Raw genomic sequence first — 60,948 nt, forward strand, 5'->3', positions numbered from 1 at the left:
CATTCAAATGGGCCATTAGGAAAGCTTGAATTTGAGGGGGATTGATACATTGTCAAAGGGGCAATTGGCAGTTGGAGCTGATGTATCTTTTTGCCCCAGGAAAACAGGCGCCAGGAGACCTTTTGTGTGTGTGTGGTTGTGTGTGTCCCCCTCAGGCACGTGGCAAAACATGCCCACAGCACAGATCAGGAATGATAGGCAGACTCAAACTGTGGATAATGGGATACATTTATTCATGTGCTCATGCTATTACAGAACATTGCACTCTGACATCACAGATGATGGCACAGGAGCCATCCTTCAGATTCTCCTTGTCAGAAAAAAATCTGCCAGGGCATTCCTCACAGTCTCCCCTGCTTTCTTCTTCTGTTTCTCTTGAGCCTCTGTGATTGGTGCCAGGGTGGGCAGCACAAAACGGCGCCTATATCGCATGCCCTCATCCAGGACCCTGCCCTTGGTCTCACAGATGTTGTGCAGAATGACACATGATACCAGGATGGGCACCATGTTCTCCTCTGCCACCAGGAGTGGGGCAGTGAGACAGCGCCATCTCGCCTTCAATCTGCCAAACGATCTCTCCACGGCCCCCCTCACGCGATTCAACTTCTTGTTGAAGAGCTTCTGTTTGGGAGTGCGGGGGGTCTTAAACGGTGTCATGAGCCACTTCCGAATGGGGTAGGCACAGTCAGCCAGTATGAGGGGCCCGATCTGCTGGCCTCTGATGTTGATGCTGGGGTTCCCTTGCACATAGATGCCAGCCTCCATGGCCTCGTAGATGAGAGAATTCCGTGCCACCCTGGCATCGTGGGCTGACCCATGCCATCCGAGCTCCACGTCCACGAACCTTCCTGTGTGGTCACATGTCCCTTGCAGGATGACAGAATAGGAGCCCCTTCTGTTGACATAGGCATTCCTCAGCCCCAAGGGTGGTATGATCAGGCAGTGGCACCCGTCCATGAGGCCAACCACTTGTGGGAAGCCGCGGCGACCAAAGGCATCCATAATCTGTGGGGGAAAGGAAGGGAGAGAAAGAGAGGAATTGAGATGACAACTCTTTTACACATGCGCAACTGCACCATAGCAAGAACAGCAAATGTACAGTGAGGGGGTGACACTTGACACAGAATATCACAGAGCTGCCAAAGATGAAAGGGAAGGTGGTCTGGCTGTCCCTACCTCACGTGCGTTCCCCAGGTACACGGTCCGTGACAGCAGCAGCTTCTCCATGGCCAGGGCAAACTCCACCATGATCTCCCCCACGGTGGCAACGCCAGTCCCAAACAGCGCCCCCGTCACAATGTAGCTGGACTTGTGTGCCAGTGAAAAGACACCAATGGCCACTCTCTTCTCCACCGGGGTGGCTTTCCTCATCACTGTGTCTGCCTTCTCCAGTTCTGGGTGCAGGATGCCCACTAGCCTGTGGAAGAGGGCACGGGGCATTCGGAAGAAATGCCTCCATTGCTCATCAGACCATATGGTTGAGACAAAGTTGTCCCACAAGTCTTGGGATGCAGGGACCTTCCAGCATCGGCGGAGGCGTGCCACTCTGGCCAGGGCCATGGCACCGCCAACAGTAGCCTGATGAAGTGCTATGGCAGCCACTGTCGTGCGCTGTTCTGTGTCATCATCATCATCACCGCTGCTGTCATCCAAGTCTACAGCTGTTATGGTGGTGGATGATGGGACCTCCATTGCAGCGGCAATGGAGGCGGAGGGGCCAGAGGGGGCAGAGGGGCCGGAGGGGGCAGAGGAGGCGGAGGAGGCGAAGAAGACGGCGGTGGCACCGGCGACAGCTGTGGCTGTGGATTGCAGCTTCAGGAAGACCACAGGGAACAAAGGAGAGGAGGCATCCATGATGCCAGTGGTGGCACTCGCAATGCGCAAGCGGGCAAGGATGCCAACACCAGCTGATCACCAGCTGGCAGGAGGCCACCTTTGTTCTTGGGCAGGGTGGGGAAAAAAGTTTAAAGGGGCCTGGGCGCTTTAAATGTGCACATGCGCATTCCGCAGCCGGCAAAAGGAAAATTTGCCGGCTGCTGGCAGACTGCCGCAGCTGCGCACTTCTCATGCGGCAAAAGAAAAAAAAAGCCGCGGTTTGAGCCGCCTGTGCGGAAGCTGCCCCTTTCTTTGCCGCGTCCTCTGAGGCGGCGGTATAGAAGCTACGGGTCCGAAACGGACCCAGGTGAGGCGTCTTCACTGCCCCCCGTGTGGAAGCCCCGACACCTGAAGCACGTCCCCGGGGCGGGCGGTCTGGAGGCTCCGTATTCAGCAGAATACACCTCCAAGACGTCTTCTCCTGCCCGTCTGTAGCCCGCCTATGTATATTTTTGGTAGGTTAAAAAAAATGGTCAAAACAACAGGACAAAATGAAAGTTAAAAATGGAAAACAATGACAACTGTCCTCAAATGAGGAGGCAGAGCAATTGCATCTTAAAAGCCTTGTCCAGAAGCACCATTTCTATGCACATTGTTGTCTACAGAGAGGTGACTGTATGTTTCAAAGTCCGCAATGGGCCTTCAGTAGGGTAGTCTAAAAAACTCAAGTTATTCATATATACCTAGGCAGCCTCTAATTTTGTTACACTTTATAACAATATACACCACACAAAATTTCAACATCCTACAAGAAAAGGAAAGCAGTGCTAAATGAATGCTATTTTTCAAAATTTTGCTTAAAATTAACGTTTTTGTTCTATAAAAAGGAAAGTTCTATAAAAAGAAAATGAGAAGAAGCATGATGTCATTTTGCTGAAGAATTGAAGTCAAACTTGGAAATAAAAGTACCAATTGTTGTTCACTGGGATGGCAAGATCTTACCTAATATTCTAGGTTCAGAAAAAGTAGACAGATTACCAGTATTAGTTTCATTTAGTAATGGAGAAAAACTATTTGGAGTCCCAAAACTTGCTTCTGGCACAGGATTCAATGCTGGCAACGCAGTTCATAATTTTCTGAAATCATGGGATCTTGATGATAAAATTATTGGAATGGGTTTTGACATGACAGCAGTTAACACTGGAGCTAAAAATGGAGCATACACCTTATAGAATAAATAAAGAGTTCCTGTGGTTTGCACGTTGCCATCATGTATTGGAAATAATTCTAAGCAAAGTATTTACTCTATGCTTAGGTCCTTCCAGCTCACCTGATATCCCTCTGTTCAAAAATTTTAAGGAAACCTGGAATGCAATAGTTCAAACTGATTATACACCTTTGGATCTTACTGCTGAAGAAGAGGAGTTGAGAAACTCTACCATCAAGATATTGCTTCCACCTCTAGAGAAAAATCATCCCAGAGATGATTATCTAGAGCTAATTGAGGCCCGGTACAGATGTACCCTCAGTGACATCCTTGTCACGTGCTAGGGTTGACTCGGGGCAGAGCACCTACATGCCCCGCAGACCTAGCACATGATGAGGGCATAATAATGGCGGTGCCCTGTATACATGGGCACCACCATTGTTACATAAGTGCCACACAGCGTCCGCACGATGCTTACGTAATGACATTTTTCCGCCGGAGGGAAGCCATGCAGTTTGGTGGCTACGGCTTTCCTCCAGTGGAAAAACAGGTACCAGCAGGCTGCCGTTTTTCGGAGGTCTGTACCACGCATGACTTGACATTGTTGGTGTTGGTAAATCCACGGAAAACTGTTCACTGGAGAGCACCAATTTACCATGCTCATTGGATGGCCAAACTTATTTACACATATAAGTTGTTCATTTTCCAAACTCAGATTGTTTTCCACCTCACCCAAAGGGAAAAATGTAATTTAGAAAGATTTGCCAAGTTTGGGGCACTGTTGTATGTTAAAAACTGGATTGAGGCTGCAATCAGTGCAAATGCTGCCATAAATGACATGGTCTTTTGGAAGGAGGCTAGAACATACAGTATTCTTGACAATGAGATAAGTATCACTATAAGAAAAACTCTACAGCCTCACTTATGGTATATTTCTGATGAGATAATTGGCCTATCCCTATTTTCAGATAAAGTTACTGAAGAAGAAAAACTTTGCATTGTTGAAAATATAACACATGTTCTTCCTCATCGAATGGTAAGAGGAAATCCAGATTTACTTAATGAAGAATGTGAATTATCAGATTTTTTCCAACTTGTCAAAGTTGAAAATAGACCAGACATTCCTCACAAGGCCACCAAGTGATTAGGAGCAAGATCCATAGTATACAGCTGATAAAAAAAAAACCCGTAATACATCTAAAAGTAGTTAATGACATTGCAGACTACAACAAGCTGATCACACATGATGAAGAAGAAAAGCACTTGTTGCTGCAGGTTGTAGAAGCCAACAGAAAACAAGTTCCAACTGAATCAACAAAGAAGGCTCTTGTAGAAATCGTACAACCATCGACCTCAAAGAAGTAAATTTTTAAAAGATTTTCAAGTGTCAGTATCAAATATTACATATATATTTTTGGCTTTAAGATGGTAAATAATTAATTATAAATAAATATTTTTACCTAAATTTGTATTTGCTATTTTTGTTTATCCTATGAAATTTAGTTTAAAAATTACATTTTCCTACTTTTTAACACTTATTGAGCACTGCCTTCTAAATAAGTTATAACCATGAAATTTTGGGAAATTTTTTTACTTTATTATTTGGAACTAAATTAGGGGGTGCCTTGGTCTCTGGCTTCAACATGAGTTTTTACCATTATAAAATGAACCACCCTAGCCTTCAGTGTTGTTCCAAACACATATTTGACCAGCAATGATGACAGAACAAAATAATAATAATATGGTAGCCTCGCATGCTCATAGAAGAGAAGCCTCTCTCCAAGTAAACTGCAGTCACAGAGCTGTCCCTAGCATGAGGCAGAGTGAGGCAGCCACCCAAAGCAGCTGACGTGGGGTAGCCAGAATATGGGACCTTTTTGGGTAGCTATGAGAAGCCAGAATATGGAGCTTGGGTAACTCTACACTCTGAAAAGGAGCTTCAAAAACTTTGAAACATGTATTTTATACATTTTGGATGGCCCAATGAAGGTATTGCTGTCTTGTGGATTTTGGATGTAACTGTACTTTAATATGATTTTATCATATTATGTGGATTTTGGATTTTATTGTACTTTATTTGGGCAATACAGCTTTGTTGTTGTTGTTGTTAACTGTCCTCAAGTCAACTCTGACTCACGGTGACCCTGTGGATGAGACATCTCCAAGACCTTATTATCTTCTACTGCTCAGTTTAGTTCCTGCAGATTGAGGCCGGTGACAACGCTGATTGAATGTATCCATCTGACATGCAGTCTTCCTCTCTTTCTACTTCTACATATGCTAGCATTACTATCTTTTCTAATGAGTTATGCCTTCTCACAATGTGGCCAAATTACAACAGCCTCAGTTTTGTCAACTTGGCTTCTAGGGAGAGTTTAGGCTTGATTCGTTCAAAGATCCATTTGTTTGCCTTTTTGGCTGTTCACGGTATCCTGAGAAATCCTTTCCAGCACCACATCTCAAATGAGTTGATTTTCTTCCTGTCTGCTTTCTTCACTGTCCAGCTTTCACATTTGTACATGGTGATGGGAAATACAATGGCTTGGATGATTCTAACTTCAGTGCTTAGTTGTGCGCATTTACACTTGAGGTTCTTATGCCCATCCCTTTCCTAATCTTCTGATTTCTTGACTGCAGTCTCCATTCTGATCAATATTTACTCCTTGTCCAGGTTGGATTTATGTAGTTCCTCTATGGTCATTATTTTGGTTTCTTTATATTTTCTTTATAGTCACATCATGCAAAGGGATCTTGCAGCACCTTTGAGACTAACTAACAGAAGTTGGTAGCATGAAATTCCTGAGACTTCAGTCTAATTCCTCACACTGGTTTCCTCATACTGATTTTCCAGACTAACACAGCTATGCCTTTGAATTTATGTTCAACGGTAAGCCCGCCTTTCCACTTTCCTAACATCACTTAAAACCTTATCACATGAAAGAGATTGGGAGTTTATCCTGCAAATATCCTGGAAAAATCGCATAATTATGCAAAACAATTTCACACAACATCGCACAAAAAACACCTTTAAAGTGGTCACAAAGAAGCATTAATGTGCATCTTTTTACTTTCGGGATTTCAGCGACAATGCATTTCTGATATCACTTTATCTGTGCTATTGTGTGTGATATTCTGCGTGGAAGGGAGTTGGACTGGATGGCCCTTGTGGTCTCTTCCAACTCTATGATTCTATGATAATCATTAGTGCAATTACTTGCCATTTTTGCTTTATTTGCAGGATGCTTTAAATGTCCTTTAATCTCTCTCCTAATGCCAAAATTAGCCCCAGGAGTTTATCACACAGGACGGGAGGCTCTCAATTTCAAGAGAAGATAGCGAGGTCAATTTGAAAATGCACGCAATTACGTGATTACTTATTACACCTTAAATTCTCTGTAATGGCCTCCCCGAACGCGACCCAGATTCTGTGCAAAGTAAGCCATCACATCAGTCGCTTCTTAATTGTGAATTGGCACCCTTGCGCATGCTCAGTGAGACTCCAGATGACTGGAGCATAGCATATTTAGGCGAGTGAGAGAGAGGAACCAAGGAACCCCACAATTTACAAAAGAGGTTGGGGGGGGAGGAAGAATGGTTGAAAGAACATGCTCTATATTCATGTTAAAATGAGCATATATTCACTCTTGTCATGTTAAAATGTGAATATAATGGTTATCCAATAGCTCTTGGTCCATGCCTCTTAATTAGCAGGCAGCAGCCCGCCCCCCCCCCCCCCCCCCAGCAATGTTGAAAGACAAGCAGAAGCAAAATTGAAGCGGAATTGCTGCATGGCTTCATGGAAAACCCCCCTTCTGTATTGGGGGGGGGGAACTAGGACCAAAAGAGACATGCGCATCACACCAAACAACAGTGCACCGAGTGTGAAGTTGCCTAGGAGTAGGGTTTGTGACTTCGCTAGTTCACCGAATTTACTTAACTGTGGATTGACGTGTAATTGCGTTCGGAGTGCGTTCGGACTGCCAGCGATTGCGTGTGGTAACCTTTTGCTCAATGATGTGGATACGCATGATTGCATTCAGGATGACACTGGGATATACTTCCAATTTCAGTTGTGTGATATCCTGCCCAGTGTGATAAACTCCTCAGCATGCTTTTCCCCTGTGCAAGTCTCCAATATTTTGCGGATAGCCAAAAACAGTTTTGTGAAGTCCCAGCAGACAATGGATTGTTAATTAAACAGACACCCCGAGGCCTTGCCATTCAACAACAGACCAACACACAGATTAGCATGTAAATCACTTCCTCTCAACCAAGGGTCATAGAGTGTATATATATCCCATCCATGCCAGCATTCTCTGAAGATGCCAGTCACAGATGCTGGTGAAACATCAGGAATAAACTCTTTCAAAACACAGCTGCATAGCCTGAAAAACCCACAAAAGACTATAAAAACATTTTTTAAGCAAGATTTTTTTTACATATAACCAAGATTGGTGGTTTTATACGGGGCATGTGTTTTAGCGGTTTCTAACTTTTATGTATGTTTGTCAGGGATGCGGTGGCTTAGCGGTTAAGATGCCAATTCTGATGATTGGAAGATCAAAAGGTTGGCAGTTTGAGGCCTGAGTGCTGCATGATGGGGTGAGCTCCTGTCACTGGTCCCAGCTTCTGCCAGGCTAGCAGTTTGAAAGCATGCAAATGCAAGTAGATAGATAAGCGCCACTTCTCAGTGGGAAGGTAATGGCGTTTGGTGCAGTCATGCTGGCCACATGGCCCCCAGAGCAGCCCTCGGACAACGCTGGCTCTTTGGCTTAGAAACAATGATGAGCACTGCCCCCTACAGTTGGTTACAGCTAGACATATATGTCAAGGGACTACCATGACCTTTTATTTATTTATTTTTACGTTATATTTTATATTGTTTTCAATAGATGGTTTTCATTGTTTTTAATTGTTTTTACTGTGAAGTTGTTGGGTTTTTTTTAAAAAAGAAAAAGATGTTTTTATCTCGTAAGCCGCCTTCTGAGATCCCTTCCTCCTGGGAGAAAGGTGGCGCGGAAATGAAATAAAGAAGAAATAAATATTTCCCATGAAACTATTTTTTCCTGTTGCTAGAAGAGTGTGTTCTCCTTCTGGCAAGAGAAGGGGAGCTCAGGGGGGACCCTGGTCTTTCCCCTGCTGCTATAGAGTTGTGAGAGTTTCCTCTCTTGCTTGGTCAGCCTAGCTGGCCTCTATGCACCCCCTCCAGTCCTCCCTCCCTCCCTCCCTCTGGCTGGCTGTGCTCTTTCCCTCTTCCCAGCCTTTGCGCACCATTTTCTCTCCAGCAGCAGAGGCAGGGAGCAGAGGAGCAAGCCAAGAGCCAGCTGCTTCCCTGCCTCCCGCCCAGTCTCCTCAAATGCCCTCTGCTGCTGCTGCTGCTGCTCTTGCTGCTCTTGCTGCAAGGGCTATGGTTACAGTATCTGTGGCGGCTGCTGTCCTCCTCCTCCTCCTCCTCCGAGGCCTCTCTCAGCTCCACACCCGGCTAGCCACCCCTTCCCTCCTTTCTCCAACTTGGCGCCTGGCCCTGGCCACTAGCCTCCCGCCTTCCCTGCTCTGGATTAGCTGTCTGGAAAGCAAAGGGGGACCGGGCTGGCTGGCCCGGCGTCCTCCTTTTCCAGGACGCGTCCTCCTTTTCAACCCAGGAGGAATCCCCCAAGCGTCCTCCCTTTTGAGCAGGACTAAGAAGCATGCATTTCTATTTTTAGGAGTCTTGTATTAGCTTTTTTATTTAGTCACGCCCTCCATTTTCCCCCCTTGAATGCCCTCCATTTTGCGGTGCCTTGCCCACCTATTTAGGTCTGACCTCTGGTTCAGGGTGACCGGAGGTCCTCCTTTTCCGGGAAGTGTCCTCCATTTCAGCCTCCTGTCCAGGAGGAATTGCAAAAGCGTCCTCCATTTTGAGCAGCGCCTAAGAAGCATGAAATTACATTTCTGTGTGAGTGTTTTGAGATTTTGTTTTTGTCACGTCCTCATTTTTTCTCTCTCGGGCGTCCTCCATTTTGCGGTGGCTTGGCCCCCTTGACCTCAGGATGACCAGCCGTCCTCTTTTTCCAGGACACGTCCTCCATGTCAACCTTCTGCCCAGGAAGAATATCAAAGGTGTCTTCCATTTTGAGAAGAATTAAGAACCACGAAATTACACTTTGGGGACTCTTGCTTTAGCTTTTCTCTGGCCTCGGGGTGACCAGAGGTCCTCCTTTTCCAGGACATGTCCCCCATTTCAACCTAGGAGGAACTAACTCCACAGTGCCCTCCATTTTGAGCAGGAGCATGGGGTTACATTGCTGTGTGAGTGCTTTGAGCTTTTGTTGTGACACGTCCCACATTTTTGAATGGAAGGTCCCCCATTTAGTGGGGCCTGGCCCTCCTCTCTGGGGGCGACCCTGCTGTGGGGGGGATTAGGGAGGGTGAATGACAGCTGAGTTCACCAATGGTTGCCCTCCTTATTTGTGTGCGTCTTCCCAGACTAGTCCTGAGACAAGAGAATGAGGCCAAGTGGAGGAGACAGTGGGGCTGCCCCACCGCCCTCCAGGCATCCCCCACATTATTGCCCCAGAGCCAGAGAGAGCCCCGCTTTGGTCAAGGGCTGCTAGACAAGGCGCCCAAAAGGGGGGCTGCCTTGAAGCGAGGGATTATTGCAGACTAAGCAGTCTGGCTCTGCAGCAGCAAAAGGGGGAGGGGGTGTCTGTATATGTATGTGTGTGTCTGTATATATGTATGTATGTGTATGTGTGTTTGTGTGTATGTCTATATGCATGTGCATATATATATATATGTGTGTGTGTGTGTGTGTGTGTGTGAGGGAAGGACCTTTGGCTTCCCGCCAGCCCCCTTTAGAATTAGCTCATTGTTCCACAGAGCCAGCACAACCAGAGAGAGAGAGAGAGAGAGAGAGCGATTCCTCCTCCTCCTCCTCTTCCCCCCTTCTTTGGCTGCTCCCCCACCCACTTTGCTCCCCCCACCGTCCCCTTTTCCAGAACGAGGTGCAGGCATTCCTCCTCCTCCTCCTCCTCCCCACACCCCTTTCCCCAGCCCTCTTTCTCTCTCTCTCCCTCCCTTCCCCCTTCTATAAATTCCCTTCTGTAGCATGCTGCCCTTTTTAATGCCACATTTGTGTTGCAGAGCATGTAGAAAGGACAGCCAGGGAGAAGGGAGCAGGGGCTTTGTGTCTGTAAGTATACATATACATTTCCCCCTTCCTCCTCCATGCACAGCCATGAAAAATATACATATTGCTCTCTCTCTGTCTAGTCTCTGTTTTGCTTTCCTTTCTTTTGTGTCCTTTGCCTTCCTTACACAGAGAGCTGGATGTGTGTCTTTTGTGTCTTTTTAGTGAGGTCCCTGGGATCCCCTCCCAGTGTCCTTTCATTATTGTTATTCTTTCTCTCCTTCTTTGCTCCATGTTTTCCAAAGAAGGGCTATTATGGGGAAGGAGACAGTGTTGTCGCCTATGTACTTCAACTCTTTGGGGGTTTTCTTTCTGCAGAAAGGGAGGGTTTTTGAAGCTTGGGCTTTTTTTTTAATGGTTGCCTTGTCTTGGGTGTATTTTTAGAAGCAAGCTTTCTTTCTTCCTGCAACAGCTTTCTCCAAAATGTACATAGGCAGCAGTTTTAAGCCCGATGCGAATGTTATTATTGGGGTTTTTTGTCCAGTTATGCAATTTCTGCGCAGACTGGGCAAGCTCTTCTGTTTTAATGTACTATATTTTCATGATTTTTTAAAAATTGCAACTGAAAAAAATATTTTTTTTCCAAACTAATTTGAATCCCTGTAACACTTTCTCGCTCAAACTAAAAAAATATATGGTGAAATAGAAGTTTTGAGCTGTACATTTAAAAGAGAGAGAGAGAGAGAGAATGACTTTGTGGCTATTGAATCAGTCTCTTGCAAGCTGCAAATCAGGGAGATTTTCTTGCAACTGATTGAAACAGGATTCTTGGACAAAATGTGGTTGAAGTTAATATTCTTCTCTGAAAGGAGAGGTGGAAGCTGGTGCTCAGTGCTTGAGAGAGAGAGCTAAGGTTATGCAATGCAGTGCCATTTCCAAAAATATCCCCTCTCCGGACAGTTACGTTGTGAAAGTGTGACTGTAATACTGCTATCTTCAGTGTGTGTGTGTGTGTGTGTTTTGAAGGAAACAGCTGGCAGTGTATCTGAGAACAATAGGCAAGCTATGCAGTTGGCAGGGAATGCACTATTTTTTGTCTTCACTGATTTTTAGAGAGGCTTCAGCATTAGTGTAGTGCACTTTAAAGAGGTGCACTCACTCTGCCCTAAGAATAGCATAAAGGTTTTGCAGGTCCAGGTGTCAGAGGGATTCCTTTGTCCTGTGTTTAAGCCTGTAGACCACTGAAGTGTAAAGAAATGTGATGGGGAAAAGACTTCTGGGTAGATTGATTTGCAAACTTTTGAGCATAACAATTGATTTTCTTGTTTGTTTGGTGTTTTTTGTTGTTGCTGTATGGCAAATCACATTTTTTTTTTGGTTGACATGATGATTTGAGAATTTTCCCTCTTTGTACATTTTAATTCTTTACAGAGTATTCTCTTTGTCCTGCCAGAGAGAAAGTGCACCCCTAAGTCTTAATAGAATCAGAGAATGGTAAGAAATAATTTTAAACATTGTTTTTTTTTAAATAAATAAATAAATAAACTGTTTTGATTTTTTAAAAAGAAACACTACAATTTGGCATGCTTCTTCCAACACATGTTCATAAACATGAACTTTAAAATGTTTTTGGGGGCTTTGCCATGCAATGAATAATGCACTTGAAAAGCCCTTGTGAGCACAATTTTCCATTTTCAGGCATTTTGAATGGAAACCTGAAGTCTCTCTTCCTGAATTAAGGTTTATTCAGAACAGCATGTATTCTTTAATGCACTACATGCACTGCAACATGCGGGGGGGGGGGGGGGGGGGCAAAGCAGTATGCCAACATATTCTTTCTTATGCTTTTCAGAAGTCCCTATGCTGGCTGCAGGATTTGTTTAATATTGCATATTGTTTGTCCTTGCTACATAGCAGCTGAATGCCTAAGTTATTTTGTACTGTTTTATTTTCATATGCATGGGGAGAAAGAATTTTAACTCACAAAGTGAACCAAATGTATTCTTGCCTGATGTCTTTAATTAGGAAGTACAAGAACACTAATAAAAAGCAATTTCAGTGTGTTTCTCTTTTCAGTATTGTGTATGGCATTTGTATCTTTACATCCTTTGTTCATATAAAAGAAGTCTGTCCTTATATCCTCTGAAGTTTCAGATGCCAGGATCCTTAAAAAAAAGATTGAGGGGCGGGGAGAGAAGTGGGTAGTTGATAGGTCATTGCTGAAACAGTTGGAAATCATTCAAAGTGGCTCTTCTGCTATATTCTTTTCATGACTTTTTCATGAACAGTTATTATAAAAAGATGAAACTTTTGAAGTTACTTAAATTACAGAAAGCCTTAGCTTGGCAGAAGTTACAGTACATTTCCATAGACTCAAAATTTGATCTAAAATAAATAGATTTTGGAGAACATAGATATTTGCATGTGGGAAACTATAATGACATTGCAATTCTATACAGTTTTTATCCTTACCTCATTTTTATATATTATATGTGAATTGTTTGTTTTCATTGTGTGACCAGTTGTATTTAAATGCATTTTTTCAAATGTTGTAAAGTGGTATTGAGTACAATGGCAGAAAGTGGGATATGAGTAATAAATCACCTGTAATTAAAGTTTAAGTGCCATTTGAAGCTATTCAACTAGGTGTAGACAATTGCTAAGCAAATATGGCATACATTCTAGATCCATCTTGCCCCCAAACGTCATGAGCCAAATCTGGATTTAGTCATACCCAACATAGTTTTAAAAAGTTACTTTTTGGATGATCATGCTGGCTGCAGAAGTCTGGGAGTTATTATCAGAAAAGGGGACATTTCCAGTCCCTGCAGTTTATAGCAAAATAACTAAAATCGGTATGACATTTTAGCCAAGACTAACAAGTTCTATTGATTTCAGTGTCTATCAGTTTATCCCATCAAGAATGAGTTTTGGCTCAGTTTATCCCAAAATAAGGACAATGATTCTTAAAATAGCAAAAAAATCAACTGTAGGCCACTTCAACTTCTTGTGGAGCAAAACCAACTAGTTATATATCTGCTATTGTATCTGGAGACCCAGAAGAATGATCCTGTGTATTGATTGATGCTACTCAATTTTCTTGCAGATGTAATATGTAGAATTATGTCCCCTAAAATAATAAACAAACAAACAAATCTTGCTTCCTGGTGGTGAACATTGAATAAAGTAGAATTTGCTTCCAAGTTAGGTAGAGTGCACTCCTATACATGTCTAATCAGAAGTAAACTCCATTGAGTTCAGTGGCACTTATTCCCAGGTAAGCGTGCATACGATTGCATCCTAAGTGCTGCTAATGATTGCAAGGTTAATATACACCATTATAAATCACTTCTATACATGAGGCCAGTTTCACAAAGCTCTTTTTTATGTTTCTGTCTCAGTCACTCTTAGTTCTTCACTGCTTCATTCAAATACTGAAGGTGATACAAAAAGCTGAGTAAGCCTCCTAGAGCTCACTTCCATGAGGATCCCACATGTGGTCTGATCAACCACTTCTGAAGTCTATGGAATTTGGGGAGCATGCTCCAATATAGCTGAGGAGCAGTATATCAGTGGGCAAGGTATGCCCTGGTATAGTGTGGCATGTGACTCTTTGTCCAAAGAGCTTATTGAATTCCTGCCCTAACGTTTAAAGTTAGGTTTATAAAAGTTGGTAGTTACTTGTCAGGAGCGTTTTCCCTAAGTAATATTTGGCTTCATTGAAGGACCTCACACTTAAACATTGGTCTGATTATTATTTTTGCCCTCTGACCTAAGTTGAAACAGCAGATGTACTACCTTTGTGCTACTCTGTGTCCTAGATGTCACCTTTGATCTACATCATGACCTCAGACTTCATGTTGGCTGTGTTCTAACTCTTCACTCCTGGCTTTGACCCTCTTCTCCAGTTATACTTTTGCATTGCCCTGTGCTTTGGCTCTGATTCCTGACTTCTTATCTTCTGACACTGCTATTTCTCTGGCTAGTAGTCCCTGACTATGTCCTGTTCCCTAAGTCTGATCTCAGTAAGCATGTTTCTCATCCTGCTGTGGATATGAACTGATTTTTATGCAGCCTGGTGTTTCCCATTATTCTACATAGATTTCCTTAGGGCTGGTTTTGAAGGGACACAAGATCTGTCATTGTGTGTGTATGTTGTGTGCCTTCAAGTCATTTGATTTTCTTGGCAAAATTTATTTAGAGGAGGTTTGCCATTACATTTACCTGAGCCTGAGACCATGTGACTTACCCAGGGTCACCCAGTGGGTTTCATGGCCGAGCTGGGAATCAGACCTCAGTCTTCAGAGTCATAGTCCAACACTCAAATCACTACACCATATTGGCTCCCATGTGTCATTACCAATCATAATAATCTAAACATGGGGGGGGGGATATGCAGTGATCCTCTTCTGTCATATATTCTATCAGGTGGTTTGCCATGGAGCCAAACCTAAATTGAATAGGATATTAACTGAGGCTTGTCATTTGCTCATTCAGGTGCTTTGGTGCTTTTTACACCCTAGGAGACCAGGTGATTTGATGTGTTAATTCACTGCAGCCATTTCCAGGAAGCAAAATGGCTTTTTGCATGGAAACATTTTTGCAAATGGTTTTTGATAGATCCATTTAAATCCAGCACTGCAGGGCTGACTGCACATCAATACATATGTGTTTATGCACATATCCTTTAGGATTTGTGCAGCTAAAATCGCCTCTGTGTTTGGAAGTGGAGGGAACTGAACCTTTTGCCTCTTGTCAACCAGGAGAGTGTGCAGAGGTGCTATGCCCATTCACGTGCACAAAGGTCTTTGGTTCAGAGCAGTGGTTCTTAACCATTTCTTTACCAAGGACCCCTTGTAATATTTTTTGTTTTCACAGACCCCAGAATTTTAAGATTTAAAACCCTAAAGTACATCAAATACTGCAGTTACTATACACCTTGGCTTGGGATGGCTTAGGTTGTCTTTTCCTCCATGTGTGCTCCAGCCACAGGAGAAAGGCAAGGAGGGAAAGTAAGCATAGTAGTGGTGCTGGCACCTGGCAGAGGAGGGAGGGAGGGGGCTCTGCTCCCCACTGCTTGCCCAGGTTGCCCTCTCAGGATCCTTCTCTCTGCTGTGCCTAGCGCCTTGATGTGCACCCCTGTCATGGGAGAAAGAGGCAGGGAGGACAAGTGAGTGACCCCCCCCCCCCCGGTGAGTAGCACTTGACAGAACAGGAAGGGCAGCTGGCTGGAGAAAGCATCTGGGTCGGTGATTGAGCCTCCAAGTCTCCACAGACCCCCTGTGAGGACATTGCGGCCTCTCTAAGGATCCACAGGCCACAGGTTATGAGTTGCTGTTTCAGAGCTGTTATATACAAATTATCTTTTAAATTATGAATATGTTTCTTTTTGTTGGATCAGAAAAGAACCCTTGTACATTATGTGCTTCACTGCACCTTAGAGATCAGAATTTGGTGTAATTAACTAAGATGCATGAAAGGCACATATTGAGTACCCTAAAAGAGTTGCCTTATATTCATTCAGGTCATTGGTCCATCTGGCCCAATGTTATCTATTCTGACCAGCACTTATCTTCTGAGGACATTAATTCCTTCCCAGTCCCTGAGAGTGTAGCTATTGAACTTTGGATTTGCTTTAGGAAGAGCATGTGATTTATCACTGAGCTTATAGCTGAAGTCTCTATGGCTCTGTAGATCAAGGATAGGCAAAGTGCAGCCTACGTGCTGCATAAGGCTATCAGGGTCATTTTGGGGGCCCTCGGGGGTCAATTTTTTCTCCAAAAGGTTTCTTCCCCAAAGTTATTTGAAATGACCTTTAGGGGCTATAGAGAGCATTTCCATTCGGTTTTGTGCCCTTGGAGTTCCAAGTGGTAAAAAAAAAAAACTTTGGGGGCAAAAGGCCATTATCCCCCCCCCGGAGTATGTGCAGCCCCCAGTGTCTCCTAGGGGGCTAATGCCTAGTTGTCCAAATTTGCCAACCCTAGGCGCAGATGAATGCAACATTTTCATTCATCAGTCCTGATGGACATCTGCAAGAAAGTTTCCCAACAGACAATTTTCAAGTGACATAGAATGGCCATAAAACATTTAACCCTATCTTTCAAGAGGTTTGCAAATCATAGCTGTTCAATGATATTTAGCACTTTTCGTTGAAGAAAAGCCCCATCAAATGTTTTTACCTTAGGGATTCTATTTTTAAAAAAAAAAAACATTAAGAACGCAGTCCTGTAACACATACTGGAACTTACTTCTGAGTAGGTATGCAGAAGTTTGCAGTGTGCACGATTACAATCTTGATCCACTTAATATAGTAAAAGGTTTGTTGCTATTGTCTTTGGGAGATAGTATGTCTCTCACCAGTTCTACACTAAAGATCTCTTTGCAGAGTGCCACTGCAGAGATGTGGGTCTGGTGCACATAGTGTAACAGACATTTTCTGCTTTTATAGAGTGTAATATCTCAGCTGCTTCTGGCTAGTGGTCTCAACAGGATGTCATGTCTCATCCCTGTCCCCCACTTGGATCATGGACCAAGTCTGGTTTTAGCTTATGAGTTTTTGCATTTTTGTTCTACATTGTCCATGCATTTTCTAGCATATTTAGAATGGAACTGTACTTGCAGAGTATGAATCCTTTGTTTAGCTTGCTAGTGTAACTAGGAATAGAAGAAAGGACTAGAAATAAGGTAAGTGAAATGGAGCTAAAGTAAATATAGTGTAAAGTTAGAGTGGGAAGAGTTAGGAACTATAAAGAAAATAAAAATGCATACCACCACTTTATTAAAATGGGAAATATATTTAGATAGATTGTTTATTTATAGATTTCTGAAGTGCTCTAGAGGCATTAAATCTCACAGGGTTGTGAATATACAGTAAATAGAATGCTGTAATATAATAAACATAACAAACATAGAATCACAACTCTTAAAAGAAACTCCTCTAAAATGAAAAATAAAATTTCTGAAAACTGCAGCTCAATAAAATATAGATTGAAATGCTTAAAAAAACCTTTTCAATGTTTTATTTTAAAAGATTGTTAATCATGGAGTCACCCAAAACCTACTATGGGCACGGGAGAGAGCGAGTTACACACATGCAAGAGCCACTGCTGAGTAGGGATACAAAGAAAACTTGCAGTTTTCTTGTCTTTGGTGACAAAAGGTGTCTTGAGATATTCAGATGCCTTGTTGAAAAAATGGTAAACCAATGTAAGCTTTTTTTACACTGTAGACTTTTGGGGTGTGTGTGAACAATGCATTTGTCCCAAAAAGCATGGGATACCTTTTGCACAAAACTACATTTTTGCATAGAAAAGAAAATCTGACATCATGTTTGGCACAGTGGGCCCTTAGTATCTGCTGGGTTTGGTTCCAGGATCCCCTGTGAATACCAAAATTTGTGGATCCTCAAATCCCATTGAATACAATGGCATAGTAAAATGGTGTCCCTTATATAAAATGGCAGAATCAAAAAGGTTTGAGATATATATATATATATATATATAGAGAGAGAGAGAGAGAGAGAATGAGAATCCTTGGATACAGAGCCAACTGAGGGCCAACTGTATTTATGATGTCATAACCCAGATTTACAATATCATAAATGGTTGCATTTAACAGTTGTGGCACCACTGCAGTGACTACAAATGTTCCTCAAAGCAAAACAACAACCATGACATTAAAAAAATGACAGAAGCTCATAATCTTAGCCACTGTGAAGAAACCTTTTGAATTATTCATTCATTCATGGGCCTGAAACAGACGTGTCAAAAGAAGGAGCTTCCAGCCACTTTGAGGCTGTGGCATTCCATGATGCACACCTGCAAAGCATCCTGAAGCCACTCTGGCTCATGCTCCTTTGAACCAGAGCAAAAAGGAGTCAGGATAATTTAGCTCCTGGTGATGTGGGTTGGGGCCAGTGGTGGTGGCCCACTTGGGAGCAGGCTATGCAGTTGCCACAGTCCCGGCCTGCTTGCAGACAGAATGGCCTCGGGCATCTCCTTCCTGCCTGTCTGTTCCAGGCCCTAAATAAAGGTTTGAATTCCTACTGCTGAGAATGCTCTACTCCTGGTGCTCATCAGTGTGACATCTCTTAATGATGGATTTAAAGGGAGGATCCTAGACATTGATCGCAGCACACAGATGTGCCCATGGGTAAGGGTGGTTTCTCAGATAGCTAGGCCTGAACCTCTTTCCTATAAAGTCTAAATTGGGACTCGATACAAATAGACCCTCATATTCTATACTGGGCCATCTGAAGCTAGTAAGAACACTCCTGGACACCACTGACATTTACATCGCCCTAGAAAGCTCCAAGTTCAGAGCCAACCCCAAACTGCATAGCTAACTTATCAGAGGGAGTGCAGCCCTTATCTGAGATGGGATACACTCATCCAAACTGGGATATTTTCCAACTCATGGACCCTCGGTTTTGTCTGGATTTATTTTAGTTTTATTTGTCCTTTTCCATCCCAAACCTGCTTCCAGACATCAGTTGAGTTTCCACTGCCTCCCTGGGATTAGAAATTAGAAGTAGAGCTCTGTGTCCTCTGTATTCTGATGGTGTTGCAACGCAAACCTCTGGATGACTTCTCCCAGTGGTTTTATGTAGATATTTAAACGCTATAATCCAAACATGCACATATAATCTTTTGATTGCAAAGCAAAATCCTGCCATGTTACAGTCACTGTAAACTGATAATATAATAGGGAGGCTCTGTAGCTCTACATAGAGATTGTCCACATTGGCTGTGGTTGTGGATATGAATAATATTTGAAGTAGTGACTAACATAATTTAATTCAGGCTGCAAACATCTACTTATTCTGGATTTTTTTTAAAAAAATGGGTTTTTAAAGATCAAAGCCTACTATATTGAGGTGTGAGGTCAATGATAAAGCAGTAGATGGCACAATATCCTCTAAAATTGACACAGATAAGACCCTGTTAAATAATTCAGGAAAAAAAAGTAAGATACAGTAATTATTTTTTAGAGCTGGAAGCAGAAAGGGTGAAAGAAAGCAAGGAAAGCATTATAATGAATGGAAGATCTACTTACCCATTTAGATATTGCCACATTGATAACATTTAGTGACTTGAGTCACCAGATACAGAAAAATAAAGGTTATAGAAGAGTATAGTGTGATGTAGTGGTTTGATCATTTGACTGTGATTCCGGAGACCAGGGTTCAAATCCCTACTCAGCCATAGAAACCTGCAGGGTTACCTTGGGCAAGTCACATACTTTCAGCCGCAGAAAACGCCATGATGGGTTTGCTATAAAGTTGGAAATGACTTGAAGATACATAACAACAGAAGATTACAGATGAGAACACAGAGCCCAATAAGATGGAACTAGAGTGTTTAGCAATGGTATTCACATTTATTGGCTCTCCTTTACCTCCTATAGCCACACAGTGTTGGGCATTCATTACTACTATAAAGTAATGACAGATGAGCCAAGAGGTACACTGGCCTAGTTCCAGTAAGAAAAGCTACTACAGAAAAGCAGGGTTGTCTACAATCCTCAGTTGTCAACTGTAAACATAATACAGTTATGCTGAAGTTGTACAGGCTTTCCTTTTTGCTTGCCTACTCTCCAGAGATTTTGGTTCTCTCCAATCTTTTAAAATTGTGCTTTACAAGGGGAGGCCTAGTGATCTGGATGGTTCAGTATTGAGTACAGTTCCATTTCCACTGAAGGTCAATGCACAATTTGAGGATTCTCTTGGACTTGACATTATCTGTAGATTCAACTGATTTGCCAGCTGCATTGCTATCTGGAGGAATCAGACCTTGTTATGGTAATATATACTCTGGTGACATCTAAACTTTGTAAATATTAGCTGGTACAGAATGTAGGCACCTGGTTAGCTCTTGGAGGCTTGGAAAACAGAGTATAACATTTTGATTTGTAATAATAATAATAATAATAATAATAATAATAATAATAATAATAATAATAATTTATATTCTGCTTCTCTGTTACAAAAACAACTGGAGCGGCTTATAATTTAAAATTCCAAGAATACACTGTGTAATAGCCCAATCTTCCCTCCCCCCTTAAAACGACAATTAAACATATAACAATTAAAATAATTTGTTAAACAAACCATAAAATAAAATTATTCTTAAAATTTTCAGCTTATCAGACAGGAGACACAAACACGAGTGAACTCAATTTATGATCGAGTTTTTCTATTTGAGAAAGGTCTGCTGGAAGAGATCTGTCTTGACAGCCTTTTTAAAGCTATCTAAGCTGGTAATATGAAGGATCTTCTATGGCAGGCCATTAAACAATCTGGGAGCAGCAGAAGAGAAGGTCCTTTGGGAGGTAGCAGTCAGTCTGGACTATATAGGCAGCAATAATTTCCTCCCAGAGGACCTGAATGTGCAGAGTGGATTGTATGGAAGAAGGTGATCCCATAAATAGGTTGGGCCCAAGCCATGTAGGGCTTTAAAGGTCAAAACCAACACCTTGTATTGTGCCTAGAAACCAATAGGCATCCAGTGGAGTGATTTCAGGATAGGTGTTATATGGTCACTCCTGGATTTTCCGGTGACCCACCTGGCTGCCATATTCTGAATTAATTGAAGTTTCCAGGTTAAGCACAAGGGTAGCCCCGTGTAGAAGATGTTGCAGAAGTCAAGTCATGAAGTTACCAGTGCATGTACCACAGTTTCCAGGTCGCCTGGTTCCAGGAAAGGGTGCAGCTGGCATATCACCTGACGTTGATAGCAAGCACTCCTGACCATCACATTTACCTGATTTGTCATCTGGAAAGACAGATCTAGGAGCACCCCCCAGACTGCGATCACAGTCATTTGAGGGGAGTGTGAAACCCATCTAGGACTGGTTGCAGTATCCCAGTACCTGGATTAGGGGCCCAGACTGTGAGTACCTCTATCTTGTCTGGATTTAGTTTTAGTCTGTTTTTCCTCATCCAGTCCATTACCGCTTTAAGACCTTCATTGAGAGGAGAGATGCCATTAGCAGTCAAAGCTGTAGACCAAAACATGGAGTAATATATCTGGGTGTCATCAGTGTACTGATAATACCCAGCCGCATTGTACCAGTTGCACTAGTTGCCAGTATATTTCAGAATCTAGTTTAAACCTCCCTGCACCTGTATGAATCTTCCCAGCCTCAAAGATTGGCCACAAAAGCCACTTTGTGTGCCTACTGATAAGGAGGTTGGCAGGCTGAAGGGACAGGACATTTTCTGTGGTCATCATCTTTATGGAAACTTGTTGGCCTGCTTCTTGCCAATTTTTCAATGGGTCTTACTTTTAAATGATATTTACCTATACAGTGGTACCCCGGGTTACGAAATTAATTCGTTCCGCCGCCGCTTTCGTAACCCGGAAACTTTCGCTAGCCGAAAAGCCCATAGGCGCTAATAGCGAAAGCCGCGATTCCGTGTGAAATCGCGCCGAAAAGCACCAAATTTTTCTTCGTAACCCGAAATAACCTTCGTAACCCGGAAATGTTTTTTTCAATGGATTTTTTTCGTAACCCGGAAATTTCGTAAGGCGGCGCATTCGTATCCCGGGGTACCACTGTATTTTATATTCTATGTTTCATAGCTCTAACTTGTACCTGTTATTTTATTGTAAGATATTATTGTATGCTTTTTAAAAATGAGGATGGTATTTTAATGGGCTGGATGGCCCTTGTGGTCTCTTCCAACTCTATATTCTATGATTCTATGAATGCTGCTGTTTTAGTTAACTGTGCCCATGTATATCACTGCTTTAGCATTTAAAAATTTTATTTAGCAAACTTCCTCAAAGAGGTTTTTAAACTTGAAAATCTTTTTAATCTTTACATTAAACTTCAAAATATAGATATTTTAAATAATAATAATAATAATAATAATAATACACAAAACCCACGTAGATTTCAGTGGGGGGATTTGTACACAAGTTGGCCACACCTACTTGTACTGTGAGCTGAAAGCAGCCAAGCTCCAGTTTGGTCATTTCCCACTAGTTTAAGTAAGGATGTACTTAGACCACATCTGTAGTATTTGTGTGAGTGCAGTAGACCATATGAATTGTCTAGGTCTAGGAGGAAACCGTGCAGGTGTTAAATAAAGAACAGTTGCTACAGGGCACCTGTGTCTGCAATGTTTGTTTCTTGCTACCAGCTGAGCTATTACACACCCTTTCATCTTGCTTTGTGTCAGAACATGTCTACATTTCATGGTGTTCCCTGCCTCCCTGAGCATCCAGCACTTTTGAAGCTCTGCTGAAAGGCTATAGGGGCCTCTGTATGCTGACGTCTATTTCTATTTATAGTTTAGCATGTCATCAGCAATCCACCAGGGCACTAGAACAAGAGAGCAATTGTTGTCACGTGGAAGAGTAATAGTTTAAATCATATTATGTTTGGAGAATTCTATAAATCTAAGGAATACAGTTTTCTCTGTACAGTATTTCAGTTCAGCCAAACTTTTGTCATTATTCTTCCTGTCCGTTGCTCTCAGAGTGACAGATGTTGGTCTCCTTTATTACCTAGCAAATTCTCAGATTAAATTATATTAATCTATAATTGATCTAGCATCTCTAGAAATGGGATCATACAGGAAATTAACCCTTACAGTCTTATTCCTGGTGAGAATTGAGACCAAGACATTTGCCTCCTAGAGCATGAATAATGCATTTCAAGCATAGACTTTATATCAGGACCCCTCCCCCTTCCCCACATATTGTGGTTCTGAACCTGATCTTACCCTGCATTTTGCTACCTAAAACACCTCCACCCCATAGCATAATATTCATATATAATCCCAGTTGTTCCTAAGAAGGTTTGAAAGTTAGGACAGGGTTTGGACGTTCTACTTTTTTAACACACTACTCACAGGTCCCCATGACCAGCATGCAGTAGCAATTTCTGGGAATTTTAGACCCAAAAGTAACATGCAGAGCTCTGAGCTGAAGGAATCAGAAATTTATAAAATAATTTAGGTGTGTTTCTATATAACATGCTTCCTCTAGCTTCACATAGTGCTCTCAAAACCTGTTGGGATGTAAGTGCTTTCCCAAAAAGACATTTATTTGATTCCTCCCTTAATTTATGACAATTCTTTCCACCCTCCCCATTACTTCTTCAGATTGTTTTAGTCTTGCACACATCTCTTGCTGAGGTTAGTTGTGTTTAAATTACCTTTACCTATAAATAAAGCATATGTTGGCCAAGAACTTATTACATTGTGTTTGCACAGTGTAAATTCTGTACTTAGATGTTACACTACTCTTCTACTCAATATCAGCATTTATTTAAAATACATGTTTTAAATAAATAAAGCCATATATATGCATGTCAAGTTCAGCCTTCTTTAGCCATAAATACAAAATGTAGCTGACAGTAGTTTTTGAGAGTGCCCTAAAGGGTAACTAATTTAGCTGCAGCTCATCATAATTATGAAATGCCGTTTCCCCCCCCAAATTGCTAAAATATACTTACAGTGGATAAAGAATATTGTGAGGACAGACCATTTTCAGTCTATTGCTCTTAAAAGTTGGTTCAAAATTTTAAATTCTTCAGTTTGCATATCCCATATGATATCTTGCAATGTTTATTTTCTCCTTTTTGGCACAGACACAGGGAAAGCATAAGAATCCCTTATTTATTTATCCCAAGTCTTTTGGTATGTTCATCCCCAAACTCTCAGAACAGAATATAGAGATCAGTCATAAAACATTCCCCACTGTCAGGCTTTCAATATAAAATACACCATGCAAAAAGAAAAAGAATTGTGAAGGATGAGGAGAAGAAGGAAACAAACCTGGTCACAAGATCTTTGATACAGCATGACACTACTTTATGCAATGTAATCCTACGCATATTGATAAGAAAGTGGATTTCCTTATATTAAATGGTGCTTACTGCTAGGTACATGTGCATAGGGTTGTCAAGGCCAAATTCCTGTACACTACAACAGTGATGGCAAACCTTTCTGGAAGGAAGAAGGAGAGGAGTGTGCCTCTTTTTCTTCCTCCCCCCACACTATCTCCGGCCTTCAGATGTCTCTGGAGTAGCAACGGAAGGCCAGGGAGGGTTGGGAAGGAGGAAGAAGAAGAGGAGCACATCTCTTTCTTCTCCTCCTCCCCCCACACTGTCCCCAGCCTTCAGCTGCTTCTGGAGATGAACCTGGAGGCCGGGGACGGTCAGGAAGGAGGAGGAACAGACACACATCTCTTCCTCCTCATGCTGGAGGAAATGACATTGTCTGCCATCTCTGGCACGCGTGACATAGGTTCGCCATCACTACAATACATCATAGCATAAATGTTTGCAAGCATATTACTGCTACAGCCCTTCCCAAAATTGCAGACTAGGGCAGTAATAACGGAGAAGAGAGAATAGAATAATAATGAATATGTACTGCGAAATTTTTGGGATTAATCTCTATAAAGTGAAATAGGTTTCACTTCATGAGATTGTTTTCAGAACCTCCAAGACTTGTTACTGTCACACACTTTAAAGTTTTCCCTCTATTCAAAAGCTAGAAATTTGCTTTTAAAAAACCAAATTTTAATTTTGATCTCAGTTGTGAATTCTAATTCTGCAATTAATTGCACTCACATGATGAACATTTTTTTAAAAATTATATTAATATTTCTGTAGGTTTGTCATCCAAGGCTCACAACCAACCAGAAACACATTCCAGTCAGCCATGGCCCTGGAGGATTTCTTAAGGTATATTTATTTAATATTTCATAAAAACTTTTGTTAGATAAAGGGAATTTAACTGTATTACTGATTGGGATTATTTTATGGCTATTGAGTGAATGAGGGGAGGTAGTAAATTGCTTTTTTTAAGATTAAAATATCTATGTGTTTGTGTGTATGTATGAATACATGTACTGAAGGTTAAGAGGTAACTACTCATTACATACATATAAAACAGAATCATGAAACTATTTTCTGAAAAGTTCAAAACAGGCTTTGGAGAGGAACGTGTAATTGGTCTCTCCATAATATATCTTATCTACCTTCAAAACTTTTCAGTGGAAATAAATATTATGGAGATATTGTAAATTATAATACAGTTGGCCCTCCTTATCCATGAATTCTGCATCCACATATTCAACCACTCATGGCTTAAAAATACTTTTTAAAAAAATCCAAAAGGCAAACCTTGATTTTTCCATTTTATATAAGGGACACCATTTTACTACACCACTGTATATAATGGGACCTGATCATCCACAGATTTTGGTATCTACGGGGAGTCCTGGAACCAAACCCCAGCAGATGCTAAGGGCCCACTGTATTACTGTTAAAATGACTCTACAATTTTTAGTACTGGTAAATGTAAAAGCCTTGGTAAATCATTCTGCATATTAGACATAACTATAACAACAGAGCTTGTTTTGACCCCCCCCCCCCCCACCAAAAAAAAAAGCCCTATTTCTTCAGCCAGGCAGCACCATAACCAAAGTGTTTCTGAGGTGCTGCAGACTGGAGCACCAAGACATGTCTGTAGCATTCTCCCACATGCAAGGCATGTTGAGGACAGGCAGATGGAAAGATCCTCTGAGGGTACTGCCACAATTGCTTGACTCAATACACCCTGCATATGGAGTAGTGCTGCAGACCTCATGTCCTGGTGCCTAAATCCACAGTATTTCAGAAACCCTTTGGCTGGGGTGTTTTTTGGAGAGTCATGTTTGGTTACTAACACCCACAATAGTAAACCTCAAACATTATGACATTTGTAAGTGCAGATTATGATCTCATAACTACAGGATGCCAGCCCTCATTCCCATTTTGGTATTTCTAGTACTGAATATGACATATATTTAGAGTAAAAATTATTTTTCAAAAGCCACAGAGCATACTGATTTCATTCCCTTATCCCTCTTTACTGATGACTCAAAAGATTTGGCAGAAAAATTGGCAACTAAGCAAAACAGTGGACAAATAAAAAACAGTTTAAAGAGCTATTCCTAGAGCTAACATAAGAAGATTCCCATGAATCTTCATGAACAAATCTGGTGTTCCGATAACAGCACATTTTCTATATTTCTGTTGAGTGGAATCTTAGAACTGCATACTTTAGTGATTCTAGAATTTGAAGATACAGCCGTGTTAGCCTGTAGAATCAGTATGTAGAGAGATCATGTGGCACCTTTGGCAGCATGAACTTTTGTAGATTTATGTCTACGTTCTCAGATGCATTTGGAAATGCAGTGATGTTAGTTAAATCTGTCACATTCAGAAGTGTTCATGATTTTGCTGTATCATATTATCAGGATTTTCACTGATGGAACTGAGACCAAAGCTGTGACTGTTGTAAGACTGACACAGAAAGTGTGAAAAGTTCAGATGATCTAATGTATCAGTTTCAAGGTAGAGATAATTATAGCGCTTAATTATAGTAAGTACTATAATGATTATAATTAAGTATTATAATTACTTCTCTCATTCATCAGGTCACCATAGGTTGAAGCTGAAGCTGGTTTGATGGCAATTAAAAACAATAAATTATAATTACTAGGTCTCAAATACAAACTTATTTAAATCGCATTGATTCAATAGACCTGCTTTAATTGGGACTGGCCCATGGTCATTATTGTTATTTAGCCCATGGTCATTTTTTCATGACATGGGTTTGCTCATTTCATCAAAATCTGCAATAGAAAAAAAAGTTACACAATGCAAACCTATGATACTCCAGCAGTGCACAAAAAGCACAGTACAGAATTTATTTATTTTTTGTTTTAGTCTGTAGAATGGTTGCATTAACTAGCTGCTCAGCTGCAAACACCCACCACTATGTATTCATTCAATAAAGTAAAAGGTAAAGGTCTCCCTTTTGACAAGGTTGTCAAGTTGTGTCTGACTAGGAAGCAGTGCTCATCTCCATTACTAAGCTGAAGCACCAGCATCGTCAAAGACAACTGATCATGTGGGCAGCATGACTGCATGGAACGCTGTTACTTTCCCACTGGTGCCTATTTATCTACTTGCACTTTTTACATGCTTTCAAACTGCTTGGTTGATAGAAGCTGGGACTAGTGATGGGAACTCACTCCTTCATACGGCACCTGAGCCTTGACCTGTCGATCTTGTGATCATCAGAGTCAGTTTCTTAACTACTGAGTCACCACATCCCTATTCATTCAATAACTGTATGTTTATTAAGACTTACTCCTTCCTAGGCAACTCTTTGAACTGGCAGACTTTACTATGAAGATTATCATGCAGATTTGTCATATACTTTTACATGCATTATTCCTGAAAATAAAATGATGACCTAAAAAAAGTAATAATTGTGTTTGTGCTATTTGTGCTTATGTATGTTACTGTGGCCTTTATTACAGACTTATTTATCTTTGATTACAGGTAATAGCTATTACTTTATGTAGAGCATATTCTATGTGCCTGGCAGAATCATTAATAGTGTGATTGAATGAGCTATTCAGTGGCCCAGTGAACTGCTTCTGAAGGACATGTGAGTGGATACAAAAAGGCACAGTTTAGGGTTTGGTGATAAGAACTGATTCCATCACTATCCATTGATATGAGTCTGCCACTGGTTGGCTGCTTTCCACACAAGTACACCATAGTAATATATTAAAGCACATGCATTGTAGTGAAGGAAGAAGAAATATGGCTGATGGAATTCTAACTTCATGGAGTGTTTCTTGGTCTTAGAGTGAAGGACAGTGTATGTGAGGAAGACAAGAGATACAAGCCACATGCCATTTGGGCTGCAGTTGGAGGAAAACTAGTTCTTGCCTGGCTCCCTTGCTGGTCAAGGGGAAACGCAAAGTTTCTTCCTTCTCATTCTCCTTTTTCTTCTTCTTATGAAGGTTTTCCAGAGCTGAGCTCCGGGAGGAGATCTTCACTTATGAGCAGGCTTTGTTCTTAAGAGAGTAATTTGGGCTGCCATCTTGGTCCCTTACTCCCAAGCCATGAGGATGGAGGACTGCCTGGCTGCTACCTCTGGACTGGGTTTCTGTTCCATCTGTGATGGCATATCTCCTCTCTCTCCTTGGCCTTCTAACTTCTTCCTTCACTCCCTGAATGTTGGAGTCTGCTTCTCTCTCTCTCTCTCTCTCTCTCTCTCTCTCTGTGTGTGTGTGTGTGTGTGTGTGTGTGTGAGAAACATGATGGTAAGGTAGAAATGCTCTCTGAACTTCATCAGAGTGATGAACTCCTCAGAGAATAAAGCTAAACAGAGGATTGTTAGGACAGCCCATTGTTAATTTGATTCTATAATGAAAGCTCTAGCTAAGTGTTCAGGCTGGTAAAGTGTTTTGTAGACCAGCAATCTCAGAATTAATAATTTGAATTAAAAGAATGAACAACAAGATTCATACATACTATACAGCTGCAATCTTCTCCACATGCCTTAAACCAGCACTAAAACTTTGCAATACTTTAATAAGCAGTCTCTTCAAAATTCTAATGTGGGTTTTTTTCATCCATGGCTAGATTGAAGGGCTCAGTCTTTCAGTTTTATGAACTCTTCTTCCTAATCAAAAACAGCCTTATAAAATGGAGAAACAATTTAGAAAAAAGGAACAGATATCTGAATTCTACATTTCACACAAAAAGGGCCTTTCTATTTCACATAGCTTAGGCAAGTGGAAGAGAGAACTGTATTTGCTTATCCTAGAATGGTCACTTGGGATTTTTTTTATGATTGTGTGGCAGAATTTCAGGACTGAGATTGTTTTCACAGCTGAAAAGGAACTGCACAACACAATGCTTTTGGCATTCTCCCCAGTTCTCTGGTCTGTATGTCTATGTTGCTTGTATTTTTATGTTTCCAGTTTTCTTCCTATATCCTCTACATAAACAAGGGAAGAAAACCCATTAAGGAAATAATTGTCTTAGTGGAAGGGAATGTTGTTGTGTCTCTAAATATAACAGATATAGATTTTAATCCTTAGATTTTCAGAACAAATTCACATAAACTGTAAATCTAAGCCTTAGCTTAGTCACATATATTATTTTAGGTTTGAAATAGGTCTGTATGTTCTGCAAGTTAAAATACAGAATCATATCACGAAATGTATCCTGATTCTCTCAAATGTTGCCTGGAGACTCTCCCCGGCCCCCTAGTTTGTACTGCTTTTCAAGCAAAAGTTTCTCATACAGTTTTTTCCCGTTTTTGGAGAAGAGATAAAGATAAGTAGGATAGGACTTTTTCTCCTTGAATGAGGTTTTTAGGCTGTGACTGTGACAGCCAGACCACCTGTTCATGTTCAGTTGGTAGCACAGGATCTCATTAATTCAGTATTTCTAGTAGTGATGAAATTAAACTTCAGTCCTATATGTTAAAAGCAGCAGCATACCAAGAAAAAAAGTATTCTTTACTAATTTCAGAGAAGATGCCAGCCACAGATTCTGGCAAAACATCAGGAATAAACTCTTCTAGAACATGGTCTCATAGCCCAAAAAACCCACAAAAACTATGGAAGCCTTCGACTTAACATGTAGAATTTATACTTATTTTATCTATGCCATAAAGCAGTGCCTGTATGTGAGTTATACACAAGATTTGTAAGTAAAACTGTTTTTGTTACATTAGATGAAGACTGTGTCTCATCTTTTACTAGCTGACAACACGTGTGTGGGAAGGACTGGACTGGTCTCCTGTTTCTCACGCTTATAGAAGATACGCTTCTTCTATTGAAACCCATCCTTCTCTAAGGAGTTTATCACACTAGTGAGATCCCACGGGCAAATAGGATTTAAACCCGATATAAAGCATATAAAACTTGGAAATGCCCTAAATTTATCACACGATGTGGCAGTTAACATGATCTCACTAGTGTGATAAAGCTATAGGAAATGAGAGTGATGGAATTGTGAATGGAATGGAACTGGCGTACTACCTTCTCTTTTTTGTGTAGTGATAGAGCACACTTGGATAATGCATATGGCTCTCTTCCTTCAGAGACATGACCTGGATGGTGAGAAATAACTAGAAGAAGAAGAGTAATATTTGGGACTGCCAGTGTTTACACAGGCAGAGTGACTTTGGTTAGAAGTGTAAAGATAATATAGAGGCCCCTGCTGGGCTGTGTATGAGTTGCTGACATCCCCTTACAAGATCAGACTGGGCTGTTCCCTGTTCCCAAGGGTGTGTGCAGTAGAGATAGTTTGAATTGATTGTGTATGACAGTTAGGGTTTAGCTTGAAGCTATCTTTGCCTGAACAAGCTTAGTGGTAGAACTACATTGTAGCTGGATTCTTAACACTGCTGAAAATGCTGAATATGGAAAGCCTTGAAAACATGAAATATGATTGTGGGCTGTTTACTTGGCACAGAGGCTAGGAAAATATTCTGCAGCCAGCATAATGACTCCCCCCACCCCAGTCAGGAGTTTGCAAACTCTTGAGTTAAGGAATAAATTGCAGTTTTTCCATTTGAAAAAATGGCAAAACTTATTTGTCTGAGGACAGACAATTTGAACTTAATCCAAACAGGGTAGAAGTGCAGTTGGTTCGGAGTTCTGTTGATCTGGATATAGTGGAACCACTCAAATGAGATCCAAAGCAATTTACACCATATGCTAAAACAGTACATCTAAAACAGTCTGAAATACACAACCCCCCAAAACAAAAACATTAAACACAATCCACTTATCAACATTAATTTAGAACAATACTGCACCTTGCCACATTCTGCAATCATTTCATAATTAGCATGCACCACACACACATTTCTCTTCTGCAGCACCCATGTTGTAGCTCCTTCCTCTATCCCACTCCCAGCTTCACGATTGGTTTTGTTTTGCTGCTATGGCATAATGGCAGAAAGACTCATGCTGACACCTGGCACTGGGCAATACATTTTCCCATGAGAGGTTGAATAGGAAAAGAAAGTGTCCACACTGTCGCTACCATATTTTTTCCATCTTGTGTAGACAAAACTGTCTGCTTTTAATCTGAACCTGTATAGTGGGGTGTGCTTTGGCATTTTAGCTGTTTCCTTGCCACAGCACCATCAGAGCATCTTTGCATTGTGGTGCCAATCCAGTAAGGTGCTACAGCTGAGAGTGATCCTAGTAGTCTGTGGATTTCCCTACACAAATCTCCTGGAGAATCCTGGGACAAGAACTAGCTGGCCACACCCCCAGCCCACCCACATCCCACCTAGTAATGGAGTTGTCACAAAAGGAAGTGGGATCAGAGTTCCACAGCAGACAGGCTACTGTTTGGTGGTGTGAAAGGTAGTCATTAATGGATTATTTTGAGCATGCAAAAATGCACATTTGTGACAGCGCTATGACAGGATGCTGCCAGGACATTAACAATATGCAGTACGAGATAATTGCGGTGGTGTTGCTGTGTCACTGTGGCCCAATGCAGATCGGCAAAAAGCACTGGTCTGTGCGTGGGATGAGGGCTGAGCATCCCCATGCTCACACCTCTCCCCGCACTGCCCCAGGCGCCATACTTGCATGCATCCGTTCAGATGGCGTGTGTGTTGATGATGTCCCTTTGGCTGCGCCAAAAGGGCATAATCAAGCAGCCTGGCAGCTGCTGTGACGCCTCTTCAGAGGCACAAAAAGGAGCCAGAAAAATTGGCTCCTTTTTGTGCTCTGCAGTGGCCGGATCAGTGTTGCTGTGTGCGTTTGCTGCAGCACCGATCCAGAGCAGAAAGGGGCGGTGTCTCACCGCCCCTTCTTTGCCTGTCTGTACCAGGCCTATGTCACCATAGCACAGTGGTGCAATAAAGCCTTACACATTAAGAATAAGCACACGAATTACATAACCTCATCCAGTTAAAACTGAAGGCCTGTTTAAATAAGAAGGTCTTTGCCTGCTTGCAGAAAGAGGGAAAGGAAGGGGGGAACTGAGTTTCTCTTGGCAGAAAGTTTCATAGCCTGGGAGCAGTCACCAAGAAGGCTTTCTTTAGGGTCTTCACCAACCATAGCTGTGTTGGTGGTGGGACCAAGAGAAAGCCCTTAGATCTTAAAATTAAGGTAGGCTTGTATAGGGAGATATAGGCCGAAAACAGATGGGCCAAAAGGTCCACCATCAAGTTGTGTTGGGCATGTGATGTTTAGATGCCGCACCATCCCAAATGGAGCCAGAAAACACCCCAACGCAGCCCCAACCTGGAAGAGCCTGCCTCAAAATGAGCGGGAGAAAAACACTCCTTTTCAGAGGCTGGTTGGAAACAGCGGCAATAGGCCAGACTGGGGCCTCACATGTGCAATTGCCATGGCGCCGTGGCAAGCAATGCTGGGATGATCCCAGGCCACCCTTTTTAGGTTGTTTGTTTCACCCCACAATCTCACATTGCCTAGACCCAAGCCATATGACATGGAGGTGTGCAATTTATTTTGAATAGCGTGACATTTTGCCTGTAGAATAATGTGTGCTGACTGGTGATTCTCCCAGTCTTTGCCTTTTTTATGGATGTGCAGGTGGCATCAATAACTGGACCAAGAGGCCAGAGGCCACTCCAAGCCGCTCGTGGGCTTGAGTCCAATAAGAACAATTTTTGATGCAGAATTCCAAGATTGAAACATAAGCATTTAATCCTCTTCTATTACTAGAATCCATGCCTTTTAACTTCCAACTTGACTAATGAGTGTGGCCTATTTATATGTAGCTGCTCAAATGCAAAAGCATTTATCCATCTTGGCTTAGTCTTATAGACAATTGTCAATGTGCTGGGTGGGTGTGCAGGTGGGCGGGATGACACCAGCTTGGGGACATTGTCGGGGTGTGATGGCCATGCCCCCACACCACCCCAAAGCTGGCTAAAGCTGCTGGTCTGTTTCGCCTCTTAGTTTATAAAAGTAGGGTCTCTGGGAGCTATGTTATGGTTCTTTACCATTTTAGGGGATGATAAATATGTCTTTTTGGTAAATTATTACAGGAAGAGGGTTCACTACTGGGTACCAGAAGCCTACTGTAAGTTGTTTATGAAGGATGGAGAAGTAGGCACCAAAAAAAGTATACTTTGATATGTAGGCAGTTTTTTCGTAGTTGAACTGGATTTTCTGCACAATTAATTTGAAGTGCCAATAAAAGTGAAATCTATGATTAAAAACTCAAATGAACTCATTGGAAAGGAGGCTTGTTAACATTAAAGTTCTGTGCCTTTTGGGAGATGGTTTAAAGCAATCTGCTTGATGCTGTTATCTGCAGATGATCTCCTACAGATATATATTCATTACATAGCCTATGAGTCAGGTTTTAAAATGGTCTCCCACCTCATCTGTAAATTTATGCAAACAGATTTTGTATGGATTGTTGTTTATACATTTGCCTACACAAAACAATTGAAAGAAAGAGTTTACTGAATGGTCTTATTATGTACCTGGGTACATTAAGAAAACAAAGACTGGCATTCTGTTAGGTATTTATGTCATCGTAAACTGACTTAGGATCATGAAAAGGAGAATCATGGTGTTGCACCATGCTCATATTTTCAAGAGCAAAACAGAGACATGGCTACTTCTCTGGCACCATCATGCAAATAGTGCCAGCAGCATGAATGGTCCTGAGATACAATGTGTGACGATCCACAATATGTCTTGATATGCTTCAGGATATGTTGCACAGTGGGGGGACCCTGTTGTGTAATGGGATATCTTGCATGGTGCCTTATTGTGCAAAATCACAGTTCACTAGCCTGGTGCTGTATTATGTCAGCATCGTAGCTCTGTCATCATAAAGTTGCACATCTTAACCTCTGATGCAGAATCTTGGGCAAAAACTTTCCCTCTCCTTATGGTAACGGGTGGGTTTGTGACTGGGGAAAACATTCATATTTTCCTGGTTAGAAAAGCCAGAGGACTGCTTATTTGCAGCTTTGTTGATGTTCAGCAGTAAGGATTGTTCTTTGAACTGAGTGAAATGGTAAACAAAGTGGTAAAACAGAGGTAGAAATTATGCAGCCCTTAAAGATGTTGTCTCATTGCAGCATCCAGTATTCCCCACCATTGGCTATATTGACTAGGCCTTCTGGGAGCTCTTTGGAGGGCTGTTATGATTCCCACCTGCATTATAAAAGCAAGTGCTATCCTAGTACATCATCACACAGGGAGCTGTGTGCATCCATCCCCAAAATGGTTAAAGTGGTGGCATCCCAGAAAAGCAAACCCATTTGCTAATGGTTATCACACACAAGAGCACAACAGGGGTTAAAGCACATTAGTTAGGGTCAGATTCGAATTTGGGTATGCAAAGGAGACAAACAAATCCTCATTGGTTGCTTAGAGATACCTTTTCAAAACTGTCAATTCCACAAGAGTGCACACACAAACACTCTCTCTCTCTCCAGGAAGAGGAGGGGAAACCAGGGGGGAATCCTCTTTGCCCCTAAAGCCTGAGAAACTGTGAGAGGAAAGCAGAATGAGGCTGCCCTTTGCAAACTCCGTAAAACCACAAAGACAGATACACACACACACAAGAGAGAGAGAAAGGACGGGGCCTGCCTTATTCCACAGAGGGCTGATCCTCCCCAATGCCTTCCAGAGCATGTCCTCCATTTCTCCCTCCTGTCCAGGAGGACTTCCAAAGGGTCCTCCCACTGCCTTAATTAGAGGAAGAAAAGCAGCCAGCGAGCCTAAAGAGGGAAGTCTGTGTGTATCCCTTTAAGGGATGAGAGCATTCTCCCTCTTTAGCACATCAAGACCCTGGGAAATGAAGTCATCTGAGGCTTGCTTTCCACACAGCTGGCATTACGTGAAGGGAGTCAATTTGCAAGCAAAATGGACACATAAACCCAGTAGTTTTGTGAAATTACTTACTTCCTGATTGACCTCACATTCTCCCTGCAATCTCTTCTGATTGCCTGCAGAGTCATGTGAAAAGCAGCTGCGAATTTGTCCCTAAGCCCTGGATGACCCTGCATTGGCCCCACTTTAAACGTCCAGTTTTGCCCTGTGTGATAACGTCCAACAGAAACAGCCTTTAGTGTTTGCAGAGTGAGAAGTCACTGCATCTGTTTCTCCCTGACAAGAAACTATGAAAAATACTTTGAGTTCAGGAGTTGGGAAACTTTTAAAGTCATTTTAGTGTGCTCTTTGGGAAGAGAGTTGCATACACAGCCAATAAACAGATAAAACTTCTCCCGTTCCATTGAGAAAGAAAGCTTGATACTCTATTACCTCTTTACATCAGCCAAAAGGTGCTTCCAGTCAGAGGGCTTCTGGTACCACCAATCCAAAGGCTTATCCTCCTATCCTGTCATTTTCCTCTTAATCTTTTTTTTTTCTAGCAAGAAATAAAACTGAGAAAATGGTGCAAAAATATGAGAATGTTACATATAGGAAACAGTATCGTTTGGATGCATACATAACCTAATAACATTTTTTTGTTTCATGCTGGGCTATTGCAGGAGAAAAGCTTGAGTTAAGGGCTGGATTTTAAAGTGTGTGTTTTAGCAGAGAGCTGAATTTTACACACAATTCCTACCTCTCCCTGCTAGGATGGCAAACTGGACATCTCAGTTCTTTATCACAAACATCTACATTTTTAAATGTCAGTGTGCACTGTAGCCTTTCCACATATGACAGTTTATAACCTTGGAGGTCCTTTCACACTAAACAGTTACAGTGCTATGATTTCACTTCAACTGCCATGGCAACATCCTGTGGAATCCGGGAGTTTGTAGTTTGGGGAGGCACTAGAGCTCTTTGGCTGAGAATTCTAAATAACTCTCCCTAGACTGCAAAAACCAGGATTCCATGTGATGCCATCATGGCAGTTAAAGTGGTAGCATAGCTTTATAATTGTTCAGAGTGAAAAGGCCCAGGGGGTCTTGAATCAATCACCATTGACTGCAAGCCTGATGTGGTCTGTGCAGGGAAACTGCACCTGAATATAGCAGAGTGGATATGTACATCAGTGTTTGGAGTCTTCATAATATCTTAGCACATGTGAAAAAACACCTGTCAAGAAGGTTCCAACAACTGAGATTTTAAAGCAAAGATTTCTTCTATAGATGTAGTATCCTTTGAAAAATAATGTTTAATGCTCCAGTCACATTTACAAGTCCATAACAGGGAAGTGCATGCATCGGATCAACTTTATATTTGTATAATACAGATTGTCAGAGAAATGCAACTAACTCTCCCTCCCACTCCTTCTTTATCTATAGGACAATCTTCCCATCCCGAAGGAAGTCAATCGCAAAAAGAAAGAGGAAGTGGAAGTTTTGTCACTGATACCAGCAAATGGCTATGGACACCATTTCACCAAAATCAATTACCTCTCCTCTTTTTAATCATTACTCCTCATTTGTATTAAATATGGTGTATGGGTGTTCATGAAATCATCATGGTGTCATATATCGGGAATTGTTTCTGTGTATATCATAAGAAGAAAACTAAGGGACTCTGAGCCTTGCTTTAGAGGATTACAGTGGGGATAATGTGTATCATAAAACCGGTTTTTAACCATTCTGACTCAAGTAAAAACTCAGAAATTTCACACTGTGAATCCAAGTTTACAAACATTAACAGGTGGGCCTTCAGGCCTTGTTCTATCACAGCAATGTCTTCCACAACTCAAACTCAACTGACTACATGCAACTGGTAATCTGCTGCCTCTCCATTCCCACGATTCCGAACCGCTTCTTGCAGAGGCTGAGAGTCCCCTTTTGTTTCATTTTAGATGTAACAAGCCTAGTAGTTTATTTTCACTGATTGTCTGTATATCTCTATATTTTATCCATGTACTCTTTTGATGTATAGAAGTAGTATGAAACTCATGGTTTCCTTGTGGTAAGTGACTGAGATGCTGCCACGGGATTTGAGACACTGATGAATGGTGCTATTTTGGACTTTAAACATGCTCCTTGGCAAGGTAGCTCTGATGGAGTTATTTTTAATTTCCATGTTCTAAGAAGGTGTTGGTACTTTGTTCTCGTTCTTTAGACTGGACTGACTTGTTTCCTTGTGTCTTCAGTGTGGCTTTCTTATTAAGTGTTGTAGAGTGAGTAATTACTAATAAAAGATAGTGAGGAACCAATTTCCACCTGGGTATGCTCACAAACTTGCAAATGGTAGCGGGAGCAATCACAAAACTGTAATTTACTACAATTTTCCTTTCTGCCATTCTGCTTGTCTAACCTGGATAAATATAGCAATAATTTTCTTATAATCTTTAGGGGTCTTCTTTTGCCTTTTCTTTACTGATTCAATAGGAAGACTTTTTTTTAGAAGAAAAGAAAAGGAAGGTTAGCATGTTTTTTAAATGTCCTCTTAAAAATGACATTGGCTCCTTTTTTTAAAAAAAAGAGCATAATTAATTGTTTATTTGAATGTGTAGAAAGTAAACTGTCTTAAGGCAATGGATATGACCCCACAGTATTTCCAACATGTGGATTTTACATTTTTGTTCTTGCTCCCAGAGAATTAAGCAACAAAATGCAAAATAAACAGTACCATCTACTCATGGAATGTTGTTGTGTTAGACACAGTCTGGAAGCCCACCTTAATTTTTTATATAACTCTGTCCTTCGGCTCTTCCTTTTACTGGGCAGGCTTTGCCCTGCACTGTTTAGCTTCTGACTGTTAAATACCAATGCATGCACTGCACTTCTTAATTTTTTTCTCCCCCCAATTCTTGTGCACTTTCTTCTTATAGATTAGATTAAGTCAGTTGTGCTGTATATACATATAGCAAGAAACAGTATTCAGCAGTTGTGGCATTTATGTATAATTGCAGTTGTGTACTGCTGAAAATGCAGGCTTTTTGTAACAGTGTGATCTTTAATAATGCACTACAAGTACCCAATGTATTTTAGCTCTTTTAGTAGGATTTGTTCAATAAATATGCAAGCTCTAAGAGTAACAACAACATCCATGGTCTTTTTTTAAAATCCTACCTGAAATTTTATGTGTTTACTTATTTCATAAACTTTAGGCTCCTTTTCAAATAAGCTCAAAGTGGTTTGCAAATACTAAAAAGCAAAGAATGAAAAGAGCAAAATAGCATCCATAAAACTCATAGAAATTACATGACAGAATTTCTAATATTTAAACAGATGAATTGTAGGTTTGCTGCAAGCAAGTCCGGGCAAAAAAGAACAACTTTTTGCCTTAGGATGGGTGGAGTATCATTTCAAAATCATGGGGCCATCTGCTAAAGGCCCTGCTTCTGCCAACTATGATTCTATTTTTTTTCCACTGATGAATGTAAAATACAGCCTCATTAGAAATTCAAGTTATGTAAGGGCATACATGTAGGATTGTCAACTTGTCCATGGATCTTAAATGAAAATAATGAATACACATTTTATTTGTTTATGTTATTTTACTCTTTCAAAAATGTTTAAATCTTCCTTTGGCTGAAATGTTTGCTATTTTGGCAGAATAAATGCACATACCAGTCACTGTGCCAGTGAAAAATCATAGGGCATATATGCTGATGAAGCAAGAATGAGCCCTCAACAGGAGAAATCTGAGGGATGTTTGTATTGAATCAAACATGGCATTTACAAAGGTGGTGATGTAAATGACTTTATCCACAAAGCAATTCACAAATGTCACACTAGGGGCTCAACACTATTTCCCTGAGATCCAGCATAAAGCAGCATCTTCACCATTTGGAAATAGTTCTACAAAAACAAAACAAACCTCACATGTCTGTATAGACATCATGATAGAGAAGAAATACCTTTGCCTACAACCCCACTGTGCAACAAGCTATAAACATTGTTTTTGCCTGCACTCAAGTTTTCTGCTGCCTGGGTTTTAGTTGTCAGTCCTGCTGCTTCATCCTGCTGTTTCAGACATACTGGCTATAATTAATGGAGAGAAATAGCATGTCCTGATCAGATCAGTATCGTATCTTCATATTTTACAGGAATGTTTGTCCAGTGTTGAGAGATGATAATAATAATAATAATAATAATAATAATAATAATAATAATAATCACAATCATAGAATTATACAGTTGGAAGAGACCACAAGGGCCATCCAGTCCAACCCCCTGCCATGCAGGAAATCTAAATCAAAGCATCCCTGACAGATGGCCATCGAGCCTCTGTTTAAAAACCTCTAAGGAAGGAGATTCTGCTACACTCCGAGGGAGTGTGTTCCACTGTTGGACAGCCCTTACTGTCAGGAAGTTCCTCATAATGTTGAGATGGAATCTCTTTTCCTGTAGCTTGCATCCATTGCTCCGGGTCCTAGACCCTGGAGCAGCAGAAAACAAGCTTGCTCCCTCCTCAATATGACATCCCTTCAAGTATTTAAATTTAAATTTATACACTGCCTTTCCAACAGATCAGAGCGGTTTACAAAATTGCATAAACAATTACATGAACACTTACATAACACATAAACAACTATAAATTCACCCCCTTACCTTAACTAAATACAGTTAAATTAATCAAAATACAGTTAACATCAAAGTACAGTTCAATTAATTGCATTCAAATATATGGGAAAAAATAAAGCCTCCCCTATCAGCCAAATGGACTGGCCCTTGCCCTCCCCGAAGCGCCCCCCCCAAGGGGTGACCCACCCGCCGGTGGCAGGCCCTCCGCAGCAGGCACCCAGCCTTTATTCCCATCCCAAGGGGAACAAGTGTTCCTGGCTGGATACCTGGGGCCTGGTCCTAGCAGGAAGCAGTCAGAGGTCAGCAGTCCACCAGGTGAAATGGAGCATGCAGGCAGCAAGCAGCAAGTACGCACAGGTACCTTTCAATTTGTGCAGCCTCAGGATGTGGATGGGATCCTCAGAGAGGTGACAGCCACCACATGTATACTAGACCCTTGCCCTTCCTGGCTTATTAAACAGGCCAGAGAATGATTGGCTGAGTGAGTACGAGAAGTGATTAATGCCTCTATATAAAAAGGTAGGGTCCCAACATGCCTGAAGGACGCTGCAGTAAGACATCTGAAAAAACCTTCCCTGGATCACACTATATTACATAACTATAGGCTGGTCTCCAACATCCCATTTTTGGGCAAGATGCTGGAGTGTGATTCCTTCTCAACAAAAACTATTTTTGAAATCTTATAGTTTTATTAGTGGTTTCACCTTGTTTTCAATTTGTATTGTTTTAAATATGTTGTTAGCTGCTTGAGTCCCATTACTGGGAGAAAGGCAGGATATAAATAAATGAACACACAAACAAATAAATAAAGTAGACCAAGGTTTTGATGAAATCACAAGCTGCAAGAATCAGCTGTTTCGGGGGGGGGGGGTAGATACTGTAACTGGACCATCACTCCAGTGGAAAATTTGGGGCCTCAATTAAGTCCAGACCTCATTTAAACCTCAACATTTGCAAAGTTTCTATGAAAAAGGTTTAAGTGGCATATCATCTACCAAAGGATCAGTCAGCATAAAGACACCAAACAAAACACTGTCTACAATGCAATCCTGACCTGTTAACCATTTAAAGAAAAGGGGTGTTTTTCAAGGATTTCTACACTGTTTTCCTGTGGTACCAAACACCACAGCGTTATTTTTTAAAAATTAATTTTTAAAAAGTGTAATAACAATGACATTACAAACAATAGTGTTATTATGGCTTAATGGGTATAAATGAGGTGGTTTTTGAACAGGACAACCTGAAACAAGCATGATAAACACTACTGTTTTTCACAGGGGAAAAACATCAAAAATGAGTGGTGTTGGTATGGCCTATTCTTCTTCCTGTGCCACCTCTCAAAATGCAAGATCTGGGCAAATGATGAGTGAATTGCAAAGATGTCATGCTATAATAGTATTATTACAGTATAATGAGTATGACTGAAGCAGTTTTGAACAGGACAACCCGAAACAACTGCGTAGCGTGATAAGCATTTTCTTTTTCACAGGAGAAAAGCATCAAAAAAGGCGGGGGATGGTGTGATCTGCTTCTCCTCCTGTGCCACCTCTTACGATGAGATATTTGGGCAGTGCTGGGTGTGTCATAATGATGTTCTGTGAATCAATCTGGTATTTACTAACAGCATGCTCAACTAGGGAAGGAAAGAATATTCACAAATATCTATTCCCAAGTCGAAAAACAGGGCTCCCCAATAGCGAGGAATCCCCATTGGGAAGAATAATAAACCAGTGAGAATTTTGCACATTTTTATTCTTTTATTCAGTATCCTGAAATGTGCAAAAATTAATTATGTGGATAAAAACATGTTTTCTCGCATGCTCATGTGTACGTACACATCCACACACCTGTTTGCTGCACAGAAATGGGGCTTCATGTGTGAAAAATGTTGTTTCATATGCAGGAAAACTTTTTCTGCACAGAAAACAGTTTTATTTGTGGAAGAAAACATGTGTTTTTCCTGAGCAACACTTCAGATGTTCAAATACAGTGGAGGAATATGTTTTCTCCCATAGCAAGGAGAAAACTACTTCAATTATTTGTTTTCCTATGCAAAGATGAAATATTTGAGGGTTTACATCCCTAATGTTGACATACGACCATATTGACTCAGTCAATATCTAGTGATATTCCTCACTAGAAAGACATCCAGAAGAAGAGAAAGCTCAGAACTTTCCAGCCTTTTCCCTCTTTATCTGGCATGCCAGATTCTCACTGGTTTTTCTGTGCTCTTTACAGCAAATGTGGGACACTCATCATCCCCTCCAGATACTTCACAATAAAACATATAGTAGTAAGTAACAGCAATAGTACCATTTTAAAAACCCTAATGTGTAAGATCACAGGCCTCAATCCAATTGTTAGTTCCAACTAAAATGTCAAGACTTACATAAGCTCTATTGATACAGTGGATCTATTTTAGTTGGGACTAACAATTGGATTTAGGGCACAAGTTTGAAAGAATCAAGGGTCATTCTGTCCATCTTTGGCTGGAAGAAGGATTGTCTAGCGACCAGCCATAAATCATTAGAGGAACAAAAATATTTCTATGAAGATTTTTATTCTGGCACCATGACCCCTGTGCTATACAAAAGTTCCCACTTAACTTTTGTGTAAAAAAAAAAAAAATACAGTGTGGCTCAATATCATTTAATTGTCCCAGATTCCAATGCCTCCAGGGATACGGGCTGCTGCAGATTCCTCTTGCTGTTGATCTGAATGAATGGATGACAAAGCACTGGAATATTTTCTTCATTCAAGAATTCCTCTATGGAGGGCATCCTACACACTGGTTTGTTTGTTTTTTTATTATAGAACCACCTTAATTTGTATCACACAAGCTCAAATGATATTGAAATATTTTTTAAGGAAAAAACTGTATTGCTAAGAATGTGCTTTGTGCTAGCCAAGATCTTCAAGACTCAAAGTAGTCATCAGGTGAACACATTTCAGAGCACTCAGATTGTCAGGGGGAAAGAGAATATTCTAGTTTATTACATAGGGCTCTTGTGTACTGTCTTCAGCTGCTTATCTAATGCTGTTGTTGAACAAGCAGTGTTACTTTTCATACACATACACAGTGCTTCCAAATGTGCACAAAGGAGCAGCTGGTTTTCTTTCCTAGCTGCAGTCCCTTTTGCTGCAACAAATGCAACTTTGGAGAATTACTGACTTCACCAGAGGAAGGCAACTGGGTGTCCCCTCCAAATATTTGAACTATTGATCATGTGAGCTGGAGGTGATAGGAGCAGTAATTCAAAAGACTTTAAGAGTATCAGATTATCTTCTTCTACCATATGGATTTCCTCCTCTCTCAGTGGATTTAAAAGGAAGAAGTTTGACAACTCTGGTTCCCACATGAATCTTCACATGTCTCCTTCTGGTTCTTTGTACTACTGTAGTAGTAGAAAGTAGGAGTATTGTACAACTGCCATAACAATTTCATTTAAAAATTTGTCAATGGCTGGCTAGTATTCTTTGGACTACTAGTCATAGATATTTTCCAGGTGCTAGGACAAAGTTCATGTGTCCAGGGGGCAATTTTGTTATAAAGATATGAGCAAAAAGCTAGACCAAGATGCTGGGAAATGCACCTCCCCCCCACCATTACATTTTCCACAGACATTTCTAATTATAGTGTGCAATGTGCTTGCATGAGTGTTGTTACAGGTATCTTGTGTGTGTAGTTTGTAATGTTTTTGCAGTATATTACACATTACCTCTCACCTCTTCAACCACATTCTCAAAATGTATACCACAATATTTTGGGCATTTTGTAATTTATTCTGTATACTAGGATTGGAAGAATATACCCCTACCTGGGAGACCTCTAAAGCCCTGGTCACCACAAAATGTTATTTTTAAATTAAAAAAAAATCTTCTCCCCAGCACCCCAAAATGCCCAAATCAACACAAAACATGGTAGTTTAGGCAGATTCAGCCCCGCTACCCCCCCCCCCCACCCCAGTGCTCCTAAATGGCCCATTTTCAGCCCAAACCAAAACTGGATGTGACATTGCATCATTTTTGGTTTGGGTGAAATGTGTCCTTGCTCTGGAAGGGCATGGGGGTGAATACTAACCCATGGTGCAGTTGCCAATCCTTACTATGTATTAATAATTATTGTTTTTGTTGTGTGCCTTCAAGTTATTTCCAACTGACGGTGACATTTGAAGCAGACCCATAATGGGGTTTTCTTGGAAGGATTTATTGAGAGGAGGCTTGCCATTGCTGCCTTCTTAGGCTGAAAGAGTGTGACTTGCCCAGGGTCATCCAGTGGGTTTCCATGACTAAATGGGAATTTTCTGGTTTCCTAGGGTCCTAGTTCACTCCAAGTGTGGCTCTGATGTGGTCAAAACAGCACCAGCTGTGCACAAAAGGAAGCTATCTGTATGCATCCCAAGGTTTACCAGAATACTACTACTAATAATAATAATAATAATGGAAGGATGGAAATCTAAAGGGCCTGGGAAAATCCAACCACAGGACAATAATACTGAGATTGCACATGGGTACAGCTTGAAGGTTGACCACTGGGAGAGTGGGAATGGAAAACTCGAGAGGAGAGGGACTCAGTGGTTGCTGGTGGCTTTGGTGTTATTAGTACAGTGAACCCACTTTGGGTTTTAGTTTGAATATTAAAGGAATTATCCAAGGTCCTGAAACCTATCCAGTAGAGATTATAGCTTCTGCCACCAGACAGATAGTTTTTAAAGTCCTAGTTAGTATCATGATAAAATGTTAGAATAGAAAGGAATAAAAAGGATTAATTTTTATTTAGTGGGCCTGCTAAAGGGAGTGTGGCAGTTCAAGGCTGAGAAGAAGCTGAGTAAGCAAACTTTCCATTAGCCACCTGCCTGTCGAGTTCCCATAGCTATTGGGATGGGTCATGTCTGAGCACTTTGCTTGTGCACATTGATTTTCTTTCTTTGGACTATATAACACTAGTTCAAAGTTTTATGTGTCTGCATCTCAGCTTAGGGACACTGTTTCGCCAGCCACAAGGAACAGAAGGAGACAGCAGGGACAGTTTGAATGACACGTGCACAAATTCTATCTTGAATAAAACAGTTCATAAAGATACAAGAACCCTGTCCTCTTTTTCATGTGATAATCCTATTGACCATGGTGAGGTACAGAATAGTACAGAACCCAGGTTCCTAATAGGTTGTGTTACTTTGCTCACTTTAAAATGAGATTGAGCTAAAATAGACAGGGCACACTTTTGTGATCCAAGTCTCAAGCCCTTGTGTGAATTGGTCATTTTGATCCTTTAAAGGAAAGGAATAACTGTTTTGTTATATATGTAAGCTACAAACCTATCTCCACAGGCCTTTTTGGTAACTGCTCCCAAGTTGTGGAATTCTTTCCCAAAGAAGGCTTGATGGCTCCCTTTCTGCTAATAGGCAAAGACTTTGTTATTTAATTTACTTAATTATTTACTGTGGCAGAAGGTTTTTTGAATGGGGTGTGTTTTGCTTTTCTTCTTTTTACTTTGTCTTAATGTAGGCTTCCCATATCCCGCCTGGGGGCGGGACTTTCCCGATTTGGGGCGGGTCCGCACGGTCCCGCCCCGGTTTGGCCCCGCCCCCGGGACTCCCCACCCCCCCAGCAAGTCCTGCAGGCTTGGCTGGGGCTTGGAGGACGGCTGTCTTCCAAGCCCCTGCCATGCCCTGGGAGCTCCTCCGCGATCGCGGAGTCCTCCAGGCTTGGCAGGGGCTTGGAGGACGGCTGAAGCCAAGCCATAGCCATGCCCTGGGGGCTCCTCCACGATCGCGGAGTCCTCCAGGCTTGGCTGGGGCTTGGAGGACGGCTGATGCCAAGCCCTAGCCATGCCCTGGGGGCTCCTCCGCGATCGCGGAGTCCTCCAGGCTTGGCTGGGGCTTGGAGGACGGCTGAAGCCAAGCCCCAAACCTCTGCCTGGCTGCCTCCGTCTCTGGGGGGGGGAATCCCGGGGGTGGGGGCAAAACGGCGACGGAGGCAGCCAGGCAGGGGTTTGGGGCTTGGCTTCAGCGAGGCCCCATTCCCTTGCCTGGCTTCCTCCGTTGGCGACGGAGGCAGCCAGGCAGGGGAAAGAGCCTTTCCTCTTTCTCCTCCTCCTCTTCTTCTGCCTCCTTTTCTTCCTCCTCCTCTTCTTCTTCTTTCTCCTCCTCTTCCTCCCCTTCTTCTTCATCTTTTTCCTCCTCTTCTTCTTCTTCCTCTCCTCCTCCTCCTCTTCTTCCTCCCCTTCTTCCTCTTCCTTCTTCCTCCTTTTCCTCCTCTTCTTCATCTTCTTCCTCCTCCTCTTCTTCTCCATCTCTTCTTCTCCTCCTCCTCTTCCTCCCCTTCTTCCTCCCCTTCTTCCTCTTCCTTCTTCCTCCTTTTCCTCCTCTTCTTCATCTTCTTTCTCCTCCTCTTCTTCTCCATCTCTTCTTCTCCTCCTCCCCTTCTTCCTCCCCTTCTTCCTCTTCCTCCTTCCTCCTTTTCCTCCTCTTCTTCATCTTCTTCTTCCTCCTCTTCTTCTCCATCTCTTCTTCTCCTCCTCCTCTTCCTCCCCTTCTTCCTCCTCCTCTTCTTCTTCTCCTCTTCCTCCTCCTCTGCCTTTTCCACTCTTCCTCCTCTTCAATGCCCAAATATGCTGTTTGGAATGGGGGGGGGGGGAGGTTAGCCAGAAAGGGAGGTACATTTCTGCCATCTGTCTGGAACAATGCCAAAATGTCCTCCATTTTGATCATGCCTAAGAAACATGCATTTATATTAACATTTTTTAAAAAAAATCATCATTTTTTTGCGTGTCCTCCATTTTTAAAAAATGTGTCCTACATTTGAAATTTTTGTCCTACTTTTGTCCTACATTTGTCCCAGTTTGGAGGTCCAGAATTATGGCAACCCTATCTTAATGTGTCTTAAAGCATTTAAATGTAATGGTTTTAACAGAGTTGTTAATTTAAAGTTTTGTTTTTTTAAAAAAATCTTGCATCCATTAGCTTTTAGCTGTTATTTGTTTTCAATTGCTTAAGTCACAGTGGGTATTGTATAGGGAAAAAGCCAGGACATGAGTTATATGAATAACATAAGCAAGTTCCTACCCCTGAACTCAATGGGAATGGCTTCTGAGCACAGTCAGCCTTCTTTATTCATGGATTTTATATCCAGAGATTCCAGCATCCATGGTTTGAAAATACTGAGAAAAAGTATTATTTCCAAATAGCAAAGCTTGATTTTCTATTTTGTATCAGAGACATCATTTTGCTATGCCACTGTATTTGATGGGACTTGAGCATCCACAGATTTTGGTATCCACGGGGGACCCTGGAAACCAAGCCCCAACGAATAACAAGCGCCCACTGTATATACATATTGGTTGGCCTTGTTAACAATACAACATGACAAAGATGTGAAGAGGATATCATACTATTGTAACACATCACATTTGTGTGAACTACAGATAATTGTAAAATGGGTTTAAAAGTAGTGGGAAACCCTTTGAATGGTGCTATGGGCAGACTCTGTGTGTAAGTTAGGTTTAATGGTGTCCTCACACTGAAAATGAAGAAGATCCGTCATTACAGTTAGGTTTATTAGCCCTTTCTCACACAGCAGTGCTTGACACAGTCCAATTTTATTTCCCTCTGAGTCATTTTGGCTCACTCACAGCAATCCCCTTCCTGTTTGCTTCTGCCTATGACTCAGTAGCTCCATTTGTAAAGTCTGCTTACTCAGTTAAATTCTAAACTGGTAGCCTCAGTAGCCACACACATTTCCTACACAGCTCTAATTTCCCAGTTCAAAACCACCTGGATCCTCTGGATGTTTTTATAACCAGCTTTTTTGGTTTCTCCCCCAAATCCTGCATACATTCTCAAGCTGGTCATACACATCTTCAGCCGCAAGTATTTATATAGAAGTATCTGGAAGAAAAAGAGGTTTTAAAAGAAAACTAAAGAGTGTGGTAGGTCTCCCTCTCGCTGCAGATCCTTCTATGTAAACACCAGTGATCTGAAACTCCAGGTTAACTGTAGGAGCAGCAAAATTTTTCCATTAGGTTCTGGAATGTTAATTTAGCCACAGCAGGAAATTATTATATGCCCTGCAACCCTGTTAGTATGTAAGATTTTAGCCAGCGAGGTAAGGAGTCACTTTAGGTGAAATTCTGTTGACCCATGCCTTGAAATACTGTAAATCCAGCAGTTTGGAAAATGCTTTTTTAAAACTAAGTCAACAACATAGTCCATAAATCAACACAGTAAAATGGCTCCAAACTTTTCTCTATAAACTTCCTATCCCCCACGCAGGCAGCAGGGTGATCTGCTCCAGAAAGCAGATGTCAATGAGCTGAGCAAACTCTTGGATAAACCCATTCATTTCTTAATGCAATTTTCTGCTTCAGTATCCTAGCTTGCAAAACTGGACTTGACACAGAAATGTTGGTATGATGGACCCATTGTGGCACTTTCTATGTATATATGTTTGCAAAACCTGTGTATGAGATGGAAAGAGTAAACTATACACTTTCTGAAGCCTGTCCTCAAACTCAGACTACCTCCCCTCACCACCTATTTTAAGCCTCATGTGTGCCCAGGGTGACCAGATGTTCTCCTTTTCCAGGACATGCCCTGCATTTCAGCCTTTTGCCCAGGAGGAATTCCAAAATGTTCTCCACTTTGAGCATAACTAAGAAGCATGAATTTACATTTATATGAATGTTTTTAACTTTTATTTTGTAATGTCATACATTATTCTTGAATGTCCCACATTTTGTGGTGCCTTGTCCTCCTTTGCAGTGAGGACATCTGGTCACCCTGTGTATATCTAGTGTAAGTAATTAGGAATTATTAGTGGATAACTGTTACAGGAGCTCAGCCCCATCCTTAGCGCATATCTGCAGTGGAACATCATCCACAAGAACATTTCTTACCAGCACTTAGTTAACACTTACAAATACAAATGCTCAGTAGCTGAAACTGTTGAAATTCCTTCCATTTGAGTGTAGGCTGGACCCCTCTGCTCTCATTTTGCTGGAAGGTAAAGCTCTTCTTATTTAAAAAGGCATTTGGCAATTAACTAGTTGTACAGAAGGATCTTTTAATGAGAGGTGGACACACTTATTGCTTATTGTTGTTAAAGTACACTACAGCCACAGCATTTCCCTGATCTATCAAGCCTGTCACTTCTTTTTAAAAGAAGTGATAAGATTCACTTGCCATGACTTGTACCTGTGAAACCCATGCTGACTGTTAGAGGTCACTTTGTCCTTTTTAAATTGCCCTCAGACTGACTGTTTAATCTTTCCTGATGTTAGTTATGTGGCTTCTCTTTTTCACTCTTTTGAAGTTGAGGACAATATTTGCCTAGTTCCAGTCGTCTTCCCTGTTTTCCAAGAACTGAAGACTTATATTGGTACATAAACTCCTCAGCTTCTCCCCACTTGCCCAAATTAATGGAAGGCTCCATTCAAATGAAAAGCAGAGGGAGCAATATAATTATTTTAACTAAGTGGACTGAAATACGTTCCTCTCAAACTCTGTATTGATGAAGGGAAGAAATGCTTCTATACTTTTAGGAATTGATATAGTGGGCAGAATTCTCAGTTTCTTAGTGCAGAAATTTCCTAACTTCAAAGTTTTACATTTGATAGATAACAAAAGGTCCCATTCAGAGACATAGCCTTATTAATCTGGAACACTAGTTTGCAAATGGATCGTGTAGCATCTTTGAGACTAACTGTGCGAAAGAAGTTGTAGCACATGCTCTTGTAGACTCAGTCTATTTCCTCAGATGCAAAAGTCTCACGACACTTTTAGTATATTCCTTCCACCTCAATAAAGGAGCAAAAGAAATCTGTAAAGCCTTTGACTACACCTTTGCACATATTTAGGCACTATGAGCTTGTCCCTGATTCCCAAGATCAGTGTGGATTGCAGCAGCTAGGGAATAATACTTCCCAGAGGTTCAGCTGGGAGAGGTGGCAATTCAGTTGCTGTCTGGAGTGCTGGCTTGAGAGCATAGAAAGGAAAGAAACCCCGCTATCTTCATCTAGTGATGGAGGTAGCAGGCACTCTTCTCTGCTGGGGAAGATTCTCAGGGAGCAAAGTTCTATAGTAAACTGCTACAGGCCAAATGAGGACCTTTGCTGACTAGATTAGGTCTATAAGCCAGAGATTGTCTTCTCCTTAGTTCTCTCCCCTAGGCAAAGACAAATAAATTTTCAGCCAGAATTACAACACAAAGTAGAATGTATTTCCAAGTAACCTGGCTAGGATCACTCTGGTAAGCAATCTTAATGGCACAAGAGGAGGATTTGGCTGTTTCACTCAGAGTGCCAAGTCTGCTAAATTTTTGCTTCAGCAGACTCATATTTAATCCTGGGCAAGATGCCCTAGATGTTAACCTCTGTTGTTAACTATAAAGCTATGCTGCTTCATAACATATTCCTCTTTTGACAACATGCATTTTAGAAATCTTTCAATCCATTTATTTATTTTTCACTCACTCACTCGCTCGCTCGCTCACTCACTTGTATTTGGCTGAAATCAAATAGGGCAGGGTAATGAGGCACATTCAGATGTTTTTGGGCATCAAGTTCCTGCAGCCCTAACCAAATAGCAAATGGTGAGGAATGCTGAGATGTGCAGTTCCTCATCTTGAGGGCCACAAAATGTCACATCCCTGCAGTAGATAGTTCCAACTAGAGCAGGCCCATTAAAGCAATGGGGTTTACACAAGCATCTCCTCTAGCAATTGGGTTTAGCCATTTGTAGCCAGCCTTTCCAACCAATAGTACTCAAGGCAGCTAATAACAATAAAATGCAAATACAGAGAAACAGTGAAAACATCCTAACAGAATGGCATACTTTAATAAAACCACAACAATAAATGCATTCTCTTTCTCCATTGACAGAGAAAGGAAGGGAAGGATTAGGAGTTTAAGATTCTTTCTTTGACTCTGAAACTCATTTTAGTTTGGATGCACGCAAAGAGTATTTGCATAAACAGCAGTATTGCCTTATATTTTTGAGAGGTGCCAAAAATCATTCCCCTCTTTCCTTGGCATTAGACTTCTGAAAGCTGCTGTTTATTTGAATGTAATTAATCTTGTGTTCATAGATTTCTCAAACCAAATGAACAGTTAGTTGCCTAAAGGAGGACCTCAATGTCCTTTACGGTATGTAAAGAGATCTTGTAGCACTGTTGAAACTTATCTGTGCAAAACAAGATATAGCATAAGCTGTTGTAGACTTGGTTTACATTCCCAGATGTGCCAGTTCACTCAATGCATCTCAGGAAGTAGACCAAGGGTTCATGTACACTATAGAAATAATGCTACTTGACACCACTTTATCTGCCATGGCTCCAATTGGCATAATCCTGGGATTTGTAGCTTTGTGAAGCACCAGTACTCTTTGTAAAACCTTGTAAAACTACAAATCCCAGGATTCTGTAGTGGAGTGGAGAACTTAAAGTGGTGTCAAACTGCATTATTTCTACAGTTTAGATGTGTCCTTTGTCTATGAAACCTTATGCTACAACTCTTTCTCTCACTCTCAAAGGTGCTACAATATCCCTTTGCATACCAATATTCCAAACTAATATGGCAATGTCTCTCAGTCCTATTATACTGTATCTCATTAAGTGACTGTGGTGCTACTTGCTTCAGTGAGGGGCTATTCAGACTACCTTTTAACCCGGATCAGGAATTGATTCTTGTACGTGAAGTTCATATGTGCCCCAAATCTGTCACAATCCATTTAGAGGCATGCACAAGCGTTTTGTGGCAAATGCCCCTTAGCACAGGTCATTTAGAATCGGGGGGGAAAGCCGTCTCTTTTGAAAAAAACCGGGTTCGGCGAATATAAACTTACCCCCGATCATGATCAGGTCAAGTTCAGGGGAGGGATTTAGGTCGGGGGGGGGCAGAGGGTGAGCATTCCTTCCTCTTCATCGGGGCGAAGGAGGAGGAGGAGGAGGAGGAGGAAGGAGCCAAAGGGTCCTAAGAGATGGAGGAGGATCAGGAGGAGGAGGAGGATGAAGGAGCCGGGGGAAAGCAGGGGGCCATGGAGGGCAATCGGGAGCAGGACCAGGAGGAGAAGGAAGGAGACAAAGGGTGCCAGGAGAATCGGGGACACAGGAGGACCAGGAGGAGGAGGAGGAGGAGGATGAAGAGCCAGGGGAGAGAAGGGGGTCATGGAGGGCAATCAGGGTAACGGAGCAGGAAGAGGTTCAGGGCAGGTCAGAGGGAGGGCACCGAATGGAGCAAGCCTCTGCTCTCCCACCAGGGAGCTTTCTCTTTAAAAAAATTTTTTTTATTATTATTTTTTGCAGACTATGCACATGTTTTTAGGTTCAGGTAGACATATAGATAGATAGAATGTTGCTGGCTGCCTGTTTCCCTTTCCCTTTCATTTCCACCTCCAGCAGCAAGGCACTTTGCAAAAGGCATTTGCAAAAGCCTTTTTTCCTATGCGAATGCAACAATGCAAATGTTACAAAGGTTGCTCTTTTCAGTTTGGCAAATTGATACAGAATGCTTTTGTTACTGTCTCTAAGGAATTCAGGGGTAGCTGAGGTAAAGCAATGGATGCATGACATTCCGAGGTGAGGAATTTGTTGTTGTTGTTGTTGTTGTTGTTGTTGTTAGGCATTCTGGGGTGGCAAGGAGAGAGGATGCAGGATGCAGAGATGGCATTGGATTGCATTTTGGGGCAAATGGGGCCAAGGGAAGATCCATGACCTGCACTGACCCAAATCCCCACAACACACACACACACACACACACACACACACAGAGGAGGTTTTTAAATTTGTTTGCATTTTGGGGTTGAAAATGGAGGCAGGCAGGGGAAGATCCATGACATGCACTGACCTAAACCCCCACAGCAGACACACACACACAGAGGAGGTTTTTAAATTTGAAAGCATCTGCGCATAGCATACCGGTGCCTGGTTCTTTAAAAAAAAGGAGGGGGGAAGCACACTTCCGATTGCCCAATGAGTGCGGGAAACATCACCTATGATGATCGTGGAACTAAATTTGATTGACAGCCAGGTACTTTCATTTTAAACCCGATTTCTCCAACAGGGCATTCAGGGTTAAAATACCCTGATTGGTAGTCAGTACTTGCTTCCGGAGGGATTCAGGGAGGGGGAAACCGAAGTTTCCCAGTTCCTTCCAGCGCAAAAAGGTCAGTCTGAATGGGCCCTCGGTGTTGAAGAAACCCCTCCTTGTCTGGAAATGCTGAGGTCAAACCTACAGATCCTTCAGTTACAATCTGGTGGAGTTTTGCCACTGACTTCTGTTGAGACAGAAATGCATGCTATTTCCATGACAAAAAGTGAAGGAAGCATATAAAGAAATAAAGAAATATAACATAGATCTTTCAACAGGGCGAACTTGTGTGTGTTTACTCAGACATAAATGGCACGGTTTTTAAAGGCAGTACAGACATTGAAAAGGTTACTTTTTGGTCTCCCATAAACCTTGTATTCATATATATATTTGAACCAAATAAATAATCACTTGGCAAGATGACCACTGCATCTGGGAATTCTGGGAAATGTAATCCATAAAATAACCTTTCCGAGCTCTTATTTGACACCAGATATTGATTCTCATTATTGTGCATTGCTTCCAAAATAATAATAACAATTCAACCTGACTATAGCCAGGAACTGAACTGCAGACCTATTGCATCCAAATCAAATGATCTGCCACCAAGATGTAATCCTCCATCTTACTGACAGGATACTTTTGTATAGAATATGCAATTCTGTCTGATTCTGCCACACATTTATTTTAGTCTTCTGTCCTTACAGCACTCATTATGGCCTACAATGATGCATCTATAAAACAGACATGTATGTTACCTTAAAAGGATTATTTCAAAGGGAAAATATGTTTCACATATCAGCTCAGCTTAGCTGGACCTTATTAAGGCTATTACCTATTTTGTTATTTGTTTCTTATGCAACAATAAATACTGTAAAACCTAGAATAAACACTGTCTGCCCTCTGACCATTTTTCCAAGAAATAGTTCAATTACTTTCCAAAAAAGCAACAGTAATGTAGGAAGTTTTCCAATTTGGCATGGTTAGCATGATGAGCATGCCAAAAATTCAGTCTGATTTGCTCTAGGGTCAGGACTACACACTGTACATGGGCACGTTACTACTTCTGCAACATAGCTTATGTAAGTAATGTTTGCCACAAATGAAACTCTGTAACAATAAAACTCATGACACTTGAGATAAATACACAACAGTCTTCCTGTTGCCAATTTATTTCTGATTGTAAGTAGACTTAATTTTATTAAGTATTATTATTATCTGTCGTTTTTAAACATGTTTCAGCTGCAAACATATACTCACAGGCAATGCAACCTTAACTAAAAATGTGCTGGTTGTAGGGGTTTAGGATTAGGCACAAGCCTCTTCTGCTGGTAGAAGAATTGAGTTCAGAGACCTGGGCTACATCCATACTGCAGAATTAATGCAGTTTGACACCACTTTGACTGCTATGACTCAAATTTATGGAATCCTGGGATTTGGAGTTTTTCACCTTCATTGCCAGAGAACTCTGGTGCCAGAACAAGTTACAAATCCCAGGATTCCATAGGATGGAGCCATGACATTTAAAGCAGTCCAAACTGCATTAATCTGCAGTGTGGCAGCAGCTTCTGGTGACAGGACAATCTGCTAACAACCTGCTGTTTGGCTGCAGTGCAGCCGTGACGTCGTAATGGCAGCACCCATGTAGACAGGGCGCCACCATTACAACACCGCTGTTAAGTGCTAGGCTTGCGGGGTGTCTGGAAAGGATGCCCCGAGGCAAACTGGATAACACCTAAGAACACTTTCAGGATTGCTTTAATCCTGTATTGCTGCATGGCTGGGATTGGACTAGATGACCATTGCAGCCCTTTCCAGCTGTAGGATTCTACAATTCTGCTATGAAATTAGCCCTGGATAAAGGTTGCAAAATGGAGTTAGGATACTGATAGAAGTGCAGAGACAACTTAGAAGAACAGAGAGGAAGAACTAGATATTAGGGAGCCCCAGTGGCTCAGTGGTTAAATATCAGTACTGCAGTCATAACATTGTGAATTTGTACCCAGGGCTTCAAGGTTGACTTGACCTTCCATCCTTTCATAGGTCGATAAAATGAGTACCCAGCTTGTTGGGGGCAACTGGCTTATAGACTGTAAACTGCTTAAAGAGTACTGAGTTCACTATGAACTGGTATAGAAGTGTAAAAGCTAAGTGCTATTGCCATTCAAGAACAGTTCCTTGAATCTTTCCTGTACAACCTGAGAGCAAGCCAACCTAGCTTTAAGGTAAAAACATCATGTTATATTTCAAGTATTTTAGTATGAACCACTTTATTGCAGAGAGAGAAAGAGAGAGGGGACAAAACAAACTTAAGAGGGTGATAGAACTGGCATCTGCTAGCAGTTGTGTTTGGAGCCTTTCCACAGGGTTTACTTTCTTCTTTAAAAATACTCTTTAAGGTTGTCATATCATTTCATAGAAAACCAACAAAATGACATGCAGAAAGAAAATGGAGTATATTAAGAGAAGAAAACACCAAAAAGAATAAGAATAATGTAAAATAAATAGGCCAAATAAACAGGAGGTGTGATCGCCTGCCTCTAAAGCAGGGGTAGGCAACACTTTTGAGCCGGGGGCCGGGTTGCTGTCCCTCAGACAACTGGGGGGCCGAAGCCCAAAAATAAATAATTAAATAATTTTTTTAAAAATTAAATAAATAAATAAGCTGGGACAAATGTAGGACAAAATTTTCAAATGGAGGGCACTTTTAAATAAAAAATGGAGGACACATGAAAACATTTGCTGATTTTTTAAAAAATGTTAAGATAAATGCATGTTTCTGAGGCTTCTATAGACAATTGCCCCACCATGCCCCTCGCACGAGACACCAAAGGCCCCGGCGGCAATCGGCGGCAGGACCGGTCCCAAGGCCTCGCCGGGCCGCAGGTTGCCTACCCCTGCTCTAAAGGTTTTCCAAATTTGGGGTTAAACAGCAAAGGCAAATGAAAAAGGTAAAATTAGGTCTGTGAATGTAGACATATAAAATCACATGTCAAAATCTGATCTCAGCTAGAGTTGGCAACCTTATAACAAAACAGCCCAACAAAAAGGGGAGGTGGTGGTGGAGAGGAGGCAGGGTGGAAGAGGAACAAAGTTATATTAGCTTCAAAGCTCCTGTAGCCAAAGGAAATAGTCACAATGTTGGCATGAAGTTAGGCCAGGATGAAGGTAGTCCTAAATAATTTCCAGCATCTCTAGACTAGTAGGTATTTGGATTTAAGACAGCTTCAGCTGGCTGAGTGACAGTTCTGTTGGCTCAGTCTGTGCAGTCAGAAACACTTCATAGAGAGCTTAACTGAATATGATGGAATGTATTTCTTAGCTAGGTGTATATAGGATCACACTTGCATTTTTACAGTCTTCCTTACAGGTCATGTGATAAGTACTAGCTATCCAGGGATGGAAGAAGCATATGTGATTAAATATGGTGACCTTTTCTCCTCCAATAGAAAATGGGTGCTATCACCAATTATCTAAGAATAAAAAATTATCAAACCTGCATTGAGCCAGTGGTGTACTCATGGCCAGTTTCTAAGACTGAAATACAGTCTCACCCAGCAGTATGACAAGAGGATCCCCAAACATAGCATGTCTGGCTTCTCAGCCACATTTTGAAATAATAAATTAATATTCATGTGATTATTTCTAAGATCATAATGTTGGTTTTCAAGACAATTGCACAATGTTTTTTTAAAACCACCATAAATTAATGGTACAATAAAGGCCTAGATCCAATATGGACAATGAAGGAGCACAAGTCTACATCACTGTACCTATGTCATTGTTCTGTGTCTGTGTGTGTGGATGAGGAGGTTGCTCTTTGGTCCCCACTTCTTCACCAGTGCTCAAGAGATGCCATGAAGCTCCTGGTTGCAGCTCTGTTCCCCAGGCACTGAGGAGGATGTGTGTGCACTCCTGGGTGTATTCCAACTTGCCTTGCACATCCAGGGAAGCCAAAGTACCTAGCATAAGGCTCTTCCTTGGAACAAATCTTGCTAAGAAAAGCCCATGATAGGTTTGCCTTAGGGTTGCCATAAGTTGAAAATGACTTGAAGACACACAACAACAACAACAACAACAACAACAACAACAACAGGGTGGAACTATGACCAGGTTCCAGGTGCTGCTGCAAAGCTGGGGGAAAGGCACTTTGCAAGGATGTACATACAGAATGCCTCCCTCTAAAGTCTGTGAACATACATACACTGGCATAAAGAGAGGTAGAAGGCAATGCCTTCTTTTTTGGTCTGAGGAGTGTCTGAACAGCATTTATGTGCACTGTTGGGCTAACTACCTACTATGCGGATTTAGAATTGGAGCCAAAAGTTGATGAACAAGTAGAAAGCAAACCTGAAACCTTGTCTCTGTTCTAGAGGATAATGGAACAATGTGGCTAAAAATGATTTAGGAAAAGGGTGGGTAAGGCGCAGTCTGTGGGCTGTATGGGGCCCTTAGGACTCCCAAAGTGAAGGTTCCTGAAGTCACCCAAAGCCTCAGCCCCTAGCAAAAATAAAATAAATTTAAAAATTCTGAGATGTTTTTTTCACATCAACTCCCCTCAACAGTTCAAAATCACTGCAAAACAGGCTATTTTTTCCTCGCCAGCCCCATTATGACATGCCTTTGAGCCATGGGGAGGTTGTGGGGAAATGCCTGGGAAAAATATTTTCAAAATTTAGGGAATGTGGAGGCCTTGATAATGTGTGTCCTCCCAGTGGGGTGCTCATGCAATCAATGAGGAGTGGGTAGGGAGACCCCATCTTGATGACATGTCTGGGCACCCCCCTTCTGACCTCGGCAGAAGCGATGGCCAGGCTCTCACAGGGAGAAAGTGGCAACGACAGTGGCAACACTGAGGGGGATAGGCCAAAGGGGGTCAGTGGGACTGATGCAGTGTTGGCCCAGCTGGCTCATGTGCACAGCAATGCAGTGTCACACCATATTTGGCCCAGTGCATGTGGTCACCATTATGTTTGGTCTGGGGCATAATACTCTGGACTGGCCTCCAGATTGAGTGGCCAGTGTAGACATACCCCAAGAAAAAGAAAGCAAGTATTTTGAATTTAAAGAAAACCTTGCCATATAACTGATCATTCACCTCAGTGCATGCTCAAAAAGCTTACATGTTCTATTTCAATCGTGCCTTATATCTTTGATATTTCTTGTATTCCAAGGAGATCTTGCAGGGTTGCATACAAAATTATAGCATGAGCAGTATGGAAATGGTGGAATAAATAATTATTTCCCCTGCGTTTCCCCCAACATCCAGTTGAATATGAGTTTGACATTTCACGTTCATGACCTAAATTACAGTGTCAGGACATGTACATTAGAATTTTCTGTGCCAGGCAATTGCATCTTTGACAGCAGCTTGCAGTGTTTTCAGAATTATTTATAAATGCATTGGATGGTGTCTGCTGCCTGCAAGGTAACTATGCTCACTGTCTTGCATAGAACAGCTTCACCAAGACCCTTATCTCACGGGAGATGAAATGACAAGATCTACAACCAATCAGACAGAAGAAAAAGGACAGTCACTGTTATTACATCATCAGAATGTATTTTCATTGGTTCATATTCCTTCTCATGGCAGGGTGCTATTACCTAGCAACATCAGAAAGATGCAGGCTATGATTAAACACTGTTTTAAAAGTTTCTGCTGTTTTGTCACAGTGACCTAGTTTTGTTTTATAAGTCCTTTGAAAACTTTGAAGTCCAATTTAAATTGACTTTTCATATGTACACACGCACAGCATGTGTTTATTATAACCAAGCTCCAAACATCCTTTGTCATTATGGGGGATCACATCAATAGCCTGAGACTAGGCTTGCCATATCCCGCCTGGGGGCGGGGCCACATGGTCCCGCCCCGGGTTGGCCCCTCCCCCGGGACCTCCCCCCCCCAGCAAGGCCCTGGAGGCAGCTCCAGCCCTCCCCATGGCTGTGTGCCACCCTCCCCGCCTCCCTGCCTGACTTAAGCCTAGAGAGCAGGTCTTAAAGACATCTGCCACTCAGAGCTATTGCCAGCCCACTTGGTATATATACCCTGCAAAAGGCATTACTTTCAGGTTACAGTGAGCAAAGAAAAAAAGGCCATCAATCGTTCCTGTTTCCCTGGGAGTCTAAATGCCTCCTCATCTTTTAAATGTATAGCACTCAGTATTCTTGTAATTCTTTATCACAGGGTCGTTTTTGAGGCCCTAAACACCTTTCCTTGTAATATGCAAATTTCTCCCGAAGCTGACCAATGGGAAAGAAGCAATCAGCCCCCCCTCCACTTGGGTTGGTTTTCAAGGGCTTGGAAGGAAGAGATTTTGCCTTGCAAGTTGCTGGTAAATAATAGAAGGCTTTGGGGTAGCAAAGGCTGCAGAAATAGTTTGACCCCCCCCCCCTTAAACATCCATGGCTCAGTGCTATGGGATTCTGGGAATTGTAGTTTCTTGTGGCACCAGAGCTCTTTTGACAAAAGGAGACTGAATGGAGGCGTTGCCTGGCTGGGGGCAGAGCCTCTTGCCAGCAGTGAGAAGGCTGCGATGATGAGGAAAAGCAGGGGCTCCTCTGGTGGTCCTGGCCACTTCCCTTGGCTCCCTCCCTCCTCCTCCTCCTCCTCCTCCTCCTCCTCCTCCTCCTCTCAGAGCTCATTCACTCTCCCTGGCTTTTCTCTCCCCCCCCACCCTGCACTTTGAGACCCCTTTAACTGCCAAAGCTCAATGCTCTGGAATTCTGGGGTCTGTGAGGCATTTGGCCTTCTCTGTCAGAGAGCTCTGGTGCCACAATCAACTACCATTCCCAGGATTCCATAGCACTGAGCCCTGGCAGTCCAAGTAGTGTGTTTTGGACACAGAGATCCTCCAAATGAATCCAGTCCCTAGCTTTTATATCTCTCACACATACTGCAGGAATAATAACCCACTTTGAGACTGCTTTAACTCAGTGCTAGGGAATCCTGGGAATGCTAGTGTTTGGGAGACATTGAGACTTCTCTGTCAGTGATGGCTCTGAGGCCACAATAGACTACAATTCCCAGGATTCCCCAGCACTGAGCAGTCTCAAACTGGACCATTTCCTCAGTGTGGATGCACCTGGGGAGGAATTCTGGGCACTGCAGTTCAACTACGTTTGGAGGGTTATGGGACTCCCTGTCAGAGATAGCTCTGGGGCCACAGTGTACTACAGTTCCCAGCATTCCCCAGCACTAACCCAGGACAGTTAAGTCACTCTCAAACTGGATTATTTCCTCAGTGTGGATGCAGCTTTGGTGAGGAACTCTGGGCATTTCAGTCCAGCATTGTTTTATTTCTGCAGTGTATTTTGGACCAGAGACAAGGCGACCAGGCATCCTCCTCCTTTTCCAGGACATGTCCTCTTCTGTCAAATTTCAAAAGGTCCTCCATTTGGATCATGGCTAAGAAGCATGGATTTATAAGTACATGGGTGTTTTTAGCTTTTATTTTTGGCCATGTCCTACATTTTTTTGCTTGGGTGCCCTACATTTTGGGGTGAGGGCATTGGTCACCTTGGTCAGAGAGCTTTCCAGGGGTTAACTGCCATTCTGCTGTGGTGCTGGAACAAACCACCATTCCCAGAATTCCATAGCATTCAGGCAAGACAGTTAAAGTGGTCTCAAACCAGATTATTTCTCCAGTGTAGATGCAGCCCAAGCCTTTTGCCTCTCTTATGCCTGAGATTTCAAAGCCCAGCCTTGGCACCACAACAAACTACAAATCCCAGGATTCCATAGGATGGAGAGATGAGAGTGAAAGCAGTGTGGCAGCAGCCTAAGTGTGCTTAATGCAGTTCTTAACATGGTGCACCTCTTGCCTACAGAGTCTCACAAGACTTTTTTGTTGAACAACTTGTACCCATTAACTCCATTTCATGTCTCCTTTATTTAGTGGGGAGGAATACAGACAAAACAAGTCAAAATGAAGAAAAACCAAAGTCTCTTGACCAAAGGGTTTGGTTGTGGAATAAGCCTCTGAAATATGCAAGAGGCAATGTTAAAATAAAGCCATGTTCAATGCTCAAATGTGCTGTTTGGAATGGGGAGAGGGGGGTGGCCAGAAAGGGAAGTACATTTCCGTGATCTGTCTACGAATAATGTCAAAATGTCCTCCATTTTGATCATGCCTAAGAAACATGGATTTATATTAACATTTCTAAAAAAGCCTCAATTTTTTTTGCGTGTCCTCCATTTTTAAAAAATGTGTCCTACATTTGAAAATGTTGTCCTCCATTTGTCCCGGTTTGGAGGTCCTCACTTATGGCAACCCTACCTGAGACAAACATTCAATTCTCTGGCCCTCTAAATATGGTTAGACTGCAGCACCCATGAGTCCTAGACAGCATGGGCAGTAGTTAGAGGTTGGTAAGAGTTTTAGCACCATACTGCATAGGGTTAAAAGAGCGGCTTATCTTTCCTGAATTCAGTGGTAATTCGGGAGGCAGCCTGTTCC

At 41.8% G+C, this 60,948-nt stretch overlaps 1 protein-coding gene across 2 annotated transcripts; it reads left to right on the forward strand.

Annotated features, from left to right (window-relative positions):
* The first annotated feature begins 9,959 nt into the window (after positions 1 to 9,959).
* NREP (neuronal regeneration related protein) lies at positions 9,960 to 37,892 on the forward strand. 2 transcript variants are annotated; one of them, XM_089492309.1, is made up of 4 exons: positions 10,105 to 10,193; positions 11,562 to 11,624; positions 24,759 to 24,830; positions 36,220 to 37,892. In XM_089492309.1, exons 2-4 carry the CDS (start codon positions 11,622 to 11,624, stop codon positions 36,343 to 36,345), a joined length of 201 nt encoding a protein of 66 aa, XP_089348435.1. In that variant the 5' UTR covers positions 10,105 to 10,193; positions 11,562 to 11,621; the 3' UTR covers positions 36,346 to 37,892. The 2 variants fall into 2 exon arrangements, with proteins under 2 accessions (XP_089348428.1, XP_089348435.1); XM_089492302.1 differs by lacking the exon at positions 11,562 to 11,624 and having other exon boundaries at positions 9,960 to 10,193.
* Positions 37,893 to 60,948: the final 23,056 nt, after the last annotated feature.

The sequence above is a fragment of the Sceloporus occidentalis genome, unplaced genomic scaffold (genome assembly GCF_023333645.1).
Source record: "Sceloporus occidentalis isolate IW3139 unplaced genomic scaffold, rSceOcc1.0.p SCAF_1, whole genome shotgun sequence".
In the NCBI taxonomy this organism is placed as follows: Eukaryota; Metazoa; Chordata; class Lepidosauria; order Squamata; family Phrynosomatidae; genus Sceloporus; species Sceloporus occidentalis.

Excerpts from the sequence above, each read along its gene's own strand:
- NREP (XM_089492302.1), top strand. The coding sequence starts at position 10,110 with ATGCTGCCCTTTTTAATGCCACATTTGTGTTGCAGAGCATGTAGAAAG. Across the intron at positions 10,194-24,758 it reads GGAGCAGGGGCTTTGTGTCT|GTTTGTCATCCAAGGCTCAC; the intron begins GTAAGTATACAT and ends ATATTTCTGTAG. Across the intron at positions 24,831-36,219 it reads GCCCTGGAGGATTTCTTAAG|GACAATCTTCCCATCCCGAA; the intron begins GTATATTTATTT and ends CTTTATCTATAG.